Source organism: Capricornis sumatraensis, chromosome 16 (assembly GCF_032405125.1).
Source record: "Capricornis sumatraensis isolate serow.1 chromosome 16, serow.2, whole genome shotgun sequence".
NCBI classification, from domain to species: domain Eukaryota; kingdom Metazoa; phylum Chordata; class Mammalia; order Artiodactyla; family Bovidae; genus Capricornis; species Capricornis sumatraensis.
The window spans coordinates 76781015-76837674 of NC_091084.1; the positions used below are offsets into that span (position 1 = coordinate 76781015).

Genomic DNA, 56660 nt, shown 5'->3' on the forward strand with positions numbered 1-56660 from the left:
TGTCATCCCCTTCTCCTCCCACCTTCAATGTTTCCCAGCATCGGGGTCTTTTCAAATGAGTCGGTTCTTCCCATCAGGTGGCCAAAGTATTGGAGTTTCAGCTTCAGCATCAGTCCTTCCAATGAATATTCAGGACTGATTTCCTTTAGGATGGACCGGTTTGATCTCCTTGCAGTCTAAGTGACTCTCAAGAGTCTTCTCCAACACCTCAGTTCAAAAGCATCAATAGCTCAATAGCATACATACGTAAATATATGTAAACACACATTTGAAAATAAAACTGGAATCATACAATTCATATTATTTTGAACCTGCCTTATCTGTTTACTTAACCAAATATCTTACATTGATCATTACTGTTTCATCTGCAAGTGACAGAAAACACAAAGTTACAAGTTCATTACTCTCTATGAAATGTCCGGAGGGAAGCAGCCCAGACTGGTACAAAGACTCTGTGACCATCACAGACCCAGGCTCCTTCTAACTGGGGCTCTCCATCCTTAGCACGTTATTCCCACTCACGACCCAAGACAGCTGCTCCAGAGGGAAGAAGCAAAGAAAGAGCCCCTTCTCCTCAAAGGACACTTCCTGGAATTCACACGCATCACTTCCGCTTACACCCTACAAGCCAGCACTCAGTCCCACGGCCCCTGGGAAATAGGATCTTTTCCAAGGAGGGCTTCTATTACTATGGCAAAAGGGGAGAACAGATATTGGGGGACCAGTAGCCTCTCTGCCACATTTCACAAACATCTTTCCAGTGCAGGTAACTTTGTATTCTGTCTTTTTCCTCTTATTTTTTGGGTGAAGATTCTACCACGTCATTAAAGATTCTTCAATATTCTTACTTTTTAATGACTGCTTAATAGTCCCTAATAGGCATACGGCATTGCTTATAGACCCAGTGCCTGTTACTTGATGCTGGGTGGTTTGCTCTGATAAATAAGCCTCTCCTATGGTTAAAACTTGTCAGAGGAAGATATCCCAAGCTTTCCTCTCTAACCTGTGGGTATCCACCCAAGACATTTGACTGAGGAGTCAGGGTAGTATCTACCTTGAAAGCTGGCTTATGTTTCTACACCCGCTGCCAGGGGAGCTTTATGGCAACAGGTGACTTCCACCGCAGGGGAAGTCACAGGAGTGAGCAGAGCCTAGGGGCAGTTCTGCTAGGGGAGGGGGTCAGGGTGGGGACATGAGGTGTAGGGGTGGTAGGGATTGGACTCTCAGGAGCCAGGGAGGGACTGGCCCTGACGAGGCTTAGGGGTCTCTGCAGGCCCCATTTCATTTTCATTCAAATCCAACATATGCTTTCTGAGCCCTTGATCAAGGCCATGCCCTGAGCATGCTCTGGGGATGTCTCAGTGAACGCATGGTCCCTGCTCTCCAGGAGCTTAGTCAACTTTAAATTCTCCAGTGTTAGAGCTCAACATGGAGAGTTGCCCAAAACACAGAATCATAGGACCCACACCCAAAAATCTGATGCAATAGATGTTGTTGGGCCTAGAATCTGCATTTCCTTCAGTCTCCCCAGTTGATCCCGATGAAAGTGACTAGGAAATTTCTGGGGGGTAATACTAGCCAAGGCTCTCAGGGAAAGTCTCTTATACCAGGCAAACCTGGAGCCTCTGTCTGCTCAGTACGTGAAAGTGAAAGTTCTGTCCGACTCTTTGCGACCCCATAGACTGTGTAGTCCATGGAATTCTCTAGGCCAGAATACTGGAGTGGGTAGCCTTTCCCATCTCCAGGGGATCTTCCCAAACCAGGGATCAAACCCTGGTCTCCCGCATTGCAGGCAGATTCTTTACCAGCTGAGCTATCAGGGAAGCCCAGGGATACTGGAGTGGGTAGCCTATCCCTTCTTCAGGGCATCTTCCCATTGAATCGAACCAGGATCTCCACATTGCAGGCATATTCTTTACCAACTGAGCTACCAGGGAAGCCCACACTTAGTATGTACTTTGTGCCTTTACTGAGTTTTAGGCGATACTAAAATAATGAGGATGCCTGCCAGATACACCTAGCCCAGACCCTACTTCCATCCTTTGCTCCCTGAGTGATCTCAGACAAATTCTTTAACCTCTCTAAGCTTCAGTTTTCCCATCTGTAAAATGGGGATAATCACAGTGCTTCCCATGGGAAAATATACATTAGTGCTTAGCAGAGAGTCCAACACTCAATACATGCTAGATATTATCATTAAACTAATTGAAATTAATTTATTAAATAAAATTGCCTGTAGAAAATTAATTACAGCAAGGGAGCTAAGGTGTATAAAGGTTCCTATACAATGCCTGACTCATTGTGGTAGGCACTTGATAAATGGTTATTATTATTATTAACATCCTCACATTCATTTTAATTCTAACTTTTATCATCTCTGAAGCTGTACCCACCACACAACTTTATCCTCCTGGTAGCAATGAGAAAACTGTTTTAAAATAGATAAACAGCTTTAAAATATGGGCTCCATGTCTGCCCCTAGGACCCCAGCATGAAAGAGACTTTCTCAGGTCCTTCTGGAAATATGTCCAGAAGGCAGATAGGTAAGCATGAGTGGGAACCACAGGCCCCTACTTTCAGCTTTGAGGGGAGCCCAGGCTTGGCCCTGGGCCATTCACGCAGCCCCAAGAGTCAGGGAGCAGTAGAAGCCCAGGGCTGCTGTGAGGTAGGAGGGAAGCTGCAGGTTGCTGTTGATAACTTCCTTTTCAAGTGCTCGCGATGACATGGTTACCATGGTGATGCTGGTGACTCTGAGCAAGCTGTGGCCCTCTATTGAGTTGTGAGTCAGGTTCAGTTTTGTTTATTAAAAAAAGAAAAGCAACACCCTGACCTGCGAAGGACAAAGCAGAGCTTCACATGAAGGCCGCAGCATTCACTACTGGGGGTGATTCAGCAGTGCTGCTCAGTGGCCACTGGTCTCCTGACATCAGCTGGCCTCGCCGGCTACAGGGCCTGGAAGAGTTCACAGGGGTGAGTGGGGAGGCGTCTCACTCCGTGACCCAGGAGAGGCAGCACACGCAGAACCCACACTGCTGCTGGAAAGCTCTTCCTGAGGAGCAGATTCCATTTTCTCAGCTCTGACCCAAGCGCCAGACTCCTTCAGGTGACTCTGCCTCACGCTGGTATGGGAAGCCACAGGGCCCCTGGTGAAGGCCAGGCCCTGGTCCAGAGACAACCAGCGCTAGCTGACCCCCAGACCAGTGTGCACACTAGCAGTGCCCTCCACGAGGAGCAGGGTCCTGGGAGGACGGGGGAGCCTGCAGAAATGTCCTCCCAAGGCCTGAACTGGGGAGTGGGTCCCCTTTCTCCGCACTCCTGCAGGAAAGGAGGGGAAGGCCGTGAGGAGTCGAGCTGCAGCAGAGATGTCTGGTGGAGCTGCCTTGAGTCGGCTCGCCACGGGGACGCCCACAGCAAGAGCACCAGAGACGCACTGGATTCTTCCTGAGCTTGGACACTGTCCCAGAATCCCAGCCCTATGACTGCAGGGTTCTTCAAACCTGCTCATGTGTTTGGGCTCACTGTTGATCCCACTGATGACCATCCTGGAGGGCCCCCCTCCTGTTCAGCTCTGGACTCCAAACCCTTGTCTCCACCCACTGTCCTCAGCATTGAGCAGAATGCTGGATACTGAAGTCAGGGTCCATGGACTTACACCTTCCTTCTGCCACTTAGCACAGGACCGAGCCTCTGTGCCTCCGTCTGTAATACGGGAACGATAACCATAGTAGCACTTACTCCCAGGGCAGCCATGAGGATGAAATGCGATATTTGCAAGTATTATCACGGAGTGTGGCTGGCACACAGTAAGCGCTAGAGAACGGTTGGCCATTGTTAACTTTGCTCCGGACCTTATCACATCCCGCCCGGATAACAGCAGCAGCCTCATAACTCTACTTGCCGATCCTGCTCTTACGCACCGGCAATCTATTGTCCACACCACAGCAGGGTGCTCTATGGAAAAATGACAACCCCGGTCATGCCATTTTCCTCTCTAAAATCCACCAGGAGCTCCCGTTTGCCTTCAGGATGGCTCGTAGCATCCCTTAGGAGACCAAGATGCCCTGTAGGACTGAGCACTTGGCTACCCTCTCCAGCTCTGCCCCTCACCACGCTCTCACTGCTTCGGAAAACTTCAGCCATACCCAACTGTTAGCAGTGCCCCAGAGGTGCCGGGCTCTGCTGTACCTCCAGTTTTTTGCCATGCCGTTCCTTGAGCCCAGAATGCTTTTTTCCCTTTTCTGCACCTAGCAAACACCTGCTCATACTTCAAGACTCACATCAAGAACCCCTTGTACTGTGAGATATTCCTGTCCTCCCTTCAAATGTAGGGCAGACCACTCCCTCTTCTGAGCCACTTTGGTTCTCCTCGTAAAGACATTTTATCACTTTACATTGTAATTGCTGCAACTCCTGTCGGTGACACCTTTAAACTTCTTGAGGGCAGCACAGATTTTTTTTTTTTAGCCTTTTCTTTTTTTCTTTTTGCTGCGCTGGTTCTTTGTTGCAGCACGCGGGCTCTTCGTGGTGGCAAACAGGTTTCTCTAATTGTGGTGCATGGGCTTAGTTGACCCGCTGCATGTGGGATCTTAGTTCCCCAACCAGAGATCAAACCCACGTACCCTGCATTGGAAGGCAGATTCTTAACCACTGGACCACCAGGGAAGCTCCAGCATCACTGATTCTTATGAATGCCTGTATCCCTGGAATATACCACGGTACCATAGCAGTCACAAGAGTTGACTGAATGAATGAATGAAGACAAAAACCCTGGTTATAGAAGAGAAAACTGAGGCCCACATAGGAGCAGTGACTTGGCTCAAGCAGAGTCCAGAAGCCGTGTAACTCTAGGCCCTTCTGATGGCAGGGACTATGGACAATTCATTCATCCATCCGTTACTACGAAGCATCCATCACACACCGGATATCATATCGCGTCCTGGGGTGCAAAGAACAAGGTGTAGTCTCAGCCGACCCCCAGGAGCCCACAGGCAGGGGGGACAGAATGACAGGTGTACCGACAGTCCCCACACCTCTCACTGTGAGCTGGGACTGAGGCTACGGAAGGAGCCATGGGCGTCCCAGGGGCCCCAGTAAGGACGGGAGGAGGGAAGCCCGTTTCCGGGTCTTCCACACCCTCGCCCCCCCTGTCTGGAGGTGAAGAGCTGCCCCGAAGCAATGGTGTCAAGAGCTGTCCTGGGAGTGAGGACAGACGAAATCAGACGGCAGAACATTTCCTGACACTTGCCGGGGCACAAAGCCCGCCTGCACACCAGGTTTCATTGGACGCCCACCAGGAGGGGTCCTACAGACAAGACAGGAGTTATCTTCTCCCCTGTTTCCAGATGGACAAGCTGACATTCAGAGAGATCTCAGTGACTTCCCCAACCTCACTGCCTGGCCAGGAGAAGTGCCACAACCGATCCCCAAGCTTTGTTGGGCCATCAGTTGTGCCAGGCCCTCTGCTGGGCACGGGGACACTGAGGCAAGTGGCACGTAGTCCCTGCCCCTTGTGGGAGACAGCAGCATCGTGGGCATCCTCAAGTCAGACAGAATCTGTGTTTAAATCTCCATGTCTCGTCATGTGGGTGGACCCTGCTGCCAGCCCCTGCCACTTACATTCGGAGTCCGGCTCATGCTCAACCCCTCCAGTCGCTTCCATCACACTCAAAATAAGCTTCAAACTCCTCAGCAGACCCCATAAGACCAAGTTCCTGCTCCCTCACCCAGCGTACTTCCTATCACTGTCCGCCTCTCATCCTACTGGCCTCCTGACTGGGCCGGAACGAAACAACCTCCAACCTATGACCTTTGCCCTTCTCTTCCTTAGTCACATGGCTAATTCCTTCCCTCCACTCTGGTCTCTATCTCTTCACAGACAGGACACTACTGAGTCCAAAACGATTGCCCTGTCACTCCAGACAATTCTTTTCTTCAAGGCTGTATCTCGATGCTATATAACATGATATAGTATGTATCTGAGCATTTGTTAATGACCTGTCTCCCTGACTAGTGCAGTCAGGGAGAAAGGCACCCACCTTCCTCACTGGCACTTTCTCAGTGCCTGGAACAGGGCACATAGTAGGAACTCAATACATTTTTATGAACGTGAATAACCCTCAGTTTCCACCCCTTTGAAATGATACCTACAGCACATAGTTGTAAGGATTAAATGGCATTTGAAGATGCTTAGCCTTGTGCCTGGCACTTGGTGTGCAAGAATACTGTTCTTCTTATTTTAATGTGTGCAGTCTCACGGGGGAGACTGGTGTAAAATAAACTTACACAGTGTGTTAACTAAGCTCTTACTTCCGAGCCCTCTCCTCCACTTTGGGGCCCAGGCAGCAGCCCCTCCATCTGCCTCAAGGTCAAGGCCCAAAGATCTTGCCCTGTGTGCTCAGGTCAGCCTGGGGTCTGGCGCTGATGGTTGGGGGACCTCTGGGCCCCGCCTGGGCTGGGGGCAGTGAGCAGAATCCAGGCCAGGCCTCAGAAACCCTTGATTCCTCCCCTGGGAGCAGGCCCCACATCAAAGCTAATCTCAGAGGGACGAGTCCTCAAGATAAATGGAAGATTAAAGAAGGCAAGATCTCCACAGGCCACAGGGAGAGGCAGCCGGCAGGCGACCACAGTGAGGAGGTCCTGATGCGGCCCCGGCAGCCACCGTCTTGGGGGGCAAGAGGCAGGAAGGGCTCTCGGGCCTGGGCAAGTTGAGCCAGGGAGGGGGTACCTTAGCCTCGGCCAGCCCCCCCCACCACCCCCATCATTGCACCTGGGCAACCCCTGCCAGCGACTTCTTAACCCTTTCCCAGCCGGGTAGCTGCAGTGATGTACACTAGAGGAAACCCTGGGCCTCTCTTCAAGAGAGTTTGCTTGGTCATTGGGCTTGGTCATTGGGGTTCGCTCCCTCCAGCAAGTGAGCCTGTAATGAGGACCTCCTGGCCTTGGTCTCCCTCCCCAGGGAAGGTCTGTAATTAGTGCAGAAGGCGAGGCTGGGGAAGCTCAGACAATGTCATTTGAACCAGGATGAGACAGGGCTCAATTGCTAGTCTGTACTTTTTTTTTTTTTTCTGGTGCCATTTCATATACAAAACTCTGGCAAGCTTAACCCTTTCTTGACTGGGCCCCGATGCTGGGGTCTGGTGTACCATCCTTTCTTGTGTCTAATGGACCATTCTCACCTCCCTGACACGCAGGTCTCAATTCAGCTGAGCCCTGGTTTCCAGCTGCGCTAATATCCAACAAGCCCTCACGAGTGTCTCCAGATACGAAGCACCAAGCAGAGGGGGCCCAGAGGAAAGTCTCCCATCTTGCCATCAAAGAGATTACAATCCTCTAAGCAGCGGAGGCATGCACACTAGAAACAGGCTGCAAGAAATGCATGGCAAGGTGCAGTGGATAAGAATCCGCCTGCAATTCGGGGGACACGGGTTCGATCCCTAGACCAGGAAGATCCCATGTGCTATGGAGCAGCTAAGCCCTTGCATCACCACTACTGAGCCTGCGTGCTGCAGCTACTTAAACCCGTGTGCCCTAGAGTTTGTGCACCGCAAGGAAGAGTAGCCCCCACTCTCTGCCACTAGAGAAAGCCTGCTCACCACAAAGATCCAACACAACCAAAAATAAAATAAATATACATAAATAGAAAGAAATGCACAGCAGGGCAGTGAGGACCACCACAGGGCAGGGAAGGAGGCTATGTGGGGCAGGGTCAGACAAAATAAGCTCAGAGAAGACTAAGCAGTCTGTAAACAGGGACTGAGGGGGCCATCTCCCTGGAGTAGGGCATTTCCGCAGTCTGAGGGCTGGACCCACAGGGAGAGGGGAGGCAGGCAGAGCCTTGGCAACTCTGAACTAGCCCCAAGCGAATGCAGATGTCAGAGTCTATTGGCATACAGACAGTGCCTGTTGCTTCCGGCCACAGGCTCCTGAAGCACTCATTCTGAATCCCTGAGCTACAGTTCGACTCCCACTGGACCACCATCTGTCTGATCACAGATGTGGTACCCTGCCGCACTTCCAGCAACCTGAGAACTTGTCTATTCACCCCTGGTTTCAGGCACCTAAGCACTGAGCTTAGCGCTCAAAAGATACCCAGTGAAGTTTCCTTAAATCAGTGGCTGGGCTTGGATGAGAGAGTGGAGGCATGTGGAAAAACGCACCTCCACAGCCTTTCCCAAAGGGGATGCCAACTGTGGCCAAAATCTCCCTGACGTATAAAGAACTCCTAGAAATCAGTAAGACAAGACCAGCCACCAATTTTTTAAAAGCCAAAGAGTACAAGCAAGATCTACAGAAAAGGCAGCATTAATTGTTTGAGGACATCTCAAGAGACTCTCAACCTCATTAATAATAAGAGAAATGCAAACTGGAAACCATGCAAAAGCTTGATAATGTCCATCATTTGCAAGGCCGTGGAGAAACCGACATTATCATATACTGTTGGTGGCAGTGTAAATCGATATGAAATGTTTACCAATATTTGTGAACATTACCAGCTTCCCAGTGGCTCAGCGATAGAGAATCCGCCTGCAATTCAGAAAATCACAGGAGATGAGGGTTCGATCCCTGGGTCAGGAAGATCCCCTGGAGGAGGGCATGGCAACCCACTCCAGTATTGTTTCCTGGAGAATCTCATGGAAAGAGGAGCCTGGTGGGCTAAGGTCCATAGGGTCACACAGACTCAAACACAACTAGAGCACACACGCACGTAGACATTACAAATGTGCATTCTCTTTGCCCCAGCAATCCCACTACCGGGATTTTATCCCACAGATATACAGTGCCTGCACAAGACTGTCTTTATAGCATTATTTGTTACAGTAAAACCTGGAAACAATCCAAGTGTTCATCAGTTGGGGACAGGTAAATAAATTATGGTACAGTCACACAATGGGTAGCTATGTAACTATTGAAAAAAAATGAGGAAATTCTCTATGTACTAATGTGGAAGATTTCCAACACAGAAAGTGGTGGCGGGGTCGGGGGAGATATAGAACAGTGTACGCTCCTTTTCAGTTAAAAAAAAAAGAGAGAGAGAAGATGTATATAAATACACACACGCGCCACCCACAGAAGATGCCCAAGAAAGTAATAAAATTAATCATATGTTGGTTGAAGGGTGGGAACTTAGTGGTTAGGACATCGGATATAGGGATGAGAGGATTACTTTTCACTATTTTTTTTTTTTTTTTACTTGTGATGGATTAGCTATTCAGCAAATTTAAAAAGACAAAACGAAAACCAAAAAAACTCTTCTTCCTAGATATTGGGGGTTCTGGGTTCTCCCCAAGCCATTGAGTAGAGAGGATTTCACTTCAGCTGTCTGCTCCTCACTGTCCCTCCCCTGTCTCTGCCAGGGTTTCCTGAGGCCTTGGGTCCCCATAAACGGTGACTTTCCTCTGTGCCTCAGCAACACGGACTGTGAAGTCAGACCAAGACCCCGTGTGACACCGGGCCCGTGTCTTCCCCTCTCTGAGCCCTAAGAAAACAGGGTTATCATGGTATCTGACTCCAAGGCTTGTGGGGAGGCTTAAATGAGAAGACACAGAGGCTGTGCTTAGCAGAGACCCTGGGACATGATAAATGGTCATGTATAAATGCACCAGGCTCACTGTTCATATTCTTTGTCAATATTTTTATTGGATTGTTGGTCTTTGTCTTATTGATTTATAGGACCTCTTTATAGATTCAGAAGATTGAGATACGCGCTGCAAACTGGCAGAGCGTGGAGGGGCAATGGGCCCACAAGAAATGGCAGTTTGTGAAAATCATTATTCCTGTGATTATTTCTCCTCCAGGCCGTGCATGCTGAAGTCTGAAGGTGTCCCCCATGGAGACCTCCGGGCTTATCTGGAAAGCCCTGAGCAAAGGAGTCTTTACTCACGGTCTCCCTGTCGCTATCAGTGTGACAGTGTTCCCTGGGTTGTCCAACATGCATTCTCCACTGCGGCTTTCAGAATAACAGCATCCCTCCCCCCTAGATTTGGCTCATCCTTTGTGCCCTCCCAAGGGGTCCCCAGGTTTGTGGAGCACATGTATGGTGCCACTCCTGTAAGGAATGGATTCACTGGGATAGGTAAGTATAAGGCCTCCCCGGGGAATCCCAAAGTCTTCATCCAGGGGCTGCCCACAGGAGACACATCCCAGGTGGGCAGGTCCGAAGGGCTCTAGTGAGGGATCAGGATCCAGATGCAGAATATGCAGGTTTGGAGCTCCTTGCCCTGATCCTTGGGATGCTTTTTGCTTGCTTGTCATAGAGCTGAGAAAAAAATGTGGCTTCCCTGGGCCCCCATCCTTTCCTTTTCTCCAGGGAACTGATCCTCTCTGCAGCTCTGGAGGCTCCAGAAACATTCCTTGGAGCAACTGGAACATATATTTGCTTTCACTGGTGATTGCGACAGTCAGCTCTGCTGGTTCTCTGTTTGTTCTGCTTACTTATGAGGTCAGGGGCTGGTCCTTGCAGACGGGGGATGCCCAGGATCCCCAGACCCCCCTCTTTGACCTGGGACGGGAACCCCTACCTGAACCTGCTCTTGAAGGAGTGGAGACTGGATGAGGGCTGGTGAGAGTTAAAGGCTGAATCTGCAAAGACTTCAGGCTCCTCCCAACTCCCTGAAAGCCCCCTGATTGCAGTACAACTTGTCCAGTCCTAGAGTCTGGCTCAGTTAAAAGATTAAGTCTAACAGATCCAAGAGCAAATTCCCAACTCTCTAGCTTCATAGCTGTGTGATCTTGGACAAATAACATAACCTCTCTGAACCTCATCTTCATCCATAAAAGTAAAAATATCTTTGTATTTACACCTTATCTCTCTTCAAGGTGCATTAAAGTTGCTTGAGAAACCTGACAATGTAATTAAATGGCTTTTAATAGAGGGGAGGAAAGATATGGAGAAAGGGGGATTCAAAAGCTAAGAGGAAGCCAGGGATGCAGTCAGCTTGTAAAGTACATCCGCACGAGAGCCTGCTGCAAGAGGCTGGCCCAGCAAACTCCTCTCTGAGTTTCCTGACACCCCAAGTGGAAAAGGACATGCAGTGAGTTACAAAATTCAGAGTGTTCATTCAGTTAAAAATAGACCCACCTCTCAGAAGCAGCCAGTTTTTCTGGGCCCCAAACTCAAAGAAAAATATTCTCACCTGTATCCCTGAAAGTGGCAAGTTGCAGAGGGGAGAGTTTGTGCACAATGAGTGTGACGCTATTTCCTAGACCTTCGTGTGCTTGAAATGAAATAAAATGCCTGATGGTGACCCTCGGAGTGGCCAGCACTTGGCAGGTGCTTCAAACATGCACACTTTCTTTCCTCCTACTTGGTTCTCCATCTTCTCCCAGGTAAGAGTATCTGTGAGATCTCTCATGCACACAAGCAGTCAGCTATTTAATCATTTGTGGCACTTTGAGTCTCTTCAGTCGAGTCTGACTTTGCAACCTGTAGCCCTCCAGGCTCCTCTGTCCATGGGATTCTCCAGGCAAGAATACTGGAGTGGGTTGCCATTTCCTTCTCCAGGGGGATCTTCCCGACCAGGGATCCAACCCACATATCTTATGTCTCCTGCACTGGCAGGCAGGTTCTTCACCTCTTGTGCCACCTGGGAAGCCCCATTTAATCATTCAGCCAATATTTATTGAGCACCTACTGTGCTCCAGGCTCTGGAATAGGCACACATCAGAATCGGCTTAAACCTCACTAGTATCTTCCCAACTGTCCCCAGATTCTGGATCTCAGAACCTCTCTCCCTGCCCTGCCACCCACCCTGAAGGGTGTCAGGGCTCTGCCTCCTCTCCAGTGTCCCTGTAAACCCCAGGGAACCCCTCTTCTGTGGCTCTCCCTCATTCCCCACATAGCTTCAGGCTGCTCCCTCCGACCACCACATTCATGGAGCTCAGCCACGTGCAAAAGCACAATTAATATTCCACTCAGTCTCCCGCCCGCGCCGCCCCCCCCCCAACCCCCGTCCCAGCCCAGCTGCCTATTGGAAGAAGATGGAAACCAGATTTGCAGCCGCATGCGCTGGCATGGACACGCAGAGAGGGGTAAGCCCGCTCCTCCGTGTGAACGGGCGCTCTCTCCTCCGGAGGACTGTACATGCGCAGGGATGGCAGGAGCCCCACGTGCAGGCCCACACCTCCATAAGCGGGATCACCCTCCCAGCAGCGGTCATACCATCGTGGGCGGCACACTCAGCCTCTCGCCAAATCGATGTCCGGAAAACACACGGGCTCCTCACTTACAAGGCCCATATTTGCTTTCTGGGCAGAAGGAGACAGAATCATAGCGGTTCAGAGCCGGTAGGATGGAATTTGAGAGACTATTCCATCCAAAACCCTCCTCCGACTGGGAAGAATCTGAGGCCCTGGCTTAACCTGGACGGCGATCAGTCCCCGCTGAACTGAACCGTGCCTGGTGGCATTTTCGCAAAGCCTTTGGTTTAAACTCCCAGCGCTGCCTCTCTGCTTCCTGGTGACGAGCCATTCAGCCTCACCAGCCTTGGAGGCTGGGGATACCGAGGCTCTATACGGGACAGAGTAGGGGTACTTGGCAAGGGCAGTAAGTCATCGGCGAAGTCAAGCCTCTGGCTTTCCAGGCCCTTTCTCTGAGATTCGCCGTCCCAGCTCTGTCAGCCCCCGGTGAAGCAAGAGAGGCAGGGGAGCATCCCCGACGACACGATGGCTCCCTGAGACCAAAGACTAGCCTTGTCGACTTTTCTCCCTTGACTTTACACTTGGGAGAGTGAGCAGGATGCAGGACAATGTGCCTGAGTGTCCGTCCTAGGGGCTGGAGCCAGCAGCCTGGGCGACAGAGGCATCTGGAAGCCCAGTTGGTGCAGGTGATTCGAGGTAGAAGAAAGAAGGGGGAGATCAGAGCAGGACCCTGAGCAGAGCAGGAAGTGGGTGGAGCTGTTCCCCAGGCCGCGGAGCAGACGCTGGGCCAAGAAGGGGCGGGCCTGCCTGTCGTTGTGGGATGGGACAGCGGAGCAGAAATTCAGGGAAAGACAAGCTAAAATAATTACCAGGAAAAGGAGCTGGAAGGGAGACAAGTGTTTTCTTAGTCCTTAAGGAACTTCAGTCTTCAGAGAATTCGGAGAGGGGGAAAAAAAATTCTATCTTTAAGGCCCTTCTCCAAGGTAGGGTGGCTGGTGACTCACTCGCCGCTAAGAAGGCCCTCCCCTCTGTGCCTGCCTCTCCCTAGTGAGCAAACCCGGTTCATCTGGGGTGAGTGGAAAGGGCCCCGGGTGAGGAGCCCGGAGGCCCGGATTTCAGTCGTATCTCTGTCTCATTGAAGCTGGCTGACCTAAGGAAAGCCTCTGAGGCCTCGAGGGCTTGGTTTCCTGCAAAATAAAGGACTGGTTAAGTCTGGTGAACTCTCTGAGCCTCCGTTTTCTCATCTGCAGACCAGGGACGATAATAATATCCTGTTTCATCGAATCAAAGATGTTATCAATCGTGCAATTTGCCATTTGTTTGGCACCGTACATTAAGAAGGAAAAAAAACCACTGTCCATTCAAGCATAACATGCTCCTGATTGTAACACACTTTCTGATTTCAGAGATATTTAAATATGCTTCTCAGAATCAGTGAATATGATATTTATCTCCCCAGCGTGTTCCAAGAATTAAACGAGATAATACAAGTCAAAGTATTTAGTGCCTGGCACAAAGCAAATTCTCAACACCAGTCAGGTATTTTACTGTTCCCGGTGGAGCCGGGAAGGAACCGCAGGCCAGAGAGCTGGGGGTCTGAGGCGCACCCCCACCCTCCTGGCAGGGTGCCACCCCTGGGACTCCACTTCCACCCCAGCGGGAGGTACAGGGAGGGCAGTCATGTGGCCCCTGTGAGAGAGCCACAAGAGAACAAAGGGCCCCCCGTCTGTGCCCCGGAAGTCAGCCTAATCTCCAGGATGAATATGCTTTCATTTCTCAGAAGTTCCTGGTACAGTGTGCCAAAGCGTTTTTCCCTTTACGATCCAGGCAAACAAGGCAGGTTTACTTTGGGCAACCTTCTCACCACCACCCAGGGCCTGCCTGCCAAATGTAAACACCCAGCCTTGCACCCTCCTCAAGTCTCCAGGGCCGAAGCCTGGAAAATCAGAGCAGTGGGCCTCCTAAGGAGGCAGGCCCTTCACCCCATCTCCCCCTACTCTGTGCCATTCCTGGCCTGCTAAGGACACATCTGGAAAGTGCTTGGAGAAGACAGGTCCCTAGGCATCATGAATATCTCTCCCATTTGACAGATGTGAAAACTGAGACCCAGAGAAGGGCAGTGACTCTCTAAGGGTGTCAAAGTGTGGCAGTCCCCAGCCAGGCCCCCTGCCCTCACACACTCGCATGCACACACACACACAAACGCACACGCACACACACCTTTCCTGCTCACAGCTCAACCTGGCAAATAGCTCTCTCTCCACCTGACCTACACTGTCTGGGACAGGCAGGAAGCTTATCACTGAACCTTCTCTCCTGTGCGTCACTGCCTGGGTTGCGGCATCTTTATGTTTTACGCTTCACAGCTGGAACTGCTGCAGACAACACCAACCGGATGTTGCTGAGCCCACAACCGGAGGGGCTATGGTCTGTGAGCTTTTCCTGACCTGGAGCATTTGGGGATGTTTGAAACACCAATCTGGGCCTCCTTTCCCCACCCCTTCAGATGTACAGAAGGGGCCTGAGACATCTGGGTTGTGGGATCAGGCCTGGCCTCAGGACAGGCTTGGAGGAAGCAGACCCTCCCTGCTGGTCAGAGCCCAGACTGCAGACCCGGCGAGCTGTCTAGTCTCCTTTTCTGGAAAATCTTTAAGAGATATAGATAATGGGGGCTTCACTGGCAGCCTAGTGCTTAAGAATCTGTGCTTCCCCTGCAGGAGTGCAGGTTCAATCCCTGGTTGAGGAACTAAGATCCTGCATGCCCTGCAGTATGGGGGAAAAAAAGGAGAGAAATAGATTCAGAGGGGATGGCTGCTATAGAAGGCTTCAGGTGGGCCCTTGAATCTGAATAGGCATATTTCTTTTTTACCACTCGAACAGTGTCAGTGTATCTGTGCATTTGGCCTCGGGATTTCACATTCATCTTCTCTCTCCCATGTCACTGCCTGCCCCTCCCTCCCAGTCCTTCTCATGCTTTCTCTTCTACTTGCTGTTCCCTCTATCTGGAATGCTTTTCCCTCCATCTTGCCCCAGAAATAACTTCAGTTCTCAGTTCACACATCACGTCTTCAGAGAAGCCTTCCTTACTCTCCATCATACCACACTATTTCCTTCACAGTCCTATCACTATCTGAAATTAACTATTTATTTATTTGTGTACCCATTCCTTCCTCATTCACTCTAGAATATAAGTTCTGAATCACCACTGTACCCCAGGGCTGGGTCTAGGGACTGTTCACAGGTGCTCAATAACACCTGTAGGATGTATGCAGAAACCCCCTGCCATCCTCACCTTGGCTGGGGACGTGCTAGGCTCGGCACCTCCCATTCCTCTTCCTGCTCTTCTCTCCTCCCCCCCCCCCCCAGAAATTCTCTTGGGAGCCCTCTCAGACTCCACAGGAGGTGCCAGAACCAGAGTGTCTCCCCAGGATTATTTTCAATGGTTTCCTGGGGTGTTCACCTGGGTAAGAATCAGGAAAGAGAGGACACTTTAATCTTATTTATCTAAAACTATATAATCTTCCCCAATCACTTAAGTGGTGGCTGTGTCTCTAATTACAGAGCAGGCTGGGAGGAACGCAGGCACAGTTTCCAGCCAACCTCAGGCAGAGGGGCGCTTTTGTTCCTCCTGGGAGCCTGCAGAGACTCCAGCTCAGGAGCCAGGACTCCAGACACCTGTAGTCACAAAATCGCCCACCATGGACTGGCTTGTCCACCTAGCCAGAGATCACAACCATTGCCCCCCTCCCCACGAAGGGTCAGTCAAATTCTCAGTGTCTGACCGCTCCCCAGTTGGCCAGAAATGACACACCTGGGGAAAACACCCACAGGCTCAGCACCCTCATTCTACCTGCCACTGTTTCGAGAGTGAACTGATTTCTTTCTGGCCCAGCCTAACTGTCAGAGGGCTTCCCCGGTTGCTCAGTGGTCAAGAACCTGCCTGCAATGCAGGAGATGTGGGTTCAATCTCTGGGTCAGGAAGATCCCCAGGAGGAGGGCATGGCAACCAACTCCAGTGCTCTTGCCTGGAAAATCCCGTGGACAGAGGAGCCTATAGTCCACAGGGTCACAAGGAGTCAAACACAACAGAAGCGACTTAGCATGTAACACAGCTTCTCAGAGTTGCATTGCTGGTGAACCGGTCCCCAGAGCCTGGGCTGTATTCCCAGCTTCTTAGGAACAAACTCTCAGGAGGTCCAGGAGCTAATAGTCATATGACAATCTGGAGGGTCAGAACTTCATTCTCCAGAACTATGTCAACTGGATCAGGAGATGGGCAGAAAGCCACATGCCTCTCAGCCTACCCCAGGCAAGCAAACAGCTGCTATCTCAGCCTAGGTGTGCCCTTTCCCCACCTTGGCACTGAGAGAGCAATCTGGGTGACATCCCTGGCTTAACTGCAATGACATCTCCGCTTCTTAAAGGCCTTTTGGTTCCTGAGCTAATTAAAAGCTCCAAACAAGGAGGACACACTTAATCCTATTAATGACTTCTGGGCAGGAACCATGAGCCTAGCCCTCTGAGGGAGTGACTTTCTGGCCATATCCATTTGCTCAGGTGCCTGGTGATTGTTTATCAGCCCTTTCAAGAGATTAACCTGTACTCTGGAGCAAGTCACTCAGATAATGGATCCAGGGGGCCTGGGAGTGTCCCGTGACCATGGAGCGTGCACCCAGCCCACATCTTGGCTCACACAGACTACATGGCCTCTATTCTCCAACTTCTAGCTCTTCAGAACCATTAGGGGTACTTGATGAGAAGAGGGGTCCTTACCTCATCTCTCCTGCCCTCCCCCCTCCCAATAACTTTCACACACAGGAAAGCCAGATACAGTCTTTGCCCTAGGGATCTCAGAGTCCAGAGGGGTCAGAGACACAGGAACAAACAATGACGATCAAGGAGGTAAGCACACCATATCCTGTGAATCTATAGTAATGGTAACGGCTTCAGTCTGGGGTCAGGGAAGGCTTCTTGGAGGAGGAGACCTGAAAATCCCCCCATGAGAGGAGATTCGTGGAGGGGCCCATGAGATGGAATTCTCTGACTATGGACTTGGTTCAGACTCCTGCATAAGCCTAGAGGAATAGAAATAACTCAGCTCCCTCGTGAACTTAATGGGAGTGTGGTTGGCAAAGCCTTAAAAGGCTGAGGTTCAAAGAACAAGGTTACTGGAGCTAGGAAATGTTTGCTTCAAGCCCCTACCTTGAGCAACAGAGATTTGCAAGACTAGCTCGGAGCTGTCTCTTTAAAGGAGTAGGGAAATAACTCCTTAGACCACACCCCCTCCTCATTAATATGAAATTATCGTGAATATTGATATGGGAGGCGTGGCGCCTCGGCCAGCTGGGCTAACCAGCCCGGGGTTCCCGGCTTCGCAGAGGAAAAGTGACAGAAGCCGCGCAGAGGGAGACGCAGAGAGAGCGGAGCGCCCGGCAGCCACCCAGTCTCGGGGGGGGAGCGCTGAGCTCCCCCGCCCCCGGCTCCCACCCTGTCCGGGGGGGCTCCTCAAGCCCTCAGCCCTACTCCCGGGCTCCCCATGGAAGCCAGCTGTGCCCCGGGAGGAGCCGGCGGAGGAGGAGTCGGCTAGATGCCCGCGGTGCGCCCGGGGCCCCTGAGCGCAGCCCGCTCTGCGCCGCTGCCCTAAGGCCTCCGCGCCCCCCGCGCCCCCGACCCGGGGCCGCGCCGCCTCTGCCCGCCCCTCCCCCGGGGCTTCGCCCGGGACCTGCCCGCCCCCCCGCCTACCCCGCCCGCTTGCCAGCGCTCGGGCCGGAGCTCTGGGCCGGGCGCGCCGCCGCCCTGGAGTGAGGGGAAGCCCAGCCGTAGGGGGGTCTCCGGAGCCGGCCGCGATGGACGCGGTCTTGGAGCCCTTCCCGGCCGACAGGCTGTTCCCCGGATCCAGCTTCCTGGACTTGGGGGATCTGAACGAGTCGGATTTCCTCAACAATGCGGTAAGATGAAGGGTCTGGGCTTCGCCTTCCACCACTCCTTACGCCTCTTCGCGGTGCACCTGGGGCCTCCAGAAGAACGGGACTATACACATCACTGGGCAGAAGTGGGGGGCGGGCGGCTCGGCGCTGGGTCCCCTTGAGAGACACGTACTTAGGGCTCTGAGATTCGGTGACCCGATCCCTCGACACTTCCCTGGAACCCCGAACCTGGACCCGAGCCTCCGAGCTTGCGCCAGTCCGCGCTCCTCCTGGGGGCTCCGTCCGTGTGGATACACTAGCCTCGGCCTTCCAGGGGAAGGGAACTTGTCGAGGAGTCGGGGCCATCCGATCCCCGAATATGAGCTCAAGAGACACCGATTCTGCTCCTGCCGCGGTTCTGCTAGTCGTCCTCCAGCCCCCAGCCCGGGGTTCCGGGGCCAGATTGGACACAGTGGCGGCGCCCTTTCCTGCGCCCCCTTTAGGACCTCGGTGGCTCTGCCTCTGGCTCTCCGCTGGGGGGCGCACAGGGGAATGTTCGAAGGGCCAGAGACCAGACGCCCATTGGGGGTGGGGGCGCCGGAGCCAGACCCCGATTTTGAGCCAGACTCGGAAATTCAGGGGTGTGCTGTGCCTGCCCCCCAGGAAATCAGGCCAGAGATTTCCCCCAGGGAAGGACCTGACCCTCAACTGGTCGGGGGCAGCACAGGGTGATCGCTCAGGAGGAGGGAGGTTTTTCTCTAGGTCTGTCTCAGTCCCTCGAGTCTCGCTCCCCGAGGCTTGTAACTATCCGTGTCTCCCGGCTTGTGCCCACCCCCACCCCCACCCCCGGTAAAGAAACGTGGCTTCTTTCTTCTTCCCTCCCTCCTTCTCTCGGGCTCAGCCTTCGGGCGCTTGGATGGGGGGTAGGGTGGGAGATGGGCTCTGTAAGGGGAGAAAGTACTGGGGTTCAGAAGGGCATGAAGAGTTGAAACGAGGACAGCTTGGGGGTTCTGAGGGGATCCCCACCCCGAGCAGTGAACTACCTCTCTCATACGCATAGTATTCATCTCAAGGGTCTCTATTTGCTGACCTCTTAACTCCTGCGAGTACCATGAATTTGGCAGACAAGAGTCGAGTGCACACAGACTTAAGGGATTGGGCATCTTGGACTTCCACCTAAACTGTCCCATGCTGCTGATGGGTAAACAAGCCCAAAGACAGGAACCTGAGACAGGGAGGCACGGGGTGAGAGGTCCCCTGGTCCTCCATTAGGCAGCAGATCCAGGTCACCCTGCTCTCCGAGGAAGGTCCCGGGTTCCAGTTAGAGAGAGCACACTTCTGCAGACAAGGAGCAGGGGAGAGAGCTTGAGCTGGTAGTAGGGAGACCAGAGTTCTAGTCCCGCCTCTGCTTCTGCTTCTCCCTGGGAGCCTGGGCTATGCTTTCCCGCCTGCGCCTGTTTCCTCGTTTACAATACAGGGAGAGATTGGATCAGTCTTTCCAACGATGCTGTGGCCCAGGGATCTGGAGTTCCACACACCCCTCCTGAAGTTGGTAACAGACACTGCTCGGAGGGAGGGGGGCTTGCTGGAGCGCATGCCTTTGTTGGTGGAGCCCCCTGTGAGGTTCCCTGAGCCCGCAGCAGCTCCAATTTGGGCTTTCTTCTGAATGAACTCTGCCGCCTACAGCCTCCTGCTGCGGCTGCATTGAGCCTTGTGTCCCCCAGCTGCTCATCTGGGCCTTGGTCCAGCGCAGGAAAGGATGCGTGAATTGTGATCAGACAGTGATATCCATTACTGGGCCTGGGGAGGAAAAACTCTGCTGAGGGAGCTCCTTATCTCAGGCCCAAGCAAGGCCAGGTGAGGCAGGTGGAGAGGGAAGAATTTCTAAGAGGAAAGAAAGCCCCTGGGATGGGAATCAGGAAACTGGGTTCTAGCCGTGCTTCTGCTGCCAGCCAGCTGGGCAGTTCAGACAAGTGACTTTTCTTCCTGTGGGCCTTGGATTCTTTATCTGAAACATGGAGCTATAGAAGGCTTTCCCATAGTGTTATTATAGAGATTTAGTGAGAAAATTGAAGATGACTGTGGGATGACGCCTGCCAGGTAAGTTTCTGTAGGTAACACGCTCTGGAGGCTAATGGTGCCGGTGGTAAGGACTGCTCGGGTAGGAGTTGCTGTGTGCCCCTGAGCAAGTTACCTTCCTTTTCCGGTGCCTCCCTTTAGATGTCTAAGGTCCCTCCCAGTTGGGAACCCATTCCAACCTCATCCCCAACTCCCTTTTCTTTCTGCATAAGGATAGGAAAGTGTTTCCAGGGTTGAAGATGGGAATGGGTGAGGTCTGTGTGCTTCTCAGTCTGGAAGATGGAGGGTAGGTTATTCACTATCCTTACAAATCCAGATAAAGGCCATGAAGTCACAGTAGAAACCATGTGTGCTCTATTACTCTGTTAAAAAGGCAAAAATCAAAAAGGATGTTCACCTGAACACAAGTGTGTAAGAAATCAGAGGCAGGAGAATGAGTTGCATACTCTGCATAAGTCTTGTGTGCTTGGAGGTGGCCAGGGGTGCTGTATGTTTCCTTCTATGAGGCCATCTTTATCCTGTGGCAATCTAGTCTCTGTGATTCTCAGAGACACCCCTGGGAAGGAGCTCCCTTTCCTGCCCAATGAGGGGGCTTCTCCTCCCATCCTCTCCCCACTCTCCCACAGTTCCTGATGTGCACCACTCCCCCAAACTACAGCCCTCTTCCCTGGGACCCCTCAACCCCTGGACAGGTAGGAGAGAGGGCCTGCTGTTCAAACAACTGGGATAAAGGACCAGAGGGAGAACAGGTCACATCCCCAGAGATACCAGCTCCGTCCTCTGGCTCAGGGGAAAGGATGACTCTGGTTTCTCTAGCGGGAAATGGCTCTGGATCCCCAAGAAGCCCCACAGCTGGGAGGGTGTGGGGAGGAGGGGCAGGCGGAAGAAGAGTTCTGTTGTCTCCGAGGGGCGCAGCAGGAAGCTGCAAGGATGTTTGCCCAGCACACTCATTCACCTCCCTGCAGCTGGGGAGGCCAGGTGTGGGAATGACTGGGACCAGGGACCAGGCCTGGAGAAGAGGGGTGTGAGAGCTAAGGCTGATCATTGTCCCCAGGCCCCCTAGCCTGGCTTCTCCTGCACTGAGCAGGGAACCGCTACCATCACCACCCCAGCCTTTGGGGGATTTAGGGAGATTAGAGAAGTATGTGCATTTGGGTGTTTCTTTGTCTGTGTGTGGGCCCTTAAAAGGGGAGGGGTGTGTGTGTGTGTGTGTGTGTGTGTGTGTGTGTGTGTGTGTGTGTGTGTTTCTCTTTAAATTTTCACCAACAGGAGAGAGGATCCAAGGAGGAAAGAACTCTGGTCTCCAAATAGAATACACTAGTAAAAAGCTAATAGAGAAAAACTAATGGAGGAGCCCAAATCTCAGTGCCCCCATTCAGGAAGGGAGATCACTCCAGACACTTCCTCCTCTTCCAAAATGCTGGGTTTGTTGTGGGCAGCTTTGTATTTTGTTTTTGCTCCCCCTCCGCCCAGCTAAGATGTGAGCTCCTTAAGGGCAGGTGTTTATCTGTCTTGTTCATTGCTGTATCCCCCCGGTGCCTAGCACAGTGCTTGGCACAAAGGAGGCTTCAACCAACCGTTGCTGATGAATGAAAGGGAACCCAGGCCAGGCCACACATTCTTTAGGGAAGAGGAAAAAGAATCCTCATCTCCTCCCAGCCATTAGGGTCCTGTGGCCCACACTGTCTCTGAAATTCAGGAAGATTTCCAATAAATTATCATTGCCTTGAATCATCCCTACCCTACCCTATGCAGACTCCCATAGCCCCTGGTCTAGGATCATCTCCAGCTGACTGATCCACAGCATATTTGAACTTGTGGCTTAGGCCTCACCCTCGAGCACTGGTTAGCTCCAGGGCTTCCATCCTCCCCAGTTTCCCATTGTTCAGGTTGCTCTGGGACACCTGGATCCACACTCACCCAGCTTAAAACTAAATCTTTTCTAGTCCTGCCCCAGGGCCTGTGTACATGCTATTCCTGACCTCTAGAATGCTTTCCCTTCCCTCCAGCTCTCTCCATCTCATCTTCCTCAGTTCAGATGTCACCCTGTTAGAGAAGCCTTTCCAACCACCTTAAGTGAATCCCTCTATCATTTCGTTTCAGTTCTTTGTGGCTGTTGTTGACCATATTGCACGGCACTCAGGCTCTCACTTCTCTGACCAGGGACTGAACCCATGGCCCCTGCGGTGGAAGTGTGGAGTCAGCTGCTGGACCACCAGGGACGTCCTTGTTTCAGCCCTTTGATTTCTTCATAGCCCATATCCCAGTTTACAGTTATCTTATCAGCTTATTGTCCATTTCCTCTGTGAGTAAGCCTGTTCCCTGAGAACAGAGACCATGTCAGCTGTGTTCATCGTCATAAACCTAGGACAGTACCATGGCACAAAACAGGCCCTTAATATAGTAAAACTCTGCCGTGAGACAATAAGCCAAGTGCAGAAATTTTCAATCATGTAAATGTGGAGTTATGTTATTGTAGGATCCATGAAAAGTAGTACTTTTCAGTTGGTCTGTACTGTCACAAAAAAATACAAAAGTGAAGATGAGAAACCTCAGTACATGCAGCAGACCAAACGAAGGACGTTCCAAAGGAGCACAAGGCAGCCACTTCTTTACCAGCCCCACAAAGATAAGAGTTTTGCCCACCTTTATTTGAGATGGGCCCCAGGTATAGGACAGAAGCCAAGTCTGGGTCACGTTGCAGTGTACTTTGCTCCATTTCCAGGGTTTACTGTATTTATAGAGAAAATGACTGCAGATCAAGGCAGTCCTTGGAAGGGAAGGGGAGACAGTTTTCGTAAAGACAGTCCTGAGTGTTCAGGACATGTACTGATAATTCCAGAGGGGGTCCTGGCCTGGCCAGCCCTGAGGGTAACGGGGATACTGGATCCCACAAAAATGCTGTCTATGCCCCGTTCTGCTGTGAGGGCCCTCCGGCTTCCCTGGACTGGCCGGGAATTTGCTTGGTTATTCTTCAACACACACATCCCATCCTTTAACAACTGGGAACTAAAGGAGCGCCAGTGCAGGTCACCATGCAGAGTGACCTCCAGCCACTCACGACTGAGTGAGAGAGACAGACAGGGATGTGGACAGAGTGGCACTGCAGATGCCACGAGGGAGCAGGGCACCAAGAGAGCCAAGGAGGCGCCCCCAGCTGGGCTGCTGGTCTTGGAAGACTCAGAGGAGATGACCTCCACTCCCTCCCTCTCCAATATCCCCATCCTTGTTGGCAAAGGAGTTATCAGGAGGCATTTCAGCAGGGTGGACTGGGGCTGTGTCCCTTTTACTGAGCCTGGTATACAGGCATTATTGTCCCTTGTGAAGATGAGAAAACTGACCCTTACAGAGGAAGGGAGATCTAAATGCTGTTCTCAGGGCAGGGTCCCATGGGGCCAAGGGGGAGAAAGCCCTGTCTTCTCTACCATTCTCGTTCTGATTTGAACTTGCCCTCTAGGGCAAGGAACATTTGAGATCGCAGACAGCAGGGGGGCCTCACCTTCACCCTCACCTACTCCCATCTTTAGGGCGCCATGGATGCCTAGAGCTTTAAGGGCAGAGCCAACACATTGCCTGGCCTGTGAGAGGAGAGACCCCACATCCCTTCCCCTACTTTCTCTTCATCCTCACTCCCTGGCCCACCTGGGATCTTGGAGCTTTGCTCTCTGCAGCTCCCAGGACTCCCCAGGAGGGTCTGGCTGGCCACTGTACCAGGACAGGGAAGGATGAAGGGCACCCCACTTTGTGTCTTCCCCTCCCCCATAGGGTGTTTCTCCTGCAGGTCCTGGTCCCAAGTCCTCTCAGAGCATCCCTCTGTGGGACATGGCTTGCCCTTGAACCTCCATCAAGAAAGCAGCTCCAGAAGCCAGAGAACAGGCTGTTCTTCTGGCCGGCTCAGCACTCCAAGGGCAGGATGGAGGAGGAAGGTCTGGGTGGAGCTAAGTCAAGACCACGAGCATTGCTCTGGCTGGAACACGATGTGATCTGCCTCAGCAGGCAGGGTAGGTAGCAGAACCCTGGAGCAGGACTGGGGGGAAGGTAGGCCTGAGGATGTCCGGTTCAGGCAGCTGGGAGGGGCAAGATACAGCCCAGATCTCTGACCGTGAGAGAAAGCAGATCAAAGGGGATATCCCTGCAAAGTCAAAGATGCCGAAACTTACAGCCTGGACATAGCATGTCATCTGAGAGGCCAGCTTCGCGGCTGGAGCAATGCTGGGCTTCCCTGCTGCCGGGTTCAGTGTGCCTCGTCCCCCAGCTCTCGAAGGACAGAGCCTTCGCTGCAGCTGCCCTGACCCCTTGGTTCTGGGCCCAGGAGCCACTTCACCCATCACAGAGCGGCTGACACATCTGGGCTGGGCTGTGTGGTCCGACCAAACAGCTGGACAGCAGCAGCAGCAGCTGTCCCCCGCTTCCCCCTTCCAAAAGAATAACAGAAAGGAAAGCAACAGTGGAGAAAGGCCGGCTCTTCAGGCCCTCATGGAGAGACAGGAGGCAGTTTGCTTTTCTTTTCTCTTTAATGCTTATTTACTTATTTTTGGCTGTGCTAGGTTTTCACTGATGCGTGCAGGCTTGCACTAGTTGGGGCAAGCGGGGCCTCCTCTATTGTTGCAGAGCATCGGCTCTAGGAGGGCAGGTTCAGTAGTCGTGATGCAGGGGCTTTGCTGCCCCACAGAGTGTGGATGCTCCCCTCCCAAGCCCAGACCAGGGACTGAACGTTTGTCCTCCGCACTGACAGGTGGATTCCTAACCGCTGGACCACCAGGGAAGCCCCTGGCAGGCAAGTTTAAAGCAACTGAGGGGACTTGCCAGGGAGGCAGGCAGGGCTAAGCCTTCCCCATGTGTTCCCCTCTGTGGAATGTCCGCTCGTCACCTCATCTCCCCAGCTCACTGTGTGACCTTGGGCAAGTCACTTCCACTTTCCGGGCCTCAGTTTCCTCATTGCTGAACTAGACTGAGAGTTCTTGAGGGTAGGGCAATTATTTTTGTCTATTCCCTAGTCATGGCCATAGTGATTGAGTGCTCAGGAGATGTTTATTTATTGAATAGATGGAAGGAAGGAGTGAGAAGGGGTGACAGAGGGATGAACAAGGGGGTGGCTGGGTAATGGAAGAAAGGGTACTTCCACACATCCAGCTCTGATGGTACTTCAGGTGGCTTTTGTTTATTTATCAAGTAGTGAATCTTCACCTCAATCCCACATATGCCTTTTACTCTATCATGGGCCTTTTCTTTCTGTTTTTTTTCCAAGTTTTATTGACGTATACTTGATTTACAATGTTGTGTTAGTTTCGAGTTTACAGCCAAGTGAATCACTTATTCAGTTCAGTTCAGTTCAGTTCATTTCAGTTCAGTCGCTCAGTCGTGTCTGACTCTTTGCGACCCCATGAACCGCAGCACGCCAGGCCTCCCTGTCCATCACCAACTCCTGCAGTTTACTCAGACTCATGTCCATCGAGTCAGTGATGCCATCCAGCCACCTCATCCTCTGTCGTTCCCTTCTCCTCCTGCCCCCAATCCCTCCCAGCATCAGAGTCTTTTCCAATGAGTCAACTCTTTGCATGAGGTGGCCAAAGTACTGGAGTTTCAGCTTTAGCATCATTCCTTCCAAAGAAATCCCAGGGCTGATCTCCTTCAGAATGGACTGGTTGGATCTCCTTGCAGTCCAAGGGACTCTCAAGAGTCTTTTCCAACACCACAGTTCAAAAGCTTCAATTCTTCGGCGCTCAGCCTTCTTCACAGTCCAACTCTCACATCCATACATGACTACTGGAAAAACCACAGCCTTGACTAGATGGACCTTAGTTGGCAAAGTAATGTCCCTGCTTTTGAATATACTATCTAGGTTGCTCATAACTTTTCTTCCAAGGAGTAAGGGTCTTTTAATTTCATGGCTGCAATCACCATCTGCAGTGATTTTGGAGCCCCAAAAAATAAAGTCTGACACTGTTTCCACTGTTTCCCCATCTATTTCCCATGAAGTGATGGGACCGTGGATGCCATGATCTTCGTTTTCTGAATGTTGAGCTTTAAGCCAACTTTTTTATATATCCGTTCTTTTTCAGATTCTTTTCCCATATGGGTTATTACAGAATATTGAGTAGAGTTCCCTATGCTACACAGTAGGTCCTTGTTAGTTATCTACTTGATATATAGTAGTGTGCGTATGAGTCCCAATCTCCTAATGATGGTGGCCTTTTCTATATGAAATATGTCATGCACATAAGAGAATATATATATACGCATATATATGAATTACAAAGTATAATAAAATGGACACCTAGGCACTCATTACTAGCTCAAGCAATTGACCCAGCTCTCAATATCCTGGGCTCTCAAAGTTGCATGAGTTGGTGGAAAAGTTGAGTGGCAGACTCTAAATCCACACTCCACTCTGGGCAGATCCTGGATAGGAATTCTCCTGAGACCTGGTGCCTATTCCCAGACCCCACCTGACAATACAGCAAATCCCAGGTCAGATGGCAGATACCTCAGAAGCCCTGGGAAACCAAGCCATACCTGAGGTGGGGTAGGATGACCACTAGTGGTCAATTTTAGCCCTGGCCAGACCTGGGAGCAAACTGAGGCTCTCACCTCTCGTCATCTGGGTCAGTTTGGACAGGTGCCTTAACCTCTCTGAGCTTATTTTCCTCATCCATAAAGGAAAGATGACTGTAGCACACAGGGTACTTAAGAACTCAGTCAGATAACTCTTGCAGAATCTAGCACAGCGCATGGCACATGGCAAGCCCCCTATAAGCAAAATAGTAGTTGTCACTGGTGTTTTTATCCTGATTGTCGTTGTCAGAAAGGCAGGTCCCCAGCACCGGACAGCCCTGGAGGAATGTCCCAGCTTCATCCCTTTGCCGATCCCTAACCATGGGGGTTTTATTTGCCCGTCTGTTTGACCTCCCTGAAGCTGAAAAGCTGCCTTCTTTGGGTAAAAGCCGAAGACCCTAGGCCCTTTCTCAGGCCTCTGTCTTCCAGGATGTCAGGAGAGGGATGGCCAGGGATGGGCAAACCCAGAAACCCAGGTGAAGACCCAGTGCATGGAACGGGGGCCCATATTTTGTGTCTGGCCCTGCACCAGGTGGGACTGGGGCGGCAGAGAAATCCATCACTCCTCCCACGTCCAGGGTCATCACAGGTCCTTAAGAGCACAAGCTCTGCAACCAGAGCTTAGGCTCAAATCCCGGCTCAACCACTCACTCACTCTCTCTTCTCTGTGCCTCAGTTTCCTCTCCCATTAAATGGCAGTACTGATAGTACTTACCTAGTCTTCTGAAATTTAAATCAGGAACTGCATGGAAGGAGCTAGAACAGTTGTTCAGTCGCTAAGTCGTATCCAACCCTTTGCGACCCGACGAACTGCAGCATACCAGGCTTCCGTGTCCTTCATTATCTCCCAGAGTTTGCTCACACTCATGTCTGTTAAGTTGGTGATGCCATCCAACCATCTCATCCTCTGCCACCCCCTTTTCCTTTTGCTGTCCATCTTTCCCAGCATCAGGGTCTTTTCCAGTGAGTTGGTTTTTCACATCAAGTGTCCAAAGTACTGGAGCTTCAGTACCTGGCATATAAATATCAACTCTCATAATAATTATTATTAGGAATGCTATATGCCAGGCCTATGTGAAACCCTGCAGTGGGTTCAGGATAAAATCTATCCTATATCCGACCTTCAAGGTGGTTAAAGTTTAGAAGGAGAGATGGGCCCCATTGTGGATAATTAGAGTTCAAGGCATGATATTAACCAGTGACCTAACCGTCTATGAGTGCTACAGTGAAAATGGATAGGATTCTTCCACCTGGATGATCAAGGAAGGCTTCCTGGGGGAAGCAGCACCTTAAAAGATGATAGGAGTTAGAACGAGGAGATAAGGGTAAAGGCCTTCCAGGCACAGGGAATGATACAAGCAAAAAGCCCTGCAGCCGTGGAGCTTCCAGCTCCAGGTTTAAGGAGCCATCCAACTAGGCTGCAGGGAAAGGAAAGATGAGGCACTCCAGCTACAGTGGGAAGTTGAGATCAATCTGTAACAGACCTTGAATGCTGTGCTTAGGAACTGGGAGTGTTTTCAGCTGGCAGAAGGGAGACAACGCAAGTTTTCAAACAAAGTTCTGAGCTGGACAGGGTGGGGGTCCCAGCTGTCCTGAGCTGTCTCAGTGCTGGGAGGTCTAGGGTCCATTAGGATAACCAAGCTGTCTGCCTGTCTGCATGAACAGGGCCTCTCCCACAAGACAGACAGCACCGTGGGCCCTCTCTGTGCCCAGAGCAGGCTGAGGCAGCAGCAGACCCCAGGGCCCTTCTCTTCTCTGATTTCTACCCCTTGCCCTGATGTGACTCGCGCACTGGCCAAGAGCACCAGTTCCCTGCTGACTGCCTCATCCCCAGCACTCAGGGCCAGGCTGACCTGGGGAGGCCCAAGGCAGCTCCACCCTTGCAGAGATACAAGCTGTCCTAGCTCTGATCTGAACCATGTCCTGCCTCCTGGCCCAGCCCCAAGACCTTAAGGGGGTTCCTTTACCCCCGCATTACAGTTCAAGACCCTCCACTATCAGACCAAGCGTGTCCTTATTGACCTCGAAGGAACCTAGAAGGATCTGAGCCCTCCCTCTGAGCCCAGCCCCGCTTGGCACCTCCTCTCCTTGGCCCTCGCACCAATCAGCTGGGACAAGATACCCAAAGCCCCTTCCATCACCCTCCCAGAGAGGAGGATCAACCCTGCCCTCTACCACCCCAAAGCCTTCACCCCTCTCTCTCCCAAGGCTGCAAATCAGTTCCACATTTGGGATCTGGCAGGCATTATCTGCTCAGAACTTTCTCCTCCCAGTTAGCTCAGGCTTCCATCTCCCCACCATCGGTCATGGTCAGCCCATGGGGTGTGTGGAAGGGGAAGGGCTTTTTTTTTTTTTTTTTTTAATTTTTTGGCCTTTGGCGACCCCTTCAGAGGCCTGAGAGGGAGCTGGACTGAGGCAAGGTACCAGAGGGACAGTGGACGTGAGGCTCCCCCAGGGAGAGATGAAAGAGGACGGGCAGGGGGTGGGCAGAGGCAGAGCTCGAGCAAGCAGATGAGGGGCTGGGGGGCTGGGGGTGGTGAGGGAAGGACCGAGGTAGTTCCCAGCTCAGCACATTCCTGAGACATCTGGACGCGCTGGAAGGGCCCCAGCTGGCCTGATGGCTGTGGCTCCAGCTTCTCCACTCTGTGATGTCAGGACCCAGCGTTTCCCCCTTCTCTCAGAGTCCCACTGGCCTAGGGTCCACCTCGGGGCCGGGTGTGGGACCTCTCACTCCCAGGGAGCAAGAAAGAAACCCTTGGGGCAGTGGAGGTAATGCCTGAGTCAGAGGAGGGCCTGGCCTGATGCGGGAGGCAGACATGAAAGACCCAGGGGTTTGCCCAAGTGACTGACTCAAGGAGATTCCTCCTCTGGGCTGATGATGCCTGCCCCCTCCCTTCTCCTTGGACGGGAGTTGGAGACAGAACAGAGACTCTGGGAGCGGCTGCGTACCTTGGGCGATGTGGTCCTGGCAAGTCCACTCTCTTTCTTGACTCTCCGTTTCCCTCTCCTTAATAATAATAACTAGATTTGAAGGGAGCCTTCTATGTATCCTGCACTGCACAAAGCAGTTGACAAATGTGACCTCATTTGACCCTCACAGCAACCTCACAGGTGCTGGGGTAGGTATAAATACTCCTAGTTTATAGCTGAGGCAGAGGCTCAAAGAGGTTAAGTAACTTGCCCAAGGCTACACCTCAGGGAGCAGAGCTGGGGTTAGAATAGGATCTGTCTGCTCCTAACCGTTAAACTCCACCGCCTCCACAAGGGAAAGGGGATGGACGTGATGATGCCAGAATTCCTTTCAACTCTGAAGATCGTAATGATTTCTTTTGGCTATCGTGAAGCTCTTTGAGAAGGGCAGGGGCAGGCATTAGTCATACACTGGGTGGGGGAAGGAGGGCAGAGGCCGCTGGCTTTGAAGCATCAGATGGGTCAGGCATCTTTGGAGGTTCCTCCTGCAGAGAAGTCCAACCCCCTCGGAGTCACAGCCCGATCCCCAGCTGAGCCCAGGGGTCCCACACCTTCCCTGAAGGAAGGGAGTAAATAAGGAGAGAATGCAACTTCTTCCAAAAATAAAACCTGAGGACAACTCAGACAGGCTGGGACCGCTGAGGAAGCCAGAGGCCAAACGCTGAGTGCACAGAGGAGAGGGGAGGCCAAGGGAATTCCAGCCAGAGCCTGGTGGCAGGCTCTGGCCCAAAAGGGCCTTCCAGCTGGCCAGGGGCCGGGAGAGCAGCCCAGCCGGCTGGCCGCTGGGCTCCATTTATACTCTTGGGCCTGGCCTAAGTCTGGGGACAGTGCCTCCAGTGCTGAGTTGGGGGCTGTGTTCCCCGGGGACCTGGTCTGGCTGGGGCTTAAGAGAGCAAAGCCTTGGGAAGGAACAACCCGGAGAATGGGTACAATGGGCCCCACTAGGGAGGAGTTGAGGGAAGGTGTCCAGACACATGGAAACTCTGCCTGGAGCAGGAGCAAGCTGGCATCATAGCGGAATTCAGGGCAGGTCATTCCTGGAGGCTCAGCTGCAGAATAAAAGGCCTCCGTCCCTTTGCTCCCTGGCTCTTTCCTTCATTCACCCACTTGCTCAGTCACTCAGCAAACAGCTGAGCACCTGTGACGTGCTGGGACCGGTGCTGGACTTTGGAGACACAGATGAGGACTGGACACAGCAAGACCCAGATGTGACACGGCTGGGTCATTTCAAGCGACACTGAGAAACTTCTCAACTATCCTAAGAGCCAAAGGGAGTCACTAGTGGACAGTGAGCAGGGAAGTCACATCATCATATTTATGTTAGAAGATCCCTCTTGACGCAAGGTGGAGACTGTTCGAGACAGAGGAGAGTTCAAGCCTTGGACCTACCTTCAGAAATGGGTGGTCACACTGCTAGTCAGGAAGCCTTCTGTGAACAGGAACTGGGCTTAGTTCATTTCTGTGTCCACAGGTGCACAGTAGGTCCTCAGTAAACCCTGAACAAATGCATAAATGATGAATAAGTGGCAGGCGGGAACACTCACCACTACACTAACGAAGATAAATGATGAATAGGTGGATGGGATTAGACGCCCTGACTCTCCCGCAGTCCCCAGTGCCAGTCCTGGCACTTGGTCTCCAGTGTCCTGAGCTGTCCCGCAGGGATCCTCTGGCCACTGCCTATGGACCAACATCTCCAGCAGCCAGACCATGGGCTGCTGTGCCCTCAGTAGTGCCAGTCACAGCTAATCCCAGCCCTGGGCGGCGGCACTAACTGCCATCGCTTCCTCCTGCCCAGACAGTACCTGGCACCCGCCCCAGGGTTGGGCCACAGCACATGGGCCGCCTGGTTAGAAGATGCCAGGGGCTGGCTGGGAACCTGCAGGCCAGCTCCCCACTTTCCTGAGGGCCCCATGGCCTGGCCAGGGATGGGCTCACAAAGTCAGGAGAGGGAGTTGGAGAGCCTAACAGGATGGGGGGGAGCTGGAGAGACTGTGGCCCCTTCTCTGCACAGCGGCAGCCTGTGGTGGGTACCAGCTGCCCTTCCCTCTCCCCTCTTCCTTTCTCTAGCACACAGGCACAGAAAAGCTCGTTCCCCATGTGGCGCCCTCTCCCAGTCCCAGGCCTCATTGTCCCAGCCCCAGGCCAGCCCAGGAATCCCAAGGCTCCTTCAGTGGGGGTGGGGGGTCACATGACTCAGGCGTGTGGCTTGGCACAGTCGGCATTCGGTTCTGTGGTGGTGTGAGACGTTGTATGTGTTCCTGTAAGAATGTGCATGAGCACGTCTGTGACCGTGACTGTCTGGGGTGACCACACGTGTGAGTGTGTGCGCACATGGGAGTTTGTGTCTGTTTGATCACACATGAGGAGTGTGTTCTTGTTGGTTCTGTCTTAGTGGCTGCCGGTGACAGCCTGTGTGAGCCCAGAGAGGGTATGTGTATTGATCCAACAGCACCCGTGCTGGGCTCTATAGGGAACAGTCTGAATGTGTCTATAGGGATCTCGGGCTGCGTGGTGTCAGGGGGTGGGGTTTCCCTGTGTAAGAAGGAACCTCACAGCCCACATCTGCGTAGCATGTGCACACGCGCACACGCATGGGCACACACACACACAGGGAAGCATTTCTGCTTATTTGGACTTGGGCTCTGTGGTGAAGAGTTCGTTCGGTAGGGGGAAAATATGAAACCTCAGCAGCTGCCTTCCCGGGGCCTGTGGGGAATGGGGGATGAGAGTGAGGTTGGAGCTTGGAACAATGTGCTTCCCTTCACCCCCCCATGCCCTGCCAGGAAGGCTCAGGGAGGGGCTGGCTCCAGGGATGAGGAAAACTGGCTCCATCCCTTCATAGTCCCCAGAGAGGCCAGGGCAGAGGAAAAGAGCCCACTTTCTGAGGACTAGTGCACTTCACCTGCGCCTGCCATCCCTGCCTTAACAGGAACTCAGACAGGGGAAGCGGGCCTGGACAGAAGACGCCGCCTGCGCCTGCCCAGATCTCAGAGCACAGCTGGATCTTGAACTGGGGTCTCCTGGGTCTGAGTCCAGGACAGCCTTCCAGTCTAGCTCTGGGAGGATGCCTGGATCTCACCTGCAACCCCCTCCCTGCAAATGACTGGATGAATGTGTGTTAGCCGCTGGGTCATGTCTGACTCATGGTGACCCCATGGACTGTAGCCCACCAGGCTCCTCTGTCCATGGAATTTCCCAGACAAGAATATTGGAGTGGGTTGCCATTTCCTCCTCCAAGGGATCTTCACGAATCAGGGATCGAACCAGAGTCTCTTGCCCAGCAAGCAGACTGGTTACTGTCTGAGCCGTCAGGGAAGTCAAATGACTGGAGTGTGATGCTTAAAGGCTGGGAGGGCCTGACAACTGTGTACCCAGGGGCCCACCTCCCTTCCCCAAGCCCCTCCCTGTTCTCTCTTGACCCTACCCTCACCCCACCCCCACACAGGGCACAACAGTGACTCAGACTGGTGGCCCCTCAGCTTGAAATGGGGGCAATTTTCTAGTGACCACGAGGCAAGTAACCGTCCGGGAATGTATGAGGGGGGTAGCCTGCGGGGGAGGGGAAGGGCTCTCCTCCCCCCGTCTCTCAGCAGAGCTCACTCTCTCGGAAGGAATGTCCGGGCTCGGCATTCCCCGCCCCCCCCCCCCCCAATCCTTATCCCACGGCTCAGCCTGGACCCACTCCGGTCTCCTCCCTCCTTTCCCCAAACAGACTGCATCAGCCTGGACCGGGGGAGGGGCAGAAGACCGTGATGGGGGCGCAGCCACGCCGACGTTCTAGGGGGCTTGAGAGAAGGGGGCGCTCTGCGGCTGCGGCAGCTTGGGGGGGGGGGTCTCCTTTCCCATACACATCCTCAGCGGACAGTCGTGTCCCCAGAGCTTTCCCCTCGCTCTGCATCGACTCTCTGGAAGGAATTCGAGCTGGGGAACCGAGAGGAACCTCAGACGGAGCTATTACCGCCCCAGGAATGTCTCACTTCCCACCTCTCCCAGGGAAAGAGACCCCGCTCCCCATCAGTGAGCCCCAAGTCTAGGATGACTCCAGGAGAGAAAGAAGGAGCTGGAAGACCCGCAAAGGAAGTTAAGAGTTGGGATCCAGCCTCCCTTTTTCGAGCTGGAGATGTCCGAGGAGACCCCCTCGGTCTTCACTTCCCCGTGCGGAGCTGAGGCCAGGCCAACTGATAAGGGACTCGGGGCACCGTAGGACTGCCAGGCCCATGGGCAAGCTCAGATGGGCCGTCTCTGCCTCTGCCCCAGGTGCAGGCAGGGACGCAAGACCAGACCCCGTCCGTACACTCGGCCCTTATCAGCCCCGCGCGGTCCGCGGAGGCCGAGGAACCTCCCTGCCAAGGGCCAAGCCCTCCTCCCACCTCCTCGCCGCCGCTCTTGCTGCAGGCCTCGCGCAGCCTCCTCCCATTGGCCCAGACCCCCGCAGATCCGACCAATGAGCAGGCTGGATCCCGGCACAGGGCGGCCCCCCGCGCGCCGGCGTTAACTTCCCTTGGGCCAGCGCTGGGCAGGCAGGACCCGGTCCTTCTTTAATCCTAAAGGGCCGGGTGCTGAGACCCGGTTTCCGGAGGAGATGCTGCCTACGGGGAGGGGTGTGCGGGACCTCGAGCCCCGAAAGCTCGGGACCTCTCCTGCAGGAGAGTGGAACCTGCGCCTGCTGCGCGTGGCCGCCGAGAGGGAGCTTATGTTGGCAAGACTCTTGGAAAAAGTCTTTTAACAAGGAGGGAAACAAATCATAATATTTCCTTCTCTGGCTTCCCACCCTGGTTGCTTGGAAAGGCACCCCCATAAGAACGCTCACCCCAGTAGAACCGGGTACCCCTCAGAGCAGTAGGTAGGATCCTGCCTCCCACACCTGTCGTGTCCATCAGGTAGCCTGAAACCTGAGCTTTGTGTGTGTGGACTGGAGGACGAGCTGGTTGTAGTTTTGGCGGGGTAGGGAGGCGGGACAAGGAGTCTTGCTGGAGCTTAGGAGGCCTGAGATCTCCAGAGGGGGCCGTCCAGGGGTGGGGGTTGGGAAAGTAGTTACAGAGGAGAGGTCAAGAAGAAGTTGCTCCGCGATTCCTGTGCAGCCCCAGAGCTGTTGAGAACCCCTCCCTCAACATCACCGCCTCACTATGTGAGGTCCCTCTCTGGACCTCAGCTTCCTCATTAGCAAGTGGGAGAGGGGGCATGGACCATGGGTTTTCTCAGGTCCCTTCTGCCTCTAAATTGATGGTATAAACCATAACTGGCTGAGAGGCCAGCCATCAGATAGAAACAGGACTAGGAAAAATCTCTCTAAAGGGAGTCATTCTGGCATCCTCCCGAGAGCAGAAGGTGGGCCTGGGGGTGATGGGACATGCCCACCGTCGCCACCGGAGGTCCACCCAGCACACAGGGAAGTCCTCAGCAAGGAAGCCCTGGCTCTCTGAGTGTCCCCTGCCCCCTCCACTGCCTGACCCTTGGCCGCCCTCCCCTTCCACTTGGCTCCCACCCTCTGGAAGCTCTGTCCGGCTGGGCCTCGGCTGCTGTCTCCAGCAGGTGGGGTGGGGGCCACTCACAAAGTGGGGCCAACTGAGCTTCCTCAGCAGGTTCCCTATGGGCACCCCATAAGGGGTCTCTGAGAAGGACTGGCTTATCTGCATGGAGCTGAATCCTTGAGGGACCCTGGCCCAGACTGGAGGAAGCCTCTCTCCTCTCCCAGGCCCTGGAAAAGGGCTTGGCAAACCCTTATCGCCTGAGACGCAGCTGCTGAAGAAATACCTTAGCAGCTGACTCACTGGGCTCCTCACAGCCCTCTCCCACTGGGTCCCACACCAGGCCTTTGAGAGACCCCGAGAGAGAGAAGGAAAAAAAGAGAGGGCGCCCCCTGCTGGGCTGGCCCAGACCCCCGCCGGAGGTGCGGCCAGCACAGTCCAGCCTGTGACTGACTACCTAGTTGGGGGGGCGTTCCAACTTCCTTGTCTCTTTGGGTAGTTGTGAGGATTAAATAAGACGGTGCCTATGAAAGCACTTTGGAAAGTTAACATCGCAAGACAAATGTAGGCTAGTGATGATAAGTTCTGATAAGCTGGGGAGAGGTGAGAGGGCTTAAGTCAATGGGTTTCTGAACTCATTTTATCCTGGATTCTCTGATTTGTGGTGGGAGGACCAAACCACCTCCCTGCATTGGCTCCAGGCTCAGTTCACCTCAAGCCCAGGGTTAGGCTTTTCATAAAACAGCAGATATTGAGCACCCACTGCATACTAGGCTCTGTCCTCAGAGTTATAGGTGTCTACTGCACAGATGTATTTGTATGTTATTTGGATACATGTGTTTCATATATTTCCTCACTTTATCCTCATAATCCTATGAGGGCAGCATTAAGCACCTAATGCATATTTGATCCTCAGAACAACACTATGAGGTTGGAACCATTATTTTCCCCATTACAGATGAGGAAACTGAGGCCTAGAAAAGTGAGTTAACTTAGCAGGGAGTGAGGTAAGAGTCAAAAGTCTTGACCCCCTGAATCTTATTCTCATACCAAGGGCTTTTCTGCTCACCCCTTCCAGACTAGGACAAGCGCCAATTATTCCAGGCCAGAAAGCCAATGACTCCAGAAGTCAGTTCTTACCCATTCACCAGCTGGGATCCCCAGAGTAAGAAGCAAAACCCCAGCAAATTCATTCAGTCAGTGAAAAACAAATGAACAGGAGGCTTCCCTGTGGTTAATTAAGACTCTATGCTGCCACTGCAGGTGGGGGCAGGGGGGTGGGTTTGATCCCTGACTGGGGAACTAAGATCCCACGTGCAGCCCAGAGCAGCCAAAAAAAAAGAACACTAACATGTCCTTACGTATTAATAATTCTTTAGAGAGAAAAAACAAGAACCTCCTATGTACCAGCTGCTGCTGGATGCTTTATTAATAAGAGGTTTGTTGAGTAATTACTATGTACCAGGAACTATTCTAAGTGCTTTACATATATTAACTTGTTTAATCCTCACAGTAACCCTAGCAGATAAGAACTATTGTCACCCCCACTGTACAAAGGAGGAAATGAAGCATAGAAACATTGATCAACTTTCCTAGGATCATGGAGACCAATATTTTTCAGACTATTTTGTTTCTGAGAAATATATTTTACATTCTTCGAGAAGGTGATGGCACCCCACTCCAGTACTCTTACCTGGAGAGTCCCATGGACAGAGGAGCCTGGTGGGCTGCAGTCCATGGGGTCGCTAGGAGTCGGACACGATTGAGCGACTTCCCTTTCACTTTTCACTTTCATGCATTGGAGAAGAAAATGGCAACCCACTCCAGTGTTCTTGCCAGGAGAATCCCAGTGATGGGGGAGCCTGGTGGGATGCCATCTATGGGGTCATACAGAGTTGTACACGACTGAAGTGACTTAGCAGCAGCAGCGTGAACATACACACAGCCATAACTGAGATAAAAATTTACCACATATTTAACTTCCCTATGCGCAGCACGCCCTGATATTTTTCTAATCTATTTTGTTCTGTTTTCTTTTTCCTTAAATTCTGGTCATGACCTGCTTCACAACGCACTACTGAGTCACCCCCTGCAGTCTGAACAGTACTGAGTCATAGCAAGTAGCGTCAGAGCCAGGATTCAAACCAAGTGATACGGCCCTGGGGCCTGATCTCTTGGCAGAAAGAATGTCTGGGAAAATGGAAACACTGGAGGCATGAGGACAAGTGAGGACCCTGCCAATGAGGGGAGCAGCAGTTCAGTCACTCAGTCGTGTCCGACTCTTTGTGATCCCAAGGACTGCAGCTCACCAGGCTCCTCTGTCCTTCATTCTCTCCCGGAGTTTGCTCAAACTCATATCCATTGAGGGGAGCAGAGTCCTTGATAATCTCCTCACTTTGCATTCCAGCAAAAGAGAATAGAATACAAAAGTCGCTGATATCGCCTTCGGAATGCAAACTTGCTGGGGGAGGTAGAGTTATTCTTTAGTACTTAGTTCCTCAGTCCTCTTGTGATGGAAGTCGGGTGGACTGAGAAGCAGGCTTGGGCAATCTAAGCGATTTGACCAAGGTCACAGAGCCAGAATTATAGCCGCGTGTCCTATCGCTTGGATTCTTTCACACCATCCAGGGCACAGCCTTGAGGATACCGCCGGAGAGGTTGGGGATGTCAGTGGAGGTGGTGGTGACGGTAACGTGCTGATGCGGTGACAATAGAGATAGAAAGGATGATGGGGGACTTACCTGGTAGTCCAGCGGCTAAGATTACCCCGAGCTCCCGATGCAGGGGGCCGGGTTCAATTCCTGGTCAGGGAATTAGATCCCTCATGCTGCTACTGTGGGATCCTGGCCACGTGGGTTCATGTCCCAATCTGAGGTACACGCTTTCAGTGGGAAGAGTGATGGGGAGGTTGCAGGTGTCGACTAAAAAAGATGCACAACAGGAGAGTTGGGAGTTAAGTTTGATATGGGGGCAAAATGAGGACTGTAGCCCAGGAGACAGCACCTCAGACAGTTTTGAGAAACTGCTCCAAAGAGGTTGTGGGGAAAGATCAATGCATATGATTCTGGTGAAGGGGGTATTCCATGCAATCCAGCACTTAACTTACAAAAGGTGTTCTGCTAGTCACGAGGAGCTGATGTCACTAATGAAGAGATTTAGTGCTTGTCTAGATAGGAGGAGATGCAAGGACTGGGATCATGAAATCAGTTGCTGAAAATATCTAACTCTCTAAAGATCTGTGTCACTCATTTTTCTGGAGCATTGAGTGCCTGACTCTCCTCCTTGAACTCCCCTCAGGGCGTGTCAAAGGTCAACAGCTGCAGTAGCACAGCGTTCAGTCTCCACAGATGGCGGTTTAGTTGCTCAGTCATGTCCAACTCCTGGCGACCCTATGGACTGCAGCCCGCCAGGCTCCTCTGCCCATGGGATTTTCCAAGCGAGAATCCTGGAGTGGGTGGACAGATGCCAAATAGCCTTGGCAAGCGCCCTTTTGTCGTTGACACAGGGACCACGGTGGATAAGCTAACCCCCTCCTCCCCCCTCCTCCTCCCCTAGCACTTCCCCGAGCACCTGGACCACTTTGCAGAGAACATGGAGGACTTCTCCAACGACCTGTTCAGCAGTTTCTTTGATGACCCTGTGCTGGACGAGAAGAGCCCTCTCCTGGACATGGAACTGGACTCCCCCACGCCAGGCATCCAGGCCGAGCACAGCTACTCCCTAAGCGGTGACTCGGCACCTCAGAGCCCTGTCGTGCCCATCAAGATGGAAGACACCACCCAAGGTAAGAAGGGGTGGCAGGGCCCAGGACCCCAGACCCAGAGACGCCACTCACAGCCCCCTCTCAAGGGAGACCATCCTCCGTGCTTCAGCTCTTCCTCAAGTCCAGCCCAGAAGGGCCCTTGTCAAGAGGCTCTTCCACTGACTTGATGTGCAAAGGGGCAGGTCCCAGACCAGCAGCAGCACCTGGGAACTCGTTGGAAAGGCAGGTTCTCAGGTCCCACCCAAACCTGCCAGATCAGAAACCCTGTGGGGAGAATCCAGCCTTCCAGGTGACACCGACTGATGCTTAGGTCCGAAAACCAGTCTTAGATGAAACCACTGAGGGGCTGGGGTGAGGAGGATTAAACAGTAAGTGTGGACAAGTTACCAAGACTCTAGAACTTTACCACCTCCTCCCACTGTGAGGTCCTCTGAGAGAGCCGCCCACACCCTACCTACTTCTACTCCCAAAGGCGGGGTTCCCTAAAGCTCTCCTCTGCCCTCCTCTTCCCCTGTTATGCAAAGGACCCTTTGAGTCTTTCCTCTCAGGCGATCTACATTCAAGAACGCCAGCCTGCGCCCTCCCTAGAAATGGTCTGTTTGGGTGTTCCCTCAGGTACGGGTGGTTCCGGCTCCGTCCTGCTAGGCTGGGTCATCCTGGACTCAGCCTTTCTAAGCCTCAGTTTCTTCATCTCAAACGGGAATAACAGTAAACGTTTCGATGGCACTGTCCCGTCTACAAAGTGCCTTCCTGTTAATTATCTCATTTATTTCTCACAACTCACAGGTGAGGTCAGAGTCACTTTAATCATACTCCCCATTTGTCTGGTAAGGAAAATGAGACTTCAGGAAAGCTGAGTTGTTTTGGTCACACACATAGTAAAATGAAGAGCAGGGACCTGGGAGCAAGCAGGCCCCCTGGTTCTAAACCTCATACCCTTGCCACCACCACAGTTGCCAGCCTTAAGGGGCAGGAAGGGGTACTGGCTTTGGTGTGCATCCCGGTGCCTCCACCAGCTGCTGTGTGACCTTGAACAAGTTGCTTAACTTCTCTGAATCTCAATTTTCAAATGACATAAATAGCTTGAGAATTCTGGCTCATATATATATACATATATGAAAGTGAAAGTGATGGTCACTCAGCCATGTTCCAGACTTTGTGGACTACAGCCTGCCAGGCTCCTCTGTCATGGAATTCTCCAGGCAAGAATACTGGAGTGGGTTGCCATTCCCTTCTCCTGGAGATCCTCTGGACCCAGATATCGAACCCAGGTCTCCCGCGCTGCAGGTGAATTCTTTACTGTCTGAGCCACTAGGGAAATCCCTATATAAATAGATTTATGTGTGTGTATCTGTATATATATTTGTTGACATTCAGTTACTAAGTGTATCTGACTCTTTGCAACCCCATAGACTGCAGCACACCAGGCTTCCCTGTCCTCCACTATCTCCGTATATATAATTTGTGGCTATTTCATTGTGTATATAAAGTCCTATTAAGAAGATTGTGGCTAGAACCATGAACAGGGTTCCCTTCCCTTCAGAGGACAATGGTCTTCAGTGGAGTTTTTAAGTTTTCTCATCTATTAAGTTGACAGAATAGCAGTGCTGGCCCCCAGAGTTGATGGTAGCAATACACAAATTTCAAGAGCTTGGAATTGGTCCCAGTGCATGATGTGTGAGCTGCTTCTGAGGGTCTTTGAGATTCCCCAAGGGCAGAGACAGGCTCTTATACCCCGCCCCATTCCCCACCCCACCTCCCCGCTTGAGGGCAGGGATACCTGCTGGGGCTTTAAGAGGCTCCAGGGCTTGTGGCTGTGGAGGTCCCAGCAGTTTCCCTACATGCCCTGACCTCCGCCCTGCCATCTGGAGGTCACCTCAATGGGGTGGCGGACCCCAGCCTCGGGAAGGGCAGCGTGGGGTGGACCACCTCCCATCCCGGCAACTCCTCACCACCCCAAGTCTATTTTTAGAGCAATTTGTCTGTGGGTCCTTTGCAGGGGGCAGCTTCCCGGAGTCCGGCAGGCTGACTCTGTAATTTGGGAAGATTGTGGGTGTTCCTGGAGCCCAGGGGCGGGGGCCCTCAGGCTCCCTGCAGGGTGGGGCCTGACCTCAGAGGTGGGATAAGGTGGCTGCTGACCCCTCTCCCCACCCATAATGGGCCTCAGAGTCTCCAGTCCCTCTAGCCCCTCCGTGCTGGCTCCTCAGACCTCAGCCTCACCCAAGCCAGGTGCTGGGGCCACTAGCAGCAGAGCTGACTTGGAGAGGAGGACTGTAGGCACCCGTCAGGAAAGGGGGTGATGTCTGGCAGCCCTGTGGCCCAGATGAGGCCAGGAGGCCCATGAGGTGGGCAGGAGGTGGACGCTGCCCTGGGAAACCTGGGCATCACTCATCCTCCCATCCAGGCACCAGAGGGCCCCGTGGAGTCTTCCTTCTTATCTTGTCTCCAGTATATTCTTCTCCACCCCTGCTGCCACTGGCTTAGCACGGGTCTCATTTCCTCTCTCCAGAAACAGCCTCCTGAGGGTCTCACCACCTCTATCTCGCCTGCAGTCAGTCCAGTCTGCACACAGAGGCGGAGTGATCTTTTTGAACCTTACAAACCCGAGTGTGCTTAAAACCCTTCCGCGTCTCCTCGTTACCTTTAGGACAAAGTCACAGCTCCGAGTCCAGCCTCCAAGGCCGACCCATCCCTGCTGGCCTCTCTGACTCCATCTTCCCCCTTCCCTTTGTGTTATAACTGCGCTAGACTGCTCGTGACTCTCCAGACCCCCAGCACCTAGCATGGCACTCATTAGATGTTTGCTGAATAAATGTAATCATATTCACAACAGCTGCCATTTGTTGAACATTTACTTCGTGACCAGTACTTTTACAGGTGAGGAAGCTAAGGCTCAGAGAGGTTAAGCAACTTGCCTAAGGTCACACAGCCAGGTGGGAGGGGTCTGTTGTCCAAGCCCACTCTAAACTGCTGAATGAAGAAGATGCCTCCATCTGTTCTGGGCCCAGCCCAGTCTGCCCAGTCTGTCCCCCCCATGCCCTTCCCTGCCTGCCTCCCGGTGTACCCTAACATCCCTCCACGGCCCTGTCCAGCAAGGGGCCAGGAGGGGGCCGAGCCCTCTGCTCTGGGAGTCCCCTGAGCCTGGGCCCTGCCCCCTTCCCTAGATGTGGAACATGGAGCGTGGGTGCTGGGGCACAAACTGTGCTCAGTCATGGTGAAGCAGGAGCAGAGCCCGGAGCTGCCCGTGGACCCTCTGGCCGCCTCCTCGGCTATGGCCGCCGCCGCCATGGCTACCACCCCGCTGCTGGGCCTCAGCCCCCTGACCAGGCTGCCTGTCCCCCACCAGGTGAGCCTGGGGCCTATTCACAGGGGCCAAGGGTGGGGGGGCTGTGGATCTCTGTAGGAAGGGCCATCCGAAACCCTGGGCACCCCGGGGCTCTGAGCAGGGAGCAGCGTGGCCCTTGGGAGTCTCCAGACTCTGTCTCTGCCCCCACCTTGGGCCACCCTTTCACCAATCTAGAACAGACTCAGACCACAGGGGCCCTCACTGTGTGGGGAAGAAGACAAAGGGACCCAGGCAGGGCTGGGCATCGGGGACCCCGTCCAGGGTCTCAGGGAAGGAGACAGCCCAGGACACTTAATTTTCTCAGTGTCTGGATTTTAAAAAATGAAGAAACGCCTAAATGGAAATTTAAAAATTGTACCCTATTTCCACTGCTTATATTCATGAGATGAATATGTTTAACCTACACTCGCAGGCCGGCCCTCCCCCCATGAACATCTAGATACCATCGCTCAGCTATAGCACCAAAGCGGACATCTGAAGACCCTTCTGGGGCCGTGAGGCCCAGACTCTGGGCACCTGGGAGAGGCCCCGCCTGGTCCCGGCTCTGCTCCCACTTGTGCTGTGGGCACGGTGCCTTCCTTCTTTATTCCTCAGCTTCCTTCTCTGTAAAACGGGAGCGCGAACTACAGCTAAGGGGCTCCTACTCTAGCCTCTAAAACACGAGTTTCTGCCGTTGTTTAGTCGCTACGTTGTGTCTGACTCTGCGGCCCCATGGGCAGTAGCCCACCAGGCTCCTCTGTCCATGGGATTTCTCAGGCAAGAATACTGGAGCGGGTTGTCTTTTCTTTCTCCAAGGGATCTTCCCGACCCAGGGATGCGAACCCGCATCTCCTGCACTGGCAGGAACATCCTTTACCCCTGAGTCACCAGGAAGCCCTTGGAATCCCTTGAGTTGGGGTTTGGCTGGCACTGCCCCCTGCTGGACACACGGCTCAAAACACACGTGGCCCAAGGGCTTCCCAGGTGGCAGCATCGGTAAAGAACCTGCCTGACAGTGCCAGAGATGGAAGAGACATGGGTTTGATCCCTGAGTTGGGAAGATCCACCGGAGAAGGAAGTGGCAACTCACTCCACTTCAGCATTCTTGCCTGGAGAATCCCATGGACGTGAGAGAGCCTGGGGTCGCAAAGAGTCAGACGTGACTGAAGCAACTTAGCCCACATGCAGAGGCAAGAAAGGGCATTCCCTCTTCCTCCACCGGGGACTGGAGGGTTCAGGGCTGGCTTCAGACGGAGGGTATCTTTGGGGACCATCTCCAGGGCTGGCTCTGCAACTTCTGAGGCCTCCCCAGAGCAGGAAGGGAAGACAGGATGGCCGTGGAGTCAAGGTCATGGAAGTTAGGCGCTGGGCTCAGGGGAGCAAACTGAGAGGTTAGGCAACTTGCCCCACATTGCACAGTCGGAAGAAATGGAGCTGCATTCTAGACTCAGCCACCAGACCCCAGAGCCCACCTTTTCCCCTCTAATGAGGTCTCGACCCCCTAGCAGAAAGTGAGGGAACCAGGAGTTGGGTGGCGAGAATGAGCGTATGACCCATGGAAGTGGAGCCCCCCTACTGCGTCTCGGTCCTTTCATCTGTCACTTGAGGGCTCAGCTGGAATGTAGACAAGGAAATCTCCAAGGTCCCAGCCAGCCTCACCGTCCTATGATTCCGGCTCATCTGCTGAAATTCAGGATTCTGGGTCCCACCCACGATATCATGACCTCTCTCTGCTGGCTTCTGGACCTGGAGGGGAATGATGGGCCTGAAATCCAGCACCCAACACCGTGTCTTCTCAAAGAGAACACCCCTTATGTGCGTGTTGACACTCCTGCATAGGAAGCCACGCATGCGATGTCCTTTCTGAAACCATGTTGGAATGGTGTAAAGAAATAGCAATGCGTGTTTAGCTAAAGCATTCATCTAATTCTACCAGTCCCTTGCTTAAAACCCATTGTGTGTGCGTGCTAAGCCACTTCAGTCATGTCCGACTCGTTGCAACCCCACGGGCTGTAGCCCACCAGGCTCCTCTGTCCATGGGATTCTCCAGGCAGGAATACTGGAGTGGGTTGCCATGCCCTCCTCCAGGGGATCTTCCCGACCCAGGGTTCAAACCCACGTCTCTCATGTCTCCTGCACTGGCAAGTGGTTCCTTTATTACTAGCAATACCTGGCGGAGAAGCCGATGGCCCCACTCCAGCACTCCTGCCTGGAAAAGCCCATGGGCGGAGGAGCCTGGTGGGCTGCAGTCCACGGGGTCGCAAAGAGTCGGGCACGACTGAGCGACTTCACTTTCACTTTTCCCTTTCATGCATTGGAGAAGGCAATCGCCCCACTCCAGCACTCTTGCCTGGAAAAGCCCATGGACGGAGGAGCCTGGTGGGCTGCAGTCCATGGGGTCGCGAAGAGTCGGGCACGACTGAGCGACTTCACTTTCACTTTTCCCTTTCATGCATTGGAGAAGGAAATGGCAACCCACTCCAGTACTCCTGCCTGGAGAATCCCAGGGACAGAGGAGCCTAGTGGGCTGCCGTCTATGGGGTCGCAGAGTCGGACACGACTGAAGCGACTTCACAGCAGCAGCAGCAGCGATACCTGGGGAGCCGCTGAAGCCCGTCAGGGCCCTCCTTGTTTCCGGCTTCTTTCTCTGGATTCTCCTCTTCCCGCCATGTCCTCTCCCCAGGTCTTCTGGCCTTGTGTCTTGCCACTGCACCTCTGACACTGCCTACACTCTGGACGCCCTCCGTGCGCGCCGTTTCCGGATCTATCCAGGCTCTGTCTGGGCGCTGTGCTTTCACAGATGCTTTTTCCTCGACGTGGGGTGCCTTTCCCCTTGCCTACGTCCTGCCCCACCCTGTATCTGGAGTACTGCTGTTTCTACTTCAGGTCTCAGACTTCAGCTGCTCAGGGACGCTCGGGGACCTTTCTCTAACGCCTCCTTCGTCGGTGCTGTGGTTACCGTTCAGGGAACCTGGCAGTGCCTCTGGCAGCGTAATCTGCCAGACATTGCTTTATGGAGGTCTCATGGCAGCACACACACCCAGGCCTGCATGGTATTCACAGTCGGTGTAGGGTCACTCTCCTCCAAACAAGACGGCCTTGGGCTCAGAGGCCACAGGAAGCCCTTCTTCCCTGAACTCGGGAGCTAGAGGATGTTCCTGGGCCCCCACTCTCTTCCTTGAGGCCTGTCTTGCCTTCTCTAAACACAAGAACGTGCCTCTGCTCCCTCTGGGATATGCCTGGAACCCTGAGCCCAGCTACTTTCTTAATGCTGTAGGGCAGACACCCCCCGCCTCAAGGCCCAGGGAGGGAGGGAATTTGGCGGGCCTGGTGGGGACAGGCCCCCGGAGCAGCTGTTGGAGCCCTGCCTCTTCCGCAGGCCCCAGGAGAGATGACTCAGCTGCCAGTGATCAAAGCCGAGCCCCAGGAGGTGAACCAGTTCCTCAAAGTGACACCAGGTGAGTGTGTCTGGAGAGGGGCTCTTCGTCTCCAGTCTTGGACAGACCGCATTCCTTACCCCTCGGTTCAGCCCTGTCTCCCTCAAAACGTCCCTTTTCTCCCCGTGAGTCTCTCCTCCCTTCTGTGTCCATTCTCCGTCTCTCCAGTCCCCTTCCTACCCGTTCTACAGCTGTCGTCACGGTTATCGCCTCCTTCTCGCCCTGTTTGCCAGTTTCCCCTCCCATCATTCGCTAACTGAGGTCCTCTCCGTAGCCATCAACCCATCCTTTTACTCATTTATCCGTCCATCTGTCCATTCTTCCATCTATCCATTCATCCACCCATCCAACGAGAGTACATTGGGCCTCTCCTAGTTCCAGGAACTGGGGACACAGAGAGAGAAAACAGTCGTTGTACCCAAGGAGCTCACACAGTAGGGTCACGGACAAACCACTAATTATACAGTTGTGTTATGGGTTAAAGATGACAGATCCCAGGAAACGCCTCCCCAGACCTGACAGGAGAGAACAGAGGGAGCTTCTCAGATTGAGCAGGAGAGAGAACTAACTTAATCTCTCCAATCCCACCTCATTCATTCATCCAACACTGATTAAGCATCAACTGTGTATCAGGCCCTGGGCTAACCACCCCAAGGTTCAGGAAGATGAATAAGGCCCAAGTTTCATCCTCAAGTTACTCACAACAGCCTCTGACAGAAGACAGAATTAACTGGAGGTAGAAAGGGACCAGTGTGAAAACACCTTACGTCATAAAGCATGGTCGCGTCCATCAGCCCACTGCATCCTCCCAGCTCCATACAGGGAGTCATTCCACCCCCAGTTCAACAGGGAAGTGAGGCTGGGAGGTGATAAGTAAGCATGAATATAGGTCACATAGTTGTGGGGTACAACAGTCAGGACTTGAACTCAGGTCTGACTCCAAGTTCAGTGCTCTTTACAGTACGGCATCTACGAGAGGCAGATGACACCAAAGAAGAGAGAGGGGACTCCTGTAGGAGGCGGTGGGGGGCAGAGCCCAGAAGGACATAGTGGTTCCTCCCAGTCTCAGCCCAGCTCTGCGGTGCAGTGGGCTCCAGATTCCCATGTGTGCGTGCACGCGTGCTCAGCTGTGTCCGACGCTGTACAATCCCAGGGACTGCAGCCTTCCAGGTTCTTGGTCCTCTGGGCTTGGCCCAGGCCTCTTCCCAATGCTGCGGCCAAGAGAGGCAGCAGGGAAGGCGTGCTGGGGAGAGCAGTGCTCCTGGCGGGTCTGCTGAAAGCTCAGCGCCTGCTGCCCTGTTACCCTGAGGTGGGAAATAGACACCCTGGTGTTCTGAAATGGAAAAAAAGGGAAAGAGGCTGCCGCTTGCCCTGCCTGATCCCCGTGGGTCTCGCTGTGGGCAGACTGTAGTCATCTCCTGGGGTTGCCAAGTTGGAGTCTCACAGACCCTGAGCCCTGTGAAGTCAGGGTTTAGTCACTAAGCCATGTCCGACTCTTGCAACCCCAGGGACTGTAGCCCGCTAGGCTCCTCTGTCCATGGGATTTCCCAGGCAAGAATAGTGGAGTGGGTCACCATTTCCTTCTCCAGGGGATCTTCCCGACCCAGGGACCAAACCTGGGTCTGCTGCGTCTCTGGCAGTCTCCTGCACTGCAGGTGGATTCTTTACCCACTGAGCCACCAGGGAAAGGAGCCCCGAGAATCTAGCCTCTGTGTTATCCCTGCCAAGTATTAGTGTTAGCCGCTCAGTCATTTCCAACTCTGCGAGCCCATCCACGGACTACGCCAGGCTCCTCTGTCCATGGAATTCTCCAGTAAAGAACACTGGAGTGGGTAGCCATTCCCTACTCCAAGGGATCTTCCCAACCCAAGGATGGAACCCAGGTTTCCTGCAATGTAGGGGGATTCGTTATCGTCTGAGCCAGCAGGGAATTCCCACCAAGAATCGGGTTTAAAGGAGCTGGGCTTGGTGGAGTCAGAGAGGGCATGGCCCTCAGATATTGTCTTCTGGGATGCCAACTCTACTTTCTGACACGCTAGGGTCCGGGGCGGGGGGCGGGGTGTCTTCTGACGTGCTAGGGTCAAGGCCCGAGCAGTCTGCCCACATGCCTTCGGGACCTGCTTAGGCCCCCGCTGTGCTGAACTCTGTCTGCCCGGAGCTAGGGCACCCGGCTAACCTGGCTTCTCCTACTCCCCACAGAGGACCTGCTGCAGATGCCCCCGACGCCCCCCAGCAGCCACGGCAGCGACAGCGACGGCTCCCAGAGTCCCCGCTCTCTGCCCCCCTCCAGCCCTATCCGGCCCATGGCCCGCTCCTCCACGGCCATCTCCACCTCTCCACTCCTCACCGCCCCTCACGTAAGCAGCTGGGGCCGGACTGACCCCAGAGTCGAAGAATCCAGTGTCTGGGGGGAGCCCTAAGCCTGATCCCACCCACATCAGAACACAGGAGGCGCCTGCCCCGCGGATGGGAGTGAAGATCTTTTGATTGTGCTTGGGGATGAATAGGAAACAGGAAGAGTCCAAGAGGCCTGCTGAAGCCGGTGGTGGCCAAGCTAGGTCTACAACTTGACATTCCTGACCTCCAGGGGGACGGCCCAGGCTGCCTCCAAGGAGCACTGTCTGCAGCGCAAAGTTCAGGAGGCCCAGAAGCCCTGGGACGGGTGGGGGAACCCTCAGTCTAGAGGTGCTAGGTGTCCGAGGTGGGTGCTGTTCACGGGGCCCTGGACAAGTAAGCTCTGAGGCTGTGGATTCCACGATGGGATCTAGAGACCAGCCCTTCCCAACAGTATATTGAGGGCCTAACATGCCAGGCTGCCAGCAACATCCTCAGCACTTGTGACATGTTACTGGATTTAATTCAGATCCGCCCCTCTTGCATATGAGGAAACTGAGGTTCAGCGAGCTGGGTGCCTTGCCAAGGTCATGCCGAGGGTAAATGGCTGAGCTCGGATTTGAATGCAGGGCTGTCTGGTTTCTAACTAGTATGTCCCCCTTGCCATAGAAATTACAGGGGACGTCGGGGCCGCTGCTCCTGACGGAGGAGGAGAAGCGCACCCTGGTTGCTGAGGGCTACCCCATCCCCACCAAACTCCCCCTCACCAAAGCCGAGGAGAAGGCCTTGAAGAGAGTCCGGAGGAAGATCAAGAACAAGGTAAAGCGCAAGGCAGACCCTAGCCCTGCCCTGGGGCTTCCTTGGGGGTGGGGCTCTGCTCCCCTGGCTGTGCCAGACCTGAAACTGGGGAGCCCAGGAAGTGGATACGTGGCATGGTAACTCCGTGAGGGACAGGGAAACCTGGCCTACTGTGGTCCACGGGGTCATGGAGAGTCGGACACAGCTTGGTGATTGAACAGTAACAACTCCTGTTTGGGGGCTTCCCCCTCTAGATCTCGGCCCAGGAGAGCCGCCGTAAGAAGAAGGAGTACGTGGAGTGCCTAGAAAAGAAGTAAGGGGCCTGGGGCGGGTGGCCAGCGCGGGTGGCCTGGGCTCCGCTCCCCAACCTGGCTTCCTCTCCCACCCTCTTGGGGGCGGTGCGGGGGTGGCAGGGGAGTAGGATGCTGGGGGGCAGGGCAAAGGGGGCAGCAGAGAGACTTCCCCGGTGGCCCAGTGGTTACGACTCTGTGCTCTCAATGCAGGGGGCACGGGTTCAAATCCTGGTCGGGGACTAAGATTCTGCGTGCCACACACCACGTGACCCCAAAGTGGGGGGGAAGCCAAGTCTGGGGTTTGTCACTGAGCCTGTGGCTGCTTGGCCCCCACAGGGTGGAGACATTTACATCTGAGAACAATGAACTGTGGAAGAAGGTGGAGACCCTGGAGAATGCCAACAGGTGGGTGGTGCCGCCTGCGTTCCCCCTGGCCCCTGCCCTTCTGCAGCCAGTGGCTGGCTCTGGCATAGCTCTGGGAGGCAGGAGAGAGGAGAGGCCACTGAGCTCAGGGAGATGTGAATCCCAGAAGCAGGGGCACTGCAGCCTGGGACCCTCAGTTTCCCATCCTCCTTTATCCACTCAGAGCTCTAGGTACCAGACAGGGCTGTCGAGATGCTTAAATGAGGTAATAATACAGACCAGCAGCAGCCCCTGGGCACTTGTTAGGAATGCTTTGTGCCCGGGCCTTATGCCAGCCCTGTTGAATCCAGGGAAGGTTCCACAACCTATGTGTTAACAAGCCCTCCAGGTAATTCTGAGGCACCCTGAAGTTAGAGCACCGATGTACCTGTTTACTACTCAAAGTGAGTTTCTCAGACCAGCACGTCAGCATCAGCTGGGGGCTTGCAGAAGTGCACAATCTCAGGCCTCTCCCCACATTTAACTTGAATCAGAATCTGCATTTCAGCAACACACTTAAGTGATTCACGTGCACGACTAAGTTTGAGAAACAGTCTGGAGCCCACACAGGGCCTGGCAAGCAGTGGCCACAGAAAGTCACAACTCTGGGTGCTGTTTTTGTGATCCCAGGAAAACTGTCATGCATCTCTGGGCCCCAGTTTCTCTGTCTACATGGAGACGATGGAAGTGAATCTCCCCAGATTCATGTGACGATGCGATGAGACCTAGCAAGTAAAGGGCCAGCACTGTCCTTGGCATTTGAGAATGCTCCCTTCATGTTAACTTTTCTTCTTCTTTTTTCCTGCTGTTATTTTGAATTCTTGTTAGTGACCAGTCATGAGCCCACAGTAGGCCTTTAATAATTGTTCACCAGGAGTAATTAAAGCAGCAGCCAACAGCTGGTAGGGAGCAGGTACTCAACAGAAGGCTTTTTCCTTCTTTCCTTCCTTCTCCCCCAGCTTCTCCAGTGGGATCCAGCCACTCCCCTGACTGACCCGGAGAATGCCCCTCTGATTCAGGGAAGAGGGGTGGGAGCCCTCGCCCCTCACCCCCTTCCTCTGGCCCAGATTCCTCTCTGGTCCCCAATAGGGCCAGGCCCTTGGAGCTATTTCGCCACCTGCTGTACATTCTGGGAACTGCAACCCCATGGACCAGCTGGGCGGGAGGGAAGAGATGATTCAACATTTGTTCACCAAGCGTGGGCTGATTCCTTGCTGGGGAGGACCCAGTCCCTGCCCTCAGGGAGCCCCCACAGTTAGCGAAAGAGACTGACGTCGTTGTTCAGTCGCTCAGTCGTGTCCGACTCTTTGCAACCCCGTGGAATGACATACAAATTTGTAAATAAACGAAGTGTTACAGGTGCTGTGATAAAAGCAAAAACTGTGACAAAATTAACCAAAAAAATGGTAGCTACCACTCCCCGCACGCTCACCCCTCACCAGGTACCAGGCGGCTGCCAGACATGCCCTTCTTATCAGCTCAGGGTAGGAGGAGGGAAGGTCAGTTTAGCTGCGGCTGGTGCGGGGTTAAAGAAGAAGAAGGTGACCTCAGCCCAGGTGGGCTAGACCCGCCTCCAACCTCCGCTTTGGCCAGAAGAAGCCTCCCACAGGGTGACCCAGCTATGCACCGTGAAGCGGGCGCCAGGTGCCCCGGGCACGCCACAGAGGAGCCAAGCGGGAAGTGACCTTTTCTGCCTTGAGTGAAGCGGGCACCTGGTGTGGAAGCCAAGTCTAGAGCCAGCCCAGGTGCCCCACCCCCAGCCCGCACGGGGGAGAGCTCCAGGAGGCAGCGATGCCAGCCTGCTGGGGCAGAGCCCGCGGGTGACCGCTGTGCCCCCCTCAGGACTCTGCTCCAGCAGCTGCAGAAACTCCAGGCTCTGGTCACCAGCAAGATCTCCAGACCTTACAAGATGGCCGCCACCCAGACGGGGACCTGCCTCATGGTAGGTTACTGTTCCCTCCCCACAGAGCCGCAGGAGGCCCGGTCTCCCCCAAGGCCGGCTTTCCGGGGGCCTGGGGGGTGGTGTGCAGAGCGGTCAGTGCCCTGGCTCCAGCAGACCCCCGCCTCTTTCACCAAAGCCCGTGGAACCTTCCGGAACATGACCTTCCCTGACCAGTTCTGACACGGTCTGGATGCATAGGGACTCACACGAACCCTGCTAGGGGATGACAGGCCAAGCGCCGTGAGGACGGCGCCTCTGAGGACCCAGTGCGGGGATGGGCCTGGGGCGATGCGGGGAGATATGGGCCTGTCTCTCTACATGCCTGGTGCGGTGTCCAGGCTGTGGCCAGAGCCTCTGCTAGCTCCTTTCCACGTTCCCTGTAGCTGTACAGCCTGTTGCCTCCGGGTTAATCACTGCCCCCGGGCCCTCTTGAGATCCTGGAGCTGTCAGGTGGCAAAGCTGGAGTAGAGGCAGCTGTTAGTTTGGGCTCTGTGACTCTTAGCTCCCCATGCTGGCCAGTCTTCCTGGGAACCCTGCTGGGAATCTGGTGTGAAGATATGTCCCCGTCCCTTGCCCCAGCCTCAATCTCCTCCAGCACCTACTCCTTCCTTCCTTTCCTGATTCCTTTCCACCCCAGAGGTGATAGCCACACTGTCCAACTCCCTCTCTTTTCTAGCGCTGCCTGGGGTGGCCCCTCTCCAGTGGGCTGAGATGGCCTGACAGCCTCCACCTTCTCCTCCACCACATGGCTCTGGGAGTAGATTTCCTGAAAAAATGATGAGCCTTTGGCCCCCACTGGCTCATGGAGGGGGGAGGGTTTTGGGGGTGGCCAGGGCTGCAGCCATCCCCTGGCCCGGCTCTGCCCACCACACTCTCTCCACTGCCAGGTGGCAGCCCTGTGCTTCGTCCTGGTGCTGGGCTCCCTCGTGCCCTGCCTCCCTGAGTTCTCCTCTGGCTCCCAGACTGTGAAGGAAGACCCGATGGCCACTGACAGCATCTACACCGCCAGTCAGAGTAAGTGCCCCAAGCAGGGCTGCCCTCCCCCCACGCCAGCCCCAACTTCTGGGCAGAAGACAGACGCAAGCGAGGAGCCAGGTCTGGGGATGACGCCGTCTCATTCTACCTTCCCATTTTGCAGATGGGAAAACTGAGGCCTCTCCCAAGGGTCTATGATTTGTTTGATGTTAGTTATAGAATTAGAACTACAGTGCAGAGCCCCTGATTCCCAACCCACCCAGGAGTGGCTTGGCCAGGGGAGGAGGTTTAGGGAATGATAGGAATGTTCCCACCCTAGCCCCCATGTATTATGGTGCCGGTTGGTAGGGGGCATCTGCTAAGCCACCATCAAGATTTTACAACCGGGGTAGCGAGTGAGTTTCAGCTCCAGGGCCATTTTCCATAAGATGTTAGTGGCTGCATGAAGCACTGTTAAGAAGGACTCTGAGGCCCCGTTCAGGATCAACAGGCAGGAGTGGCAAGATCCGCTGGTAACGTCTGTCATGGGCAGAAGCGTGGGAGTGGTGTGGACTCAGCTAGTTACCACCCCAAGGGGCTTGTGAGGACTGTTAAGAACATGGAGTTTCCGAGTCAGTCATATCTGCCACTCGCTAAGTGCGTGACCTCAGGCATGTGTCTGAAGCATGCTAAATTTTAATCTCTTATCTCGAAAATGGGAGTTACCAGTTCCATGCTTATTGAGCATGTTTGCTGTGAAGACGAAATGACATGGTGCATGAAGGCTCTCGGTACAGTTCCTGGTACCCAGCAGGCTCTTACTAAACGAACAACAGTCGCTCCCTTTTTGATGCGCTCGCAAGAGGAGAGAAAAGACACAACACGCAGTGGCAAGGGGAGAACCGGCCCGGGGGGCAGCGAAGAATAGTGTGGATTTCCGGAGGCAGAGGATGCTCCAGACAGACCTTCAGAGGGACTTCCAGACAGTCCCTCATGGCCTCCTGCAGCGCACCATCCAGCAGGGCAGGGGGAGGAAAAGGAAACAGATGGGAGGTCGGAGGGAGCGAGGAGCTGGCGGGAGTGAGTTTCAAGAAGGAGGGATGCTGCAGGAAGAATGAGTTGGGCCTGCCGGGCCTTGAGGCCGTGGGGAGGGTTAGGGGAAGAGGAAGCAGAAGCGAGGAGTGAAAACCCCTCCCTGGACCAGAACAGCCAGAGAAGAGGCAGTTGCTAAGGGAGGTGGGTGGCAGGGATGTAAGTTCCTGAGAGGCACATGTCCGTTTCCTTAAGGCCAGAGGGGTCTGTGTGATGGGAGGCACAGAGGACCCGGAAAGGAAGGAATGGAAACTGGGGGAGTGGGGTTAGGGGGCGGGGGAGGCGTGTTGATGGACAAAAGCAGAGTCAGAGGAGCCAGAGGAGCGCAGGAATGAATGAGCCCCTCAGAGTGAGCTCATTGGGTTTCAGGCTCAGGGTCCCCGCAGGGCGAAGAGGAGGAAGTGAGCCCTGGAGCAGGCTGGCCCACGGAGCTGGGGCAGCGCACAGATGCAGGGGCCCTGCTCAGGCAGACCGTGAGGTCAGGGCCCCAAGAGTGAGGAGGGTGCTGGTGGCTCCTGGAGCCAGGCGGGCCAGGGTCTGCAGCTCAGCCGCAGTGCATCGTCCTTAGGCTGGGACAGCGCCCCTGACAACCTGGAGCCTCAGTGGCCTGTTTTGTGAAATGGACCTAAAAATATCTCATTCTGAGAGTTTCTGTTAATGATTTGATATAGGTTAAAGGATGCCGACAATGTCTGATATGCTTGGTAGATATCCAACAAATGTGTTTTCTCTTTTCCTCATCTCCCTGAGGGGTAAACTGGGGCCTCAAATGGGGAAAAGGTTTATTCAAGGTCTCACAGGAAGGGAGTGGTTCAGGAGGATGAGAACCCAGCTCTCAGATGCCCCAACCCAGTGCCCTCTGCTTAGGGAGCGCTAACTTGCTCTGAGTGCAGCTTCAGTCACTCTGTTATCTCATTTAAACCTCACATCGACAGGAGGTTGGCCCCTAGTATTCCTATTTTACAGATGAGCAAGCTCAGAAAGGTGAAAGCAAAGGCATGGCTTGCCTGCAGTCACACAGCTGGGAATCATTTGAGCTGGATTCAGATCCAGGCCTGAAAGAGTCCAGGGCCCAGGTCCTCGACCACTGGGCGCTGAATGCGGCCTAGACGGGGAGGGAGCCTTGGCACCATGGCTCACCCTGAGCTCCTTCTCCAGTGCCCTCCCGGAGCCTCCTGTTCTACGACGAGGGAGCGGGCTCATGGGAGGATGGCCGCAGTGCCCTGCTGCCCGTGGAGCCCCCGGATGGCTGGGAGATCAAGCCCGGGGGGCCGGTGGAGCAGCGACCCCAGGACCACCTGCAACATGACCACCTGGACAGCACCCACGAGACTAGCAAGTACCTGAGTGAGGCCTGGCCAAAGGACGTCGGTGGGAACAGCACGGGCCCTGACTTCTCCCACCCTAAGGAGTGGTTCCACGAGAGGTGGGTGGGTGGCCCCTTCCCTTCCTGGGCTCCCAGGCTCCACCCAGCCTCTGCTCACCCCTGGTCTCCGCATTGTCAGCCACACCCTCCCGCAGCCCCATCCCTCCCAAGTCCAAACCCAGCTTGCAGAGGGGCCAGAGGGTCCTCCCCAGACAGAGTCATCCCTGACTTCTCTTCTCTCTCCAGGGATCTGGGTCCCAACACCACCGTCAAGCTCTCCTAGGCCGTGCCAAGACCCAGGACACAGGGCGTACCCTCTGGTACTCAGAAGAGGGGTCGTCCTGCTCACCAACCCGGATCCGGCTCGTACCCCTGCCCCCTGGGGTCCCCTCCCAGGAGAAAGGGTTCCACTCCCCACCCCCTACCAGCCCCTCTTTGCCCCAGATCTTGACTGGGGCCCCCCTTCCCCCCATATTTGGACTGTTCCCTTGGGCCAACCACTCTGTTCTCACCCCTTCCCTCCCACAACCATCCGTCCTTCTCAGATAAACCACTCACTGGGTTACCCACCTCCTTTCTTATAATGACCAAGAGGACCACTGCCTCCCTGCCCCACCGCGACCACATACACACACACAGACACATCAACAGACCCACTCACTAAGCCCCTCCCCGCCCCCCCACTGTACAGAGACCAAGAACAGAAATTGTTTGTAAATAATGAACCTTATTTTTTATTATTGCCAGTCCCTAAGATATTGTATTTTACAAGTCTCCCTCCTACCTTCAACCCTCCCTTGTTTTGTATTTTATGAAGTTAGTGCGGGCTTCGCTGCTCCCTGGCCCAGGAGAGAGGGTCCCCCCACCCAGAACCCCTCACCTGGCCTCCCCCTTGCCGCTGCCCAAGCCGCTGGGCCTTTTTAATTGCCAAACCGCTTCACCCATCAGCTCAGCACATGCTTTAAGAAGGCAAAAGTAAAAAAAAAAAAAATATGCAGCATCAACCCCTGACTTTGTGCCTTGCTTCATGGTAGGGGTCGTGGGGGTGGGGGGAGGGTGGGACTGAAGATGAAGGAATAAGAAGGGTAAGTTTATCTGGGGGCTTCCCAGGTGGCACTAGTGGCAAAGAACCCGCCTGCCAACGCAGGAGACATAAGAGGTGCCGGTTCGACCCCTAGATCGGGAAGATTCCCTGGAGGATGGATGGCTACTGACTCCAGCGTTCTTGCCTAGAGAATCCCATGGATAGAGGAGCCTGGTGGGCTATGGTCCATAGGGCTGCAAAGAGTCAGACGGGCCTGAAGGAACTTAGCACACACGTAAGTTTATTTTATATTCTGATCAGTAGTGATTGAGAGTGAGGGGTTTGAGAAGGCATTTGTACTGGGTTCCCTCCTCCAGCCAGACACAGAATTCAAATCAGATAGTGAAAGAATTCTGCTACAATCCCCATACCCCAAGGCTCCTCCCAGCTCCTACCCCTACTGTGTGTGGAAGCAGAGAGGCATGTAGGCCACCGGGTCGGCCTTTAAGGGTGGGAACGGTGAGCACTCAGTGTCCAGGGTAGCCAGACGCTGTCCTCGGCACTGTACACACAGTACCCAGGTTGCTCCTCCTCTTTCCTGCCCATTTCTTACTTTCTGTTATCTTTGCCTCATCTGCATTAGAGGAGCACACTTCAGAGGAAAAAGAGCTGCCTTTGGTTACTGGAACCGTCACTTGCTAGCCATGTGCAGTGGGCAGAATTCCAACATGGGCTCCAGGGATCCTGCCTCCTGGGGTGCACACCCAGGGTCATCCCTTCCCCTAGGGTCTGGGGCAGAGGGGAACCTGTGCGT

General features: G+C 53.9%; 1 protein-coding gene across 3 annotated transcripts; it reads left to right on the plus strand.

Annotated features, from left to right (window-relative positions):
* Positions 1 to 17927: 17927 nt before the first annotated feature.
* On the plus strand, positions 17928 to 55777 carry CREB3L1 (cAMP responsive element binding protein 3 like 1). 3 transcript variants are annotated; one of them, XM_068988410.1, is made up of 12 exons: positions 17928 to 18083; positions 38672 to 38900; positions 42044 to 42225; positions 45584 to 45662; positions 47841 to 47998; positions 48645 to 48794; positions 49028 to 49086; positions 49403 to 49471; positions 51311 to 51410; positions 52298 to 52424; positions 54615 to 54882; positions 55106 to 55777. In XM_068988410.1, the coding sequence occupies exons 1-12, from the start codon at positions 17982 to 17984 to the stop codon at positions 55404 to 55406; spliced, it is 1824 nt and encodes a 607-aa protein (XP_068844511.1). In that variant the 5' UTR covers positions 17928 to 17981; the 3' UTR covers positions 55407 to 55777. The 3 variants fall into 3 exon arrangements, with proteins under 3 accessions (XP_068844511.1, XP_068844512.1, XP_068844513.1); XM_068988411.1 differs by having other exon boundaries at positions 55069 to 55240; XM_068988412.1 differs by lacking the exons at positions 42044 to 42225; positions 45584 to 45662 and having other exon boundaries at positions 55069 to 55240.
* Positions 55778 to 56660: the final 883 nt, after the last annotated feature.

What these genes read in the sequence shown, in the direction of transcription:
- CREB3L1 (XM_068988410.1), top strand. Translation starts at nt 17,982, where the DNA reads ATGGACGCGGTCTTGGAGCCCTTCCCGGCCGACAGGCTGTTCCCCGGA. An exon ending in CGGATTTCCTCAACAATGCG is followed by an intron (nt 18,084 to 38,671) that starts GTAAGATGAAGG and finishes CTCCTCCCCTAG; the next exon opens with CACTTCCCCGAGCACCTGGA. An exon ending in AGACGGGGACCTGCCTCATG is followed by an intron (nt 51,411 to 52,297) that starts GTAGGTTACTGT and finishes CTCCACTGCCAG; the next exon opens with GTGGCAGCCCTGTGCTTCGT.